The 61,314-nt window shown below is 48.0% G+C and overlaps 1 protein-coding gene across 1 annotated transcript; it reads left to right on the top strand.

Annotated features, from left to right (window-relative positions):
* The first annotated feature begins 43,346 nt into the window (after positions 1-43,346).
* LOC123346137 (C-type lectin domain family 4 member A-like) lies at positions 43,347-60,959 on the top strand. Its single transcript, XM_044983368.1, has 6 exons — positions 43,347-43,627; positions 55,577-55,711; positions 58,683-58,781; positions 59,374-59,525; positions 59,778-59,911; positions 60,257-60,959. Exons 1-6 carry the CDS (start codon positions 43,558-43,560, stop codon positions 60,402-60,404), a joined length of 738 nt encoding a protein of 245 aa, XP_044839303.1. The 5' UTR covers positions 43,347-43,557; the 3' UTR covers positions 60,405-60,959.
* The last annotated feature ends 355 nt before the right edge of the window (positions 60,960-61,314 follow it).

Genomic DNA, 61,314 nt, shown 5'->3' with positions numbered 1-61,314 from the left:
TTCTTCCGCTGGCCTAGCTACCGCCTCTCAGGGAGGTGAAGTAACTACAGCAACAGGAGAACCCCTCCCATCACTGTAGTGAGTGTCTACACTGAAGCATTACACTGGTGCAGCTGCAGCAAGGAAGGACACACCGGTTTGTGGGGATTTTGAAAAGAAGGTGCAAAATATTATGGGATGCAGAGTAAATTATGGGATGGAGAACACTGCATTATGGGAAGTTAACTCCATGCTCCCAGTCACCCCTGCACAACTTGTTTTGGCCCCATCAGGTATTGCCAAAACTTTCCAAAAAACCCTGTGCTGGATGGTGGGGAGTTGCACTTGCAAAAACAGCCCCTAATAGATTCAAAAGTAAGGGAGCAAAGAACAAGCTTTTGGGTTTATTATTTTCTTTTATTTATTTTGGTTAAAGGAAATAGAACAAGGAAAAGGGAAAATGCACCAGTTATTCCTTGGTCACAATGGATAAAAAGCAACTTGGGAACTTATGTCTGAAATATGGCTGACCCACAAGGGGAAATGAGCAGAGGATCTGAATGTCTCACTCACTAAGTATTTTGAGCAGGAGGAGGAAAATGAGGTGGGAGGTGACCCAGGGTTGGGAAACCAGCCAGACCGCACTTCCCTGCAGGAGATGGCCACTCAGGACCAGCCAGGGGTGAACGTAACTTAAAGGACTTACCAGTATGTGGGAGTCCTGAGCAGGGGGGCAGGGCCTCAACCAAAAGAGGTGGGGCCTTTAAATCTCCAGGCCCTTTAAATCAAGATTTAAAGAGCCTGGGGCTCCGGCTGCAGTAGCGGTGGCTGGGAGCCCTGGGCCCTTTAAATCACTGCTGGAGCCCCGGACTGCCGTCGCTACCCCAGAGCTCTGGCAGCAGGGCTCTGGCAGCAATTTAAAGGGCCCAGGGCTCTGTCCGCTGCTACCGCAGCGAAGCCCCATGCCCTTTAAATTGCCGCTGGAGCCCGGAGGCTCCCGACTGCTGCCACTACCCCGGGGCTCCAGCAGCGAGGCTCTGGCAACGATTTAAAGGGCCAGGGGCTCCGCTGTGGTAGTAGCGGTGGGAGCCCCAGGCCCTTTAAATCACCGCCAGAGCCCCCAGTCGCTGCTGCTACCCTGGGGCTCTGGCAGCGGGACTCTGGTGGCGATTTAAAGGGCCCGGGGCTCCAGACGCTGCAGGGAGCCCCAGGCCCTTTAAACCACTGCTGGAGCCCCGGGCCGCTGCCGCTTTCCCAGGGCTCCAGCAGCAGGGCTCTGGCAGTGATTTAAAGGGCCCGGAGCTCCTGCTGCCACTACCGCAGCAGAGCCCCTGGCCCTTTAAATCACCACCAGAGCCCCGGCTCCCGGCCACTGTTGCTACCCGGGGGCTCCAGCAGCGGGGCTCTGGCGATCATTTAAAGAGCCCGGGGCTCCAGCTGCTGCTGGGAACCCTGGGCCCTTTAAATCGCCAGCCTGAGGAAGCTGCCCCCTGCTGGTATGGTCGGCGATGTACTGGAACCAGCTGACCTAATTACACTTCTGCTGAGATAAGGAGAGGTCTGAGCCCCAGATGCAGATGGCAGAGCTCAGAATGCAAGAGAAGAAAGCCACTGAAGAGGCAGAGGAGTGGGCCCACCAGCGACAAATGGAGGTGATCGAAGCAGTGGAAAGAGCATACAAGCAGCAGATGGAGGAAAAGCAAGTACAGCTGAGTACTAGAGCTGCAGAAATGTATTCCCCAGCCAGGGGGTAATCGCCCCCACCATTCACCCATCTGGGACGGACTGTACCCACCATTTAAAGACTCAGACCATATCTGCAAACTTTTGTCAGCAAAATCCGCCTTTTGCCGACAAAACAGGGGGGGTGTACACACCACAAAGATATTTTTGGCAGCAAAACGCTGCTGTTTTGCTGACAGAATAAAACTACCTCGATGAGAGTCATAAAGCCTTTTGCGGCAAAGTTAAAGTGACAAAACGTCACTACTGTTTGTTTTGTTGACATAACTGGCTTCCACTAGTATCCCACAATGCCTGCCATGACCGCTCTGCTCACTGTTTGGATGTCTGCTGCACTGCAGGCATGCACCCCTCCCCTTTCAAAGTTCCGGGAAGTGTCTTACAGCTCTGTATGGGGAACAAAGAGGAAATCATTAGTGTGGAATGTTCCTGTTCTGCCCTGCACTAGGAACACAGCAGTAGGCAGGCTGCTGCAGGGAACATGGAGTGGAGTGGGGTGGGGGGGTGGAGAAGGCGGGGGACTGCTGTGCTGCTTTGATATTCCTCAGCACGGAGAGGTCACAGAGCTGCTCAGGATGCCGCTCCTGGCTGTGGGAGAACTATGAGGGAATCACAGAACCATAGGCAGGCAGAGCCGACTGCTTTAGGGGAGACTGCTGTGCTGTGCAAAGCCGGGGGCTGACATAGGAGAGGTGTCCCCCTTCCCCTCCTGCCTCAGTATAGGTCAGTCAGCCTGCTGTCTCCCCTGCTTCACACACACCACTCTCCTCTCCCTCCCACATATACACTTCATTTGAAAATTGGCTGGCAATCTACTAGGATGCCTCCAGAATGATGGGATTGAGAAAACTGCATCATGTGACACTGTACCTGCCCCATGAAGTATTGTAAACCCTTCCCAAAGCACCCTGCAGCCAGTTGCACAGTGGCATAGTTACCCATAGTGCACTGCTTTCTGTGTTGACGCAAGAGCTGCTAAAGTGGATGTGCTCCAGTCGCGCAAGAAGCTAGTGTGAACATGCAACAGCAATTTTAATTAAAGCAGCATAACTTTTGCCAACAAAACTTTGTAGTGTAGACAAGGCCTCAGACTGTATAGAAGAATATTTAGCTGCTTTTGAAAGACTGTACCAGGCCAATGGCATCCCTAAGGGCAAACAAATGTCTGCACTGGTCCCCAGAATTTTGGATAAAGTTTTCCAGCTCTGTACTGGCATGGATCACAGGGAAGCAATGAACTATGATAAACATAAGGAAGCTGTGTTGCTAAGGTTTCAAATTGCTCCTGAATCATACTGTGTAAAGTTAGAAACTGCAGAAGCATGACAATATTAGTCATGAGGAGTTTATGCATCAAATGGGTGATTATATGAAAAAAATGGGTGAAAGGTAAAGGGGCAGAAGGGGGTTGGGGGAAATTGTTTGGTTTATTCACCCAAGAACAGCTATTTAACCCTTGCTCCGATGAAATCGGAGCTGCCATATGAGAAATCGGAGCTGCCATATGAGTGTCCAGACACAGTGCAGGTGGCTGCTTGGGCTGCCAATTTGTATGTGCCGGTCAGAAAGCTCCAAAGGGAAGTATACAGGCCCATTGTAAAAGGAAGTCCCAGATTTGTTCAAGGGAAGGAGGAGGGAGTAGGTGAGGGCAAATATACCACAAGCCCTCCAAATAAGCCCACTTACAACTCCCCGCCCCAGTCCATGATATGGGTCCAAGAGAAAGCTTTAGAGCAGGGATCGGCAACCTTTCAGAAGTGCTGTGCCGAGTCTTCATTTATTCACTCTAATTTAAGGTTTCGCATGCCAGCAATACATTTTAATGTTTTTAGAAGGTCTCTTTCTATAAGTCTATATTATATAAATAAACTATTGTTGTATTTAAAGTAAATAAGGGTTTTTTAAATATTTAAGAAGCTTCATTTAAAATAAAATTAAAATGCCGATCTTATCAGTTTAGTGTGATCCTTTTCCTTGCTGAGTTTTCCAATGTGCGCCACAGCAGGGACGGGAGTGGCTGAGGCCAGGAGCAGTGCCCCAGGCTGGCTGCTGGTACCCCAGGCCAGCAGTGGGCTGAGCGGGGCTGGAAGTCTGGACACCGGCTGGCAGGGGGGCTGGTGGCCGGAACCCCAGACCGGCAGCGGGCTGAGCCTCTCAGCCAGCCACTGGCCCCGCTCAGTCCATTGCTGGTCTGGGGTTCCGGCAGGGGTAAAAGTAACTTAAATTTCTTACAGGTACTGTCGTATTACAACCCCCTTGGGAGGGGGGAAGGAGCTCAGGGGCTGGGATGTGTGTGGGGGAGCACTCAGAGCAAGGGGTTGAGGTACAGGGGGATCAGGGCAGGGGGTGGGGATGTGGATGGTGCAGGAGTCAGGGCTGGGAGCATGGGGGGGTGTAGGAGTCAGGGTTGGGTAGCGTGAGGGGTTCAGGGCAGGAGGTTGGAGGGTGTAGGGGGAAGTCCCGGGGGGACGGGGACTTGGGGCTGGCCTGGGACAGTCCCGGTTGCGGCCAGGTTACCTGGATGGTGGATGAGTCCCTGCCCCACGCTGTTCCTGTTTCTGCCAAGGGAGTTGTGGGCCAGCTGTGTGGGGGCACTGCATCTGCAGGCAAATGGGGGGCAGTGGCAGAAGACCAGGGCCGGCTCCATGCACCAGCCCAGCAAGCAGGTGCTTGGAGCGGCCAATGGAGGCGGGGGGGGGCACGTCCGGCTCTTTGGCGGTGGGTCCCTCACTGAGGGAAGGACCAGCCGCCGAAGACTGAAGCGGTGGTAGTAGAGCTGCCACAGATTGCGATCGTGGCTTTTTTTTTTTTTTTTCCTGCTCTGGGCGGCAAAAATGCTGGAGCCGGCCCTGCAGAAGACCCTCTGGCCTGCCACTCCTTTCCCCCAGGGGCCGAAGGGACGGCACGTGCCTGCAGTGCCCTGGTGTCCAGCCAAAGTGACGAGAGAGGGGCAGCAGGACAGGCTGGGATGCAGACACCTCCACCACGCCTCTTGCTGGCCCCTTTCACTTGCCTGGCTGCCTGCTGCTTCAGCCGCCAGCTCCAGCCTGCAGGAGAGTTCCGGCAGCCAGCAGCCCCCCAGCTGGGAGTGCGCCACGCGCTGCGCCCCAGCATCGGCCAGCTCTGGGTTTCGGCTGGGTTTCGGTTCCAGCTGCTGGCCCCTTGCCAGCCAGGGTCTCAGCTGCCGGCCTGCTCAGCCCAGTGCCAGCCTGCGGTTCCTTTCACCCAGGCTGGCGGCGGGCTGAGTGGGGCCGGCGGCCGGGACCTCGGTGTGCCATTAAAAATTGGCTCGCGTGCCACCGTTGGCACACGTGCCGTAGGTTGCCGACCCCTGCTTTAGAATGTGGTTCTACTGAGCACATGAGGAGATATTGCCCTAAAGTGTCACCCTGCCCAGTTTAACACAGCTGTAGTGAACTCAGGACACAGAGGTACCCGAGAGGGTGTTAGCAAACATTGTAAGGCTTCAACCCATGGAGGTGGCCAAGATGTTCATGAACAATGCCAAGGTTAATGGCCCAGCGTGACAGGCATGGTGAGCTACGATTTCATTGGTTAGAAGGGTCAAAGAGCCTGACAAAAGGGTAAATGTCAAGCTCATATCTGCATCTAAAGTTACTAATGCAGTAACTCTCAGTGGGAAAGTGTGCACCCCAAACCCCCTTTTCCTGACCCAAGGGAGGAAGAGAGAGAGGGAACAGCAATGGACACTTTGCCTGCATTGCAGGGCAAGGACATATCCCCACAGAGGGGATGTCAGCTCCTTTTACTGAGGGCAGTCCTCCCAGGGCCTGTGCAACTATTTAGGCAACCTAGGCGGTCGCCTAGGACACTAGGATTTGGGGGGCACCATTTTCTCCGGCAGCAACTGGCGGCTGCATCTTCAGCCGCCCCGGTCGCTGCCGGCATTTAGGCGGAGGGAGCTGGGGCAGGGGAGCGTGGGGAGGGCCGCCTGCAGCAAGTGAGAGGGGTGGTGGCACACAGGGGAACTCCCTGCCCCAGCTCACCCCTTCCCCGCCTCCTCCCGAGCACGCCATAGCCACTTCACTTCTCCCGCCTCTCAGGCTTGCGGTGCCTAAGCAGATTGACGCTGCAAGCCTGGGAGGTGGGAGAAGTGAAGTGGCCACGGCGTGCTTGGGGTGCTCGTGCACTGAGCAGGGGTGAGCTGGGGCAGGGGGGGTGCCTCAGGGCAGAGAGTGGGGAGTGGGGAGCTGTCACAAGGGGCACGCCTCAGGGCAGAGGGGCTGAGCTGCCGCGGGGGGGGGCTCAGTATGGGGGCGCGGGGGGGGGAGGGCGCAAGGTGGAAGTTTTGCATAGGGCGCGAAACATCCTAGCACCGGCCCTGAGCCCTCCAGCTCAATCAGAAGCAAGCAGCCTTTGTTAAGGATCAGGACACAGACCCTGCCTTAGAGAGCATCAGTAGAGCCCTGCACAGACACAAAATTTGTATCCACATCTGATCCGCATGCCGCAAACATGGTGCACAGATATCTGTGGATATAAAGCAGATATCTGCATATTTTCATGGCTCTAGGCATCAGGGAAGCAGTTTGTAGCAATACACCGGTAAAAGATAACAAGTGGCATAGGCACCGATTCCGTGGGTGCTCCGGGGCAGGAGCACTCACAGGAAAAAAATAGTGGGTGCTCAGTACCCACCAGTGGCTCCACTGATTAGCTCCTCTTGCTCCCTCCCAGCACCTCTCACCTACTGTGATCAACTGGGCAGGAGGTGCTGGAGGAGCAGGCATGGAGCGAGGGTGGGGTGCATTCAGGGGAGAGGGCAGAACAAGGTGAGAAGAGGCAGGGCGATGGGTAGGGGTAGTGAGCTGGCTGGGGCAGAGCAGGGGTCGAGCATCCCTGGGGAAATGAGAAAGTTGGCGCCTGTGACAAGAGGGAGATTTTTTGTGGAAGAGAGTAAGATATTTAGGGAAGTCCCAGAGGGAAAAAATGAGGGCCCCGGGGAGCCCTACAAACAACTCCTAACACTCAAAAAGCACAGGGCAGCTTTACTGTGTTTAGCCCATGACTGTCCATTCATTTTCCGTAAGTGGAGGTCATTGAAGCCAATATCTCACTCCTGAGGGTAAGCAAGGATGTGAGGTTCATCTCCTGCATGCATGCGGCTTCAGGCCAGGTCCCTGTGCCGCTCACTTGTGTACTGCTTTGGTCCCTGCACAAGTGATTGTTGATTGGCTCGGGAAAGTTTCCTACAATGTGGGAAGGAATAAAGCAGCTCTGCCAAGGAAGAGGATTGCCGAGTACCTCCACGAAAGTTTCCTGGAGATCTCTCTGGAGGATCCCCGTGAACTCTTGGTGTGCATTAGCAAACTATTCCACCTCACTGCTTAGCTGCACCGGGGAATGTGGAGCACACTCAAACACAGCTTGTCTTGTACATTTCTAGCCCTTCACCCACTGCTAGAATATACAGAGCAAAGGACAACTCTACCTCATATAAATGAGCAACATCAACTCAAAATGATCACTTACCAGGGCTCTCCTCTCCTGCATCATGTGAACCAGATATGGACTGCTGGGATGCTTGTGTACCTGTGTGCAGGGCAGTGGAGTTCAAACTACTGTCCAGAGCGATCAGGATTGGGCAGTGTGGGACACCTCCTGGAGGCCATTTACAATGACATAACCAAGTGCAGTGTCTACACTGACACTTCATCGATATAACTTTGCTGCAAAAAGCTCTCTGCCTCTTGTTGATTTGGTTTTATGTTGTCGACAAAGCAGGAGAATTTTGTTGGGGGAAGGAGCGTTGTAGTGTGCACACTTCCACTGTTTTGAAAGCTGACTTTTGTAGACAAAACTCTATAGTGTAGACAAGGCCTAAGCTGTGGGTCTACTTAGAGTAGTGACTGTAAAAATGGTATTGTGAGGTCCAATGCTCTTTAGGATTCATATATCTTCACTGTCACTTAATGCCTCCAAGTAAAATGAGATTTTTCTAATTTCCAGCCCTGCAGATTCCCCCATGGCTCTTTCTTCCTCACTCACCATCACCAATAATAAGATTCTGCCAAGCAAATTCAGCCCTCAGGGAGGTGTGAATAACTGCCATTGTGTCTCAGGGGGGTGTAGCTTAGTACAGAATTACATAGCAAGCAATAACTTTGCTGCTGATGATAGTGGGACTAGACTCCAGATCCCACTTTCTGAACTGTGCTGGCTCCACTGAGCCAACAGACGTGAGAAGAGTAAACATGTATCTTAGGCCTGGTCTACACTCAAAATTTAGGCCATGTCTATACTACCACTTATGTCAGTATAACTTATGTAGCTTAGGGTGGTGAATAAATCATCCCGCTGAGTGACATAAGTTACACCAACATAAATGGCGGTGTGAATAGCACTGTGTTGGCACTTATTGGGGCTGGTTTAATTATGTTGATGGAAGACCTCTCTCTCACTGGCATAGAGCAACTACACTGGACATCTTACAGCGGCGCAGCTGCATTGGTACATAGCCTAACATTGACATAACTACATCTCTCAGGGGTATGAAAAGTCCACACCCCTGAGAGACGGAGCAATACCAACCTAACCCCAGTGTAGACAGTGTTAAGTCAAGAGAAGAATTCACTTGTCAACCTATCTACCACCTCTAAGGGCATGGCTACACTTGCAGATGTAGCGTGCTAGGAGTTAAACCAGCCCTTGGAGACCACAGCAGGAAAAGCGTGCTGTGTGTTCACACTGTCAGCTGCAAGCACAGTGGTGTGGCTACATTTGCAGCACTTGCAGTGGTATTGGGAGCGGTGCATTATGGGCAGCTATCCCACAAAGCACCTCTTCCCATTCTGGTGCTGTGGCTTTTGGGAAGGGAGATGCGAGGCATTCTGGGTCCTGTCCAAATGCCCTGTGATGCATCGCTTCACACTCCAGCAATCCCTGTGCTTCCATCCACATTTGGTGCCATCTTTCAACATTTTTTGTACTGCGCACTCTGTCTTCCCTTTCGGTCTGAGGGAATGGATCACGAACTTGTGAGGAATATGCTGATGGGTCTCGCCAGCAGGTCACGAATTGCAGTTGAGATACGCCTTAAGCTACAAAGTGACAGAGAGGAATCTGATGATGATGTCCACTCGCATAACGCATATGACATGAGATTGCTTGTGGCATTCACGGAAGCACTCACGACAGTGGAACGCTGCTTTTGGGCTCAGGAAACAAGCACTGAGTGCTGGGATCACATCGTCATGCAAGTATGGGATGACAAGCAGTGGCTGCAGAACTTTCGGATGAGAAAAGCCAACAACTCCGTTCTCAAAATAAAAGTTTTTTACTGGGCACCTCCTCTGCTGTTTGTTCTTCCCCAAGCACCATCCGCTGCGACTGGTTCCCTTCCTCCTGACTTAAAAACAGCTCCTGGCTGCATGCATCTAGGGATGTCAGGCCATTCTCTGGCTCTGGGCCCCCCCACTCCTCCTCGGCACCCTCGCTCTCACTTTCCTCCTCCTGTCTCGTTGCACTCTGGGCTGCCACAGCCTCTGAAGTGTCCATGGTGCTTTTCAGAGTGGAGGTGGGGTTGCCCCCAAGTATCTCATCCAGCTATTTGTAGAACTGGCAGCTCGTGGGGGCAGTACTGGAGTACAGTACCGCACTTTGTGGTAGGCATTCTGCAGCTCCTTCATTTTAACCCTGCACTGCAGTGTGTCCTGGTCATGGCCCCTTTCTATCATGGCCCTTGAGATCTGCCCAAAGGTATCATAATTCCTAAAGCTGGAGCGCAGCTGGGACTGGACAGCTTCCTCCCTGCAAACACTGATGTCGTCCAGCACCTCCCACACTGCCCCTCTTAAGCAAGCGTTCCTGGCGAGGACATGCACTACCGACAGAAGGAGGGAAGTGTGGACATGAAAAACTGCAGTAATTACTGCGATGGTTGTAAGTCAACCTAATACAGGTCGACTTAATTGTGTAGTGTAGATATGGCCTTAGTAAAATCAGCAGGTTGACTGGGAGCTCACACAGAAAGCTGGTCTGTAGGGGTGCAGAGGTGCTGTTTTTACCATCACTTTTTAGACGAGAAACCCGTATGTAATCTCAGAGTAACTCCCCTCTTCCCACATCCTACCATTTTCACACCCACATCAGATGAAGAGATGGAGAGGGTAGGATACCTGTTATATCCTTGGGGGCAGCCGGTTTAGGAAGAAATCACTTGAGGCCAGAGAGCAGATAGCTAACAAAACTACCATTTTATTTACAGACACAGAGAGCTCACTCAGCTGGCCGAAGCTGGCTGAGCTATCCCCTAATAATCTAACTCAGTTGCCATAGGAACAAAAACCATGACAACCAAATACACAACATATTCCTCCCCCCCAATAAGAACATCCCCTAAATAAAACACACACTAGACTAGAGAAGGAGGGTAGACTGCCTCCATTCCCGGCTAAACCCTGGGGATTATTTTGCCCCATAACCGTGGGTTCGCCCTAGCTAAAGATCCAGCCGATGAGGAGGCCTTCTGTCTCTAGGTGGATTACGGCGAACTTCTGGTGTTGTTGCACCCGAAAGTACCATGGGCTCAGGGTCCGCAGCACGAACGGGTGAGGAGGTGGTATCAGCTCGTGCTGGGCAAAGGGGCATCTCAGCTGCCGGCAGTAATGGAGGAGAACAGTCAGGAACAGGTGATTCATGATTCGGTGTCTCACCAGAAGAGGTGAAGTCAGACCCGTCAACTGCAGATGTGTCCTGAGGACTGGCATGACCTGGCAACAGCTGATCTACATGTCGCCGCCAGGTAAGATTCTCTGCAGTCCGGACTGTGTAGGAAACAGGTCTGTTTGAGTGATGACTGTGGCCAGGACCCATTTAGCTCTGGAAGTATAATTCCGAGCCAAAACTGGCTGTCCCGGGCTAAAGGTTCGGTCTTTTGCTCTGGGTGCCCGTCTGATGACTTGATATTGCTGCTGATGTTGCACAGTTTGTCGGGGTTCAGAAGGTTTCAGCAGATCAAAGCAAGTGCGCAGCTGTCGTCCCATCATTAGAAAGGCCGGGGATGCCTGGGTCGTAGCATGAGGTGTGTTTCTGTAGGAAAGTAAGAAGGTATCCGGACGCTTTTGAATGGAGTGTTGTCCCCTTGCTGATTTCAAAGCGTTTTTCATTGTCTGCACAAATCTTTCAGCTAATCCGTTGGTGGACGGATGATATGGTGCTGACATGATGTGGTGTATCCCATTTGCCTTCATAAAATTTTGAAACTCCTGAGAGACGAACTGCGGTCCGTTGTCGCTCACAAGTTGTTCTGGCAGACCAAAATGACTAAAGAGTCCTCGTAGTTTTTGGATAGTACTCTCTGCAGTAGTGGACTGCATTATAGAGACTTCTGGCCATTTAGAATGGGCATCTATTGCCACCAAGAACATGCTTCCTTCAAGGGGGCCAGCAAAGTCAACGTGAATACGTTGCCACGGGTTTTCAGGCCAGTCCCATGGGTGTAGGGGTGCCCACTGAAGTGCATTCCTCACACCCTGACATGACATACAAGCTTTTGCCTTGTCTTCAATAGCACTGTCCAATCCAGGCCACGAAAAATAGCTTCGTGCAATTTCCTTCATGCGCACTATTCCACAGTGACCAGAATGTAGCTGTTCTAACATCTGTGATCTCAGTGGTGGTGGAATAATGACACGTCTCCCCCACAACAAACAACCAGATTGGACCGATAACTCCGTCCTCCTGGACATGTAGGGAACAAGGTCGGATGAGACCGGAGAGGTTTGTCGAGATTTTCCATGCATCACCAAGGTCCATAACTTGGGACAATACTGGGTCAACGTGGGTTGCCTTCTTTATCTGAGCAGCAGTGATGGGTGTATTCTCTACCTGTTCAAAGTAGAAGATTTCCTTTTGGGCACTATCTTGATGTTTGACCGGCAAAGGCAACCTTGAGAGGCCATCTGCATTGCCGTGCAGAGTGGATTTCCGATATTTGATTTCATATGTGTGTGCTGAAAGTAACAATGCCCAACATTGCATACGATTAGCAGCTAATGGGGGAATGCCTGTGTAGGGTCCAAAAATTGACATCAGAGGTCGATGGTCTGTGAGAAGAGTAAACTTTCGCCCAAACAGGTACTGATGAAACTTCCGAATTCCAAAAACAATTCCTAATGCCTCACGTTCAATTTGGGCGTAGTTAGTTTCTGCTTTGCTTAGAGTGCATGAAGCAAAAGCAATAGGTCTCTCTTCTCCCGAGGGCATAATGTGTGACACGACTGCTCCCACTACATAAGGGGAGGCATCGCAGGCCAATTGTAGGGGTAAGGATGGATCAAAGTGCGTAAGAACTTCAGAATTTAGCAATGCATCCTTAGCTTTGTTAAATGCAACATCACAGGCTTCAGTCCACTTCCAGGCCTTGTTCTGCCCAAGGAGCTCATGAAGTGGTTTTAGCAGTGTGGCTTACTGTGAGATGAACTTTCCATAATAGTTCAGTAGTCCTAGAAACGAGCGCAGCTGGCTTACATTTTGAGGTGGGGGAGCCTCCATAATAGCTTTAACTTTTGCAGGGGCCTTATGAAGACCTGCAGAATCAATGATGTGTCCCAAATATTCAACAGAGGGCTTGAAGAATTCACACTTGTCTTTGCGAACTCGTAGGCCATACTCTTCCAGTCTTTGTAGGGTAGCCTCTAAATTCTTTAAGTGATCCTCTTCATTTCTTCCAGTGACCAGGATATCATCCAGATAGCACTGAACTCCTGACAAGCCACACAAGATCTGGTCCATAGCCCTCTGGAACAGGGCGGGAGCCGATGTTATTCCGAAGGGTAGGCGACAGTATCGATAAAGCCCCTTATGAGTCACAATAGTCAACAGCTCTTGGGACTTTTCATCAACGTGCATCTGTAAATATGCTTGACTCAGATCAATCTTACTGAACTTTTGTCCCCCAGCCAGGCCTGCGAAGAGGTCATCGATGCGGGGAAGCGGGTATTGCTCTGCACACAACACTGGGTTGACAGTGACTTTAAAATCACCGCAAATCCAGAGAGAGCCATCTTTCTTCACTATTGGAACGATAGGAGTGGCCCATGAGCTATGGGTAACTGGTATTAAGACTCCATTGGTGACCAGGCGCTCCAGGTCTGCTTCAACTTTTGGCCTGATGGCATATGGCACAGTTCGGGCTTTTAGATATTTTGGTGAACTGTCAGGTTTAATGTTCAGTGTCACAGTGATTCCCTTCATACTTCCCAAATCATCTCCAAAAACAGCAGCATGTTTCCTTAGTATAGGGGTTAGACTGGTTTCTTCTTTAGTCATCCAGTGCACTTCTGCCCAGTTCAGTTGAATCTTCCCAAGCCAAGACCTACCCATTAAGGCTGGGTAGTTACCTCTCACCACAAACAGTGGCAATTTAGCCGCCTGTCCATTGAGCTCCACCTTAACATCAATAGTGCCCAACAGGGGCACAGCTTCTCCCGTATACGTCTTCAGAACAGTTTTTGTTGCCTTAAGCGGAAGATGCTGTAGCTTTTCTTTATACACAGTCTCGGAGACCAGCGAGACGGCTACACGGGTGTCCAGTTCCATGCGTATAGGTTTGCCATCCAATAACGGGGTTACCCAGTATTCATGTGAGCCCACTGCCAAAGACAAAACATGCAGTGGCACTTCCTCTTGCTCTGAGGTGTCACCTTGATCATCCTGGGTCTGCTCTAGGGTATGCAAGGTTCCTCTTTTTGTCGGCCAGACCACAGGCCTCTTTTTCTTTTGTTTACAGGCATACTCAATGTGTCCCTTTTTGCCACAGTGTCGACACACCAGGTCCTTACACCAGCATTCTGATGCCTGGTGACCTGGCTTAACACAGCGGTAACATTCTTGACTCTGCACCGTTTTGTGGGTTGGTCCTTGTGACACTTTTTGCACCCTAGGGGATGCACCGATGGATTGCGCCTCCCTTGTAGCCAGTTCCATGGAGGCAGCAATATTAACAGCCTTCTGTAAGGTAAGCTGAGCCTCTGTCAGTAGGCGCTTCCGTATAGCTTCACTGTAGAGGCCACACACTAACCTGTCACGCAGGGCATCATTTAACATCTCTTTAAATTCTGCTAGCTTTTTTAAAATTGCTACAAATTGTACAACTGTTTCATCTTCCTTTTGGTCTCTTTTGTGGAACCTATATCTTTTAGCAATTACCAGTGGTTTGGGGGAAAAATGGGACCCCAGGATTTCCACAATGTCACTGTAAGATTTAGTCGCTGGCTTAACAGGGTGTAGTACGCTGCATAGCAGGGAGTAGGTTTTAGCCCCTACAACACTTAAGAATATTGGCACCTTCTTTGTTTCTGTAATGTCATTTGCAATACCAAAAAGCTCAAAACGCTCAGTATACACATGCCACTGCTCTATATTCTCATCAAAAGGTTCCAGTGGCCTGGTCAGAGTAGCCATGATTTTTAGTTTCACTTTCACAGTCAGTGTAAACAAGCAGTATTTTTATTTGTTTGTTCTTTACCTTGACTTCTACTTCCTTCTGTTACTGGAGCGGCACCAGGATCCCATCCTCGTCGCCACTTGTTATATCCTTGGGGGCAGCCGGTTTAGGAAGAAATCACTTGAGGCCAGAGAGCAGATAGCTAACAAAACTACCATTTTATTTACAGACACAGAGAGCTCACTCAGCCGGCCGAAGCTGGCTGAGCTATCCCCTAATAATCTAACTCAGTTGCCATAGGAACAAAAACCATGACAACCAAATACACAACAATACCTCCAACCTGTCTGTGGCCAGAAGCTGAGAAGACACTAAAATCTAGACAGAAAACCAGTCACCTTCTGGTGAGACAGAGACTCTGCAGTCCAGTGTGGTTTGGATACAGGAAGAAGGTTAGGGCTTGGCTACACTGGAGAGTTGCAGTGCTGGTGGTGGCTTTACAGTGCTGCAACTCACTCACCGTCCACACTTGCAAGGCACATACAGCGCTGTATCTCCCTGGCTACAGCGCTGGCTGTACTCCACCTTGGCCTGGGGAATAACAACTGCAGCGCTGGTGTGCCAGTGTAAACCGTGATTAATCTTACTACGCTGTAACTGATCTCCGGAATTTTCCCATAATGCTTTTAACTAAAGAACTGTCTGTGTTTTGTTATGATGCCTCTCTTTGTTTTATTGTGAACTCAGGGATTCCGGAGCTGCTTATCTAAAAAACAAACAGCTCCTGTTTGCTGTGAATGAGGCAGGCAGGGGGATGAATGTCCACAGCTAGTGTTTGCTTGAGGAGAGAAACAGCACGGCGGGAGCGGGGGGAAGAGGGGGAAGGGAGTCCATCGGAGCAGCTGCTTATCTGGTCTGAAGGCTATTTGCATTTAAGTGAATGAGGGGTTGGGGAAGTGGTCGGAATTTGCAAGGCAGGGAGCTGACAGTGTCGGCTCCAAAAATCCATTCTCTCTCTCTCCCCCACGCTCCCTGTCACACTCCACCCCACGCCCTCTTTTGCAGCCACTTGAATGCTGGGATAGCTGCCCATAATGCACCACTCCCAACACCGCTGCAAATGCTGCAAATATGGCCACACTGCAGCGTTGGTAGCTGTCAGTGTGGCCACATGGCAGCGCTTTTCCTACACAGCTGTACGAAGACAGCTTTAACTCCCAGCACTGCACAGCTGCAAGTGTAGCCAAGCCCTTAGTCTGAGTGGACTTTCTGATGTTGTGCAGCCTGCAACTGTGTTTTGCTTGCAAGCTTTGAATGCACATTCCTTATCCAGCCTGGGAGTGTAGCGCCCTATTCGTATTCTTCTGACTGAAGACAGAGAGATTGCAGCAGGACATACCTCGCCTCAAGGAAAATGTGAGCTGAAGTGGTTCCCTGTCTCCTCAGCCCTTCCACCCCTGCTTTTGTCACACTCTGTGCAAACAAGAGGAACTGAAACAAGCATGTGTCATAAAAATCAGAGAACTTTGGATGCTGTGAGCTTTACATGATTGGGGGAGGCTCTCCAGAAAGGGTGTTCTGTCCCACCTCCTTCCTCTCTGTAACGTGTGCACTTTATTCCTCAACTCTACCCTGCCTCCCATGCTCTCTTTCATACCCAAATCATCCTCTTCCTCTAATGTCTAATCTTTGCACCTTCCCTGGCCCTCTCCTACCTCCCCTGCACTGATAACCCCCGCCTACCCTCAGCTCACCATGAACCTGAAAACCAACAGCATGTCCCCATCCACCTGAAACAAACCCTGTTCCTCTTCCCCCAGAGCCACTATCTGATATTCCCTCTTGAGCAAGCCCTCATGATCCTCTTTCCCTCACTCCATTAAACTCCTGAAACAGTTATTGTCTCCTTGCAAACTCCTTCTCTGTGACTCAATAAATCTCAATTCCCCTTTTACCACCCAATAGAAAGAAAGAAAGAAAGATGTGCCCCTACTCAGGAGCATCATTATTATTTGTATTAAGTGTTTTGTTGGATCTCTTACAGGCTCCACTCAGGACTGTGGCCTGATTGTGCTGGACATTGAACCAAAATAGAGTAACACAGGGGCCTTAAACAGAGGGAAGGACTGAGAGAAGGAAAAGGGAGAAAAACAATACCTTGCGGAAAAGGAATATAAACATAGGAGCATTGCTAGCAGATCAAGGGAAGTGATTATTCCCCTTCTATTTGGCACTGGTGAGGCCACATCTGGAGTACTGCATCCAGTTTTGGGCCCCCCTCTATAGACAAATTGGAGAGCATCCAGTGGAGGGTAACGAAAATGATTAGAGGGCTGGGGCATTTGACTTATGAGGAGAGGCTGAGGGAACTAGGATTGTTTAGTCTGCAGAAGAGGCGAGTGAGAGGGGATTTGATAGCAGCCTTCAACTACCTGAAGTGGGGTTCCAAAAAGGATGGAGCTAGGCTGTTCTCTATGGTGGCAGATGATAAAACAAGGAGTAATGGTCTCAAGTTGCAGTGGGCGTGGTCTCGGTTGGATATTAGGAAAAACTATTTCACTAGGAAGGTGGTGAAGCAGTGGAATGAGTGACCTAGGGAGGTGGTGGAATCTCCATCCTTAGAGGTTTTTAAGGTCCAGCTGGACAAAGCCCTGGCTCAGATAATTTAGTTGGGGTTGGTGCTGCTTTGAGCAGGGGGTTGGACTAGATGACCTCCTGAGGTTTCTTCCAACCCTAATTTTATATGATTCTATTATTCTAGCAAGCTTTGTGAAGAGTGGTTTGTAGGAGGTCAGGGCAAGGCTCATCCCCTGGTGAAGATGCTAATCTATCAGGTGACTGTGGTGTTTTAAAAAATAATATTCATGGTAAAAAATGCAGATTCACAGAGATAGTTTGATCCGAATATTGTTAAAAGGTAGATGGCCAGATTCTGGCTATTCTGAAACTGGTCAGCATATTGAGTCCAGAAATCACAAAGTCCCACTTCTCTGAATTTTTCCTTCAAGACATTTTCGGTGGTGTTTTAGAGACAGTCCACTATGTCAGTGTGGGCCGCCACAAACCACGACACACATTGTTGAGGACTGAAAAATGACTCAACTTCCTGGAGGTCTTTGTGCCTTGAACATTGCTGATAAGAACATCGTGGCTTGCCTTGACTGAAATGCATGTGCTAAATAAATAAATAAGATGTTTGAGCTGTGGAGCCTTACAATTTCTAATTGAAAGGGACCTTCATCTATTGAATCAAGAATGTTCTTTGCTTCAGAAGGGCAAGGAGAGAGAACAAACATATCATGAACAAATAAAAACAGATCCTTTGGAAGTTGAAAATTTTCAAATCGCATTTTAAACATTTTGATCAGATTGCTTAGGAATTCTTTCATTGTTTTCATTGAAGTTTCATCTGTAGCAACAACACACAATGTAGGAAAGTGCAACATCTTTCCTGTTAAGTCTGTCTGAAAGATTACAAGATTTCTCTGAAAGACACACTTTTTCAAACAGATCCCCGACACTGCTTGCACAGCCTTGGAGCTGCAAATTGAGGGAATTCAAATAATCATAATATCGCACATAAAAATTACCTGTGACCTAAAAAGGACATCATTAATTAATTCCAGAAACTTGCAAACTGTGTTGGTCTTATGATTCAAAAGAAATTCTATTATTTCTTTTTGAAGCACACAAAACCTCTCTAATGCATGCCCCCTACTTAACCAATGAACATCACTGTGCTGCAACAGGTATTCATCTGAAGTGTCTTGTAAAAGAGCTTAAAAAAGAGAATGTTGAAAGCTAGAAGTTGAGTGCATGTAGTTCACTAATCTCATCACAATATCCATTGTTTTTTTTTTTTCAAGTCCCCAGACAAGTTACCTCTCAGGACAGTCTGGTGAATGATGCAGTGAAAGGTATTTAATGAAGGATGTAGCCTGGGCCGTCCTTAGGATTTATGGGGCCTTATGCAAGTTACCTGAGGGGGGATATTGAGGGATGGGGGAGGGGAAGGCAAGGGCTCCACTGAAGGTGCTCCCCAGCCGGCGTCGCTGAGCTCAGTGTGTCAAGGGGCCACAGCCACCATCCCCGTCTGCAGACCCCCAGGAACGCCCTCTGCCCGGTGCCACCCTCCCCTTCACTGCCTGCCCGCCCGGTACAGCTTCTGCTGGGGCACCCCGCGAGCTTCTTCCACCCCGCGGCTTGGACTGTCTGCTTGGATGCCCATTTTTCTGGGGGTCCCATATTGGCTGGGGAGGGGGGCTCCAGGCACATGCCCTGTTGGCCTGTGTGTTAATCTGCATAGGGGGATGATGGAAGCTCTGGCCAGGGGCCCCCCTACACACATACCCAGCTTTGAGAGGAGATGCTGCTCTCCAGCACTCATGGCTCCCTCCCGGCACCCACAGCCAAGGGCGGCTCCAGGCCCCAGCACGCCAAGCGCGTGCTTGGGGCGGCAAGCCGCGGGTGGTGCTCTCCTGGTCGCCGCGAGGGCGGCAGGCAGGCTGCCTTCGGCGGCTTGCCTGCGGAGGGTCCGCTGTTCCCGCAACTTCGGTGGACCTCCCGCAGGCATACCTGCGGAGGGTCCGCTGGTCCTGCAGCTTCGGACCTCCCGCAGGCGTGCCTGCGGGAGGTCCACTGAAGCCGCGGGACCAGCGGACCCTCCACAGGCAAGCCGCTGAAGGCAGCCTGCCTGCCGTGCTTGAGGCGGCAAAATCCCTAGATGTTAGTCTATAAGGTGCCACAGGATTCTTTGCTGCTTCTACAGAACCAGACTAACACGGCTACCCCTCTGATACCCAAAATCCCTAGAGCCGCCCCTGCCCACAGCCCCATGCCAGCACCTACCTTGTTGGTCTCCTATGGGGCAGAGAGAAGCCCTAAAGCCAGCGGGTGGCAGGGCTACCCAGAGGATTCAGGGGGCCTGGGGCAAAGCAATTTTGGGGAGCCCTTCCATAAAAAAAAGTTGCAATACTATAGAATACTATATTCTTGTGGGGGCCCCTGCGGGGCCCAAGGCCTGGGGCATATTGCCCCACTTGCCCCCCCTCTGGGCAGCCTTGGTAGGTGGGCTGAAGGGAGTGAGCAGTGGGTGACGGGGATGGGCCAGGGGGCTTCTTCCACTTCCCCCCTTTTTTTTTAAATTTCCCACCCAGGCTACTGATTGGTTGTCCTGATTCACTCTGCACATGTGCATCGAGGAAGACACTGGGTGAAAAAACTGCACACAACCCTGGCCAGCCTCCATACGGGTAGGGACAGCAGAGTCAGAGCGCAGCACAAGTGGAACAGGCTGGGGCCCCGCAGCCCAGTGGTGCCCCAGATTTGTGGGTGCCCTACACAGCTGCGTATGCTGCATATGCCCAAGGACGGCCCTGGATGATCGCTGCCAAACATGAAGCAAAGCCTTTCTCTTTCCCTGTCATGGAGGGAACTCCGTCTATAACCAGCAAGTTTACTTTCTGCAGCTCTAAACCATTTTTTTCCCCCAGAAAAGCTTTTTACCTTTTCAAAAACGGTCTTGTCTATGGTGTAGGTTTCTAATGGTATTAAGCACCAAAATTCTTCCTTGAAAATTTCACCATCATAAAATCTAACAAACAGCAGTGGCTGGGCAGTGTCACTTAAATTGCTTGACACATCCACTGCAAGAGACATTTTTTAAATCGGAAAGCAGTGTTGACAGACAGTCCTTATAAATTGCCTCCAGTCTTCACACTGCAGTGGAATCAGACAGGGGAACTGGCTTCACATGGTTCACAATAAGAGCAGGAGTACTTGTGTCATCTTAGAGACTAACAAATATATTTGAGCATAAGCTTTCATGGGCTACAGCCCACTTCATTGGATGCATAGAATGGAACATATAGTGAGGAGATATATATACATACAGAGAACATGAAAAGGTGGGAGTTGTCCTACCAACTCTAAGAGGCTAATTAATTAAGAGAAAAAACTTTTGTAGTGATAATCAAAATAGCCCATTACAGACAGTTTGACAAAAGGTGTGAGAATACTTAACATGGGGAAATAGATTCAATGTGTGTAATGGCTCAGCCATTCCCAGTCTCTAGTCAAGCCTAAATTGATAGTGTCTAATTTGCATATTAATTCAAGTTCAGCAGCAAGTTCACAATGTCATCTTTGTTTTTATCTCCGGCAAAAAAACCTCCTCCAGCATTTCCACCATGCACTCCTTCACAAGCTCAGCATCTACGAAAAACTTTTTCTTTTAGCTAGTACCAACCGAAAAGAAGAAGCGGTTGCTTTTTCTTGTACAGTCGCTGATGCTGTGAGAATGACATTTGAAGTGTGATACAAAGACTTCAGATTTTCAATTTTGTCGTGTGTTGCAACAATGCTAGGAGGATAGGCCACATTGAAGTTCCTGTGCTTTAGAATCATAGAATCATAGAATCTCAGGGTTGGAAGGGACCTCAGGAGGTCACCCAGTCCAACCCCCTGCTCAGAGCAGGACCAAACCCACTTTGATTCAAAGTGGCGCCTCACGCTGATGACCTTACAGATAGATACAGTGGTTTGGCATATTAAACACAAAGGTTTTGCATTTAAATGAGGTGGCATAATAAAAAGAAAATCCACCGTCCAGTCTGGGTTAAAATCTCAGTTTTCACTTTTGGCTTTGCGACGTTTACTCCCACTCACATTCGTATTTGGCTCCATTTCCATCATTAATGAAAATATGGGTAGCATCCTAGCTCAATTGTAGCCGATGCAATTGTGAGAAATTAAGATGCACAAACCGGTGCTTAATTTGTGCTGGGCTTCCAGGGCTGAGCCCCAGCACCTCTAGGCTTGACAGTTCATATACCTGGCACCTCTGGGTGCCTGGCCAGTAGCTGCTGCTCTCCGGCCACCCAGCTCTGAAGGAAGCACCACTAGCATCAGCAGCACAGAAGTAAGGGTGGCAATACCATCCCATCCCATCCTTACTTCTTCACTGCTGCTGGCAGCGGAGCTGCCTTCAAAGCTGGGTGCCCGGCCAGTGCTTAATTTGTGCCGGGGCACAAATTTCAGTTACTTACTAAGGAAGTCACATGCAAATTATAGGCAGCTCATCACTCTTTATGAATGTAATTATAAACATTTTTTTAAGGTGAGCTGGCAAGCCACACAGGAGGCCTTGGTGGGCCTCTTGGTGGGCCTGCAGGCTGCCTATTGAGTAACACTGCTGTAAAGGGCTCCACTGACCGCAGGTGCATCCCTTTGTGGCTAGGTCTGGGAATTAGCTTTCACCCTGCATGTCCTGATTCAGTTGCTCAGCTGTGGTGTGCCTCTCTCTCTTCACAACTCAGCCCTCTGGCCAGGTGACTATATAGTCCCCCACCTTCTGGAGTAACAAAGTCCCAATGGACAAGCTGTCCATTTGCCATCCCAGGCAGTCTTCTGTGTCATCTCCAGGTCCTGTGCCACTTTGCCAGTGGCTGGTAAGGAAAACCAGGCCTGACCACTACTTGGGGTTTCAGCCCAGGGCTCCTATGACTAGCAACTTAGGTCTTCTCAGTCTCAGATCCTGTTGCTCTTTCCCTGGGCTCCTTCCTCCTACCTCAGCTCTCTATCTCCTTGCCTATCTCTGGGTTTACCACTGGATCCTCCTCTGCTCCTTGTGTCTACTTCACTCCCTAGGCCTCTTGTAAGTGTCCAAGGTGGGACTTCAAGGCTTACTTTCTCCCTGGATGTCCTCCTTTGTCCCTGGCCAATTCCCTTTCCCTCTAGGAAGTGACTGCAGACCTCATCCCTGTAGCCTCTTCCTTCCTTCCTTTCTTTTTTTTTCCTTTTTCTTTTATTTTTTTTTTAATGGCAAAGCAGACTTGGCTGAATAGATTATAGCTGCGACCAACTATCATCCTAAATGCTTTGTTGTTTTATATTCTCTCACTGTGCTCTGTGTCCTTCAGGTAACATACCACCTTTCTAATACTACCCCATGTAGTAAGTAAGAGGAGGCCCTAAGATATAAACCTTGGTATCAGAGGCCTGGTATGAGGCCTGAGGCCTAAACTAAAATAATGGTCAAGACTTTGCTAACAGAAAGCAAAGTTAAGCTGTGAGCCAGAGGCAGGCCCTGCTCACAGAAGCTGGCAAGGAAAGGGCTGATGCTGCAAGAAGATACGTACCTAAAAGGTACTGAACACTAGATATCAGAACATTTACATACTTGTACATTCCACACAAATAACAAGAACAGGCTGACCCATCCCAATGACAGGGCCAAAAGGGTAATATGATGGATAGAGTTGTTCTGATCGAACCAACATGTACAAGGTGAGAGGCGGCACCGTACTACGTAGAGGGGTTGTACCTTGCTACGTAGAGGGGTTGCACCTCATACGTCAGGTGTGATGTGTAACTTGTTTGTACCTGTGTATAAGAATGCATCCCTGGGGCGGTGTCTTTGTCCGGCCAAAGGGGCAGTGGAAAGTCCCGCCACTGACTGAGCCGAGTCCATTGACCGTGGGCGCATATTCGTAGTATGCCCGGTAGACTAAGTAATCTACGGGGAACTATTACTGTGTCCAATACGGCAATAAACCTGGTCGACGTGCCTTCGTACCTTACTAGACTCTGTGGTCATTGGGGGTTCTCTTCGGGTCTGCTGTGTCAGCTATCTGCGCAGAGCTGGGGCAGTACACAGAGGGAACACACGCACGCAGCCGAGTGATACCAACAAGGAGAGGACAGAGCACCACACCGGTAGCATCTGACAACACTTCTGGCAACACCCCATTTCCCCGGTATTTTTACTAAGGGCCTGTACACACTACCATTTATGTTGTTATAAATTATGTCACTCAGGGGTGTGACTAAGCCACCCCCCTGAGCGACATAAATTACGCCGACCTAAGCGATGGTGTGGACAGCTCTCCCGCCAACATAGTTACTGCCTCTCACCGAGGGGGTTTTATTATTCTGATGGGAGAGCTCTCTCCCATCAGCATAGAGCGTCTTCACCAGACACATTACAGAGGCACAGGTGCATCAGTGAAGCTGTGCCGCTTTAGCATTTCTAGTGTAAACTATCCCTAAGTAACATAATGTAACTTTTGTCATCTTAAGACATTTGAATTCCTCATAAAGCTTTTCCCTTTCTTTGTCAAAGCCCTTGCAGACCCACACAAGGTGATCAGTTGTTTCTTCCACCTTACAGAGTGCACATAGCCCATCTTTGTGTTTATTTACTTGAACAAGACATTTGGTTAAGCCACAACAGCCAGTTAATACTCTGCACAAAAGCACTTCATTAGTTCTGTCCAGGCCCTGCAGTTATCCTCCACTGTAGGGCACAATTCAAAAAAAAATCATCTTCTTCTTTTCATTAATCCAGATTTTTTGTCATTCCTCTTTTAAGTTTTTCTGTACTAGGCTTTTTAAATCCCTGTTTACTCAAGGGTATTTCTATGTCAGTCTTTCCATTTCTTGAAGGGTGTTTAGCGGCTTTATCTGCCATTTTGTTTCCTGTTATCCCAATATGTGCTTGGATCTAAGCTAATGCTACATGTACCCCCATCTGTACTAACTCTGTTATTAGAAATTGAATTTAATTGATTAAATCACTTCTACATACTGACACTTTTCCCTGCAGGGGAACCATGGCCTAATGGCAGATGAAACTCAGCTGGAGGAGGAGCTGGGCTAGGACTATAAAATTAGGAAGTGAGAGTAAAAAGAGGCTCTCTCTCTATATATGTGTGTGTGTGTGTGTGTGTATCTATATCTATATAAAACCACAATAACCTCTTCCTGCTCTCACTTACTAGCTTTATTCTCCTAGCCCAGCTCATCCTCCAGCTGAGCTTCATGGTTCCCCTCCAGGTGCAGCATGTAAGGCCTTGACTACACTACACAGTTTTGTTGGCAAAATCATTGTAATGATTGAATGCTATGCATGAACTAACAATCATGCTTCTGTGTATTGTTTCTTGTGCTTCTGCAGGTGTGGCCCTCAGGGGAACCCTTTACACACCAGTGGAGTGCCTCTGCCAGATAAGGAAGCAACCAAAGCATAGCAAGGAGGACATGTTCCAAGAGGTGCTCCAATCCTCAGAGGCCGAGAAAAGAGAATGCAGGGAGTGGAGAGAAAAGGAAAGACAGGACAGAAAGGAGAGTGAGGAGTGCATGCTAAAAGGCCATGAGTGGATGATAAAAATGATGGAGGAGCAAACAAAGATATTGAGGTCCCTAATCACGCTGCAGTCAGAAGACATGCATGCTCACCCACCCCCACAGCACCTGATGCAGAACTGCTTTTGGTGCCCTCCCCAAACTCCTCCCACACATTTCTTGCAACTTCCCAGCACATCTCAGTACCCTGTTCACTTCACCTCTCTGGACAGCTTCCAAAATGATAACTGGACTTACACACAGATATGAGAGTCTACACTTCCCTGCACTCTTATCTCCCTTCCCACCAAGCCTTTTGTGTGTGTTAATTTGTGTGTGTTAATTGGTGTTTAATAAAAACAAACTCTCTGAAAGAGAACCAATCTTTATTTGTGTCCTAAATGTAGTGAATGATGCTTGTAGTAATACACAGATGCAGTTCGATCATTAGTACAAATCCCATTCAGGAATCATCACAATTTTAGGCAAAACAAGATAACTGAAGTTAATGAAGCCTGGCAGGTTGCTGTATAGAAATACATATTACTGGTGCTCATCGTCCAAATGTTCTCAAAGCCTCTCTGATTCTAGTAGCTCCCCGTTGTGCCTCTCTAATAGCCCTGGTATCTGGCTGCTCAAAATCAGCCACCAGGCGATCTGCCTCAACACTCCACCCCTGGGGAAACTTTTCCCCCTTAGCTTTACAAAGTTTATGGAGCATGCAGCAGGGTGCTATGACCAAGGGAATATTTTTCTCATTTAGGTCTAACCTAACATAAAGGCAGCATCAGCACACTTTTAATCTGCCAAAGGCACATTCAGCTATCATTCTGAACCTATTGTTGAAGAACTCCTTGCTGCTGTCCAGGTTTCCTGTGTGAAGCTTCATGAGCCATGGGAGTAAGGGGTATGCTGGATCTCCCAGGATCACTATGGGCATTTCAACATCCCCCACTGGGATCTTCTGAGCTGGAAAGAAAGTTCCTGCTGCAGTTTTCTATACAGGGCAGTCTAGAAAGATTATCAATTTAAGCTCCCATGCTTGTCTTTTGAAAATGTTGTGCAGGTTTCCCTTGAGGACAAGAAATGATACAGGAGATGTAGAGTGATCACTTTGTGAAAAGTGTTCATCCACAGCTGCTAGGGTGTTTTTGTCTTTTATCATTTTGCTGTGTGAGTTCATTTGAGAGCACAGTGATTGTCTGGTTTTACCCACATAGTTGTTATTGGGACACTTAGTGCACTGGATGAGGTACACCACATGCTGTCATAGGCACATGTAGGAACCATGGATCTTGAAAGGTATGTGGTGGGGGGTGTTGGTCTTTGTAGCAGTGGAGATATGTCTGCAGGTTTTGCATCTCTTGTTCTGGCTTTGAGTTGGTGTTTCTGGGTCTGTGGGAAGCCTGCTTCTGATGATAAGCTTGTAGATGAGGAGGAGAATTTAAAGGCCAGAAGAGGAGGTTTAGAAAAAAAATGTCTTTCAGGATGGTGTCTTCATCGAGTATGGATTGCAACTGTTTGATGATACTGTGACGGGTTAGGTCAAAGAGACCCCTTTGGGACTGTCACCTGATGTGCTGAAACAACCTCTGAGCCCATCTTCCCTGCCATTTTGGGACTCCAAAACCCTGTCTTTTTGAGCCAGACATGCAAGCCTGCTGCAACACAGACCCAGGGTCTGAACTACGCTCCCAAAGCTGCAGACTTAACTGAAAACAGCTCAGCAAGTCCTTCTGTCTCCAGCAGTCAGACACCCAGCTCCCAATGGGATCCAAACCCATATAAATTTGTTTTACTCTGTATAAAGCTTATACAGGGTAAACTCTTAAATTGTCCACCCTCTATAACACTGAGATAGAGAGATATGCACAGCTGTTTTGTCCCCCGGGTATTAATCACTTACTCTGGGTTTGTTAATAAAAAAAGTGATTTTATTAAGTATTAAAAGTAGGATTTAGTTGATTCCAAGTAATAATAGAAGAACAAAGTAAGTTCCCAAGCAAAATAAAACAAAAAAAGCAAGTCTAATCCTAATACATTAAGAAACTGAATATAGGTAAATCTTACCCTTAGAAATGTTCCAATAAGCTTCTTTCACAGGCTAGATTCCTTTCTAGTCTGGGCCCAATCCTTTCCCCTGGTACAGACCTTGTTAGTTCCAGCTCAGGTGGTAACTCGGGGATTTCTCATAACTAGCAGCCTCCTTTGTTCTGTTCCACCCCCTTTTATATCTTTGGCGCCAGGCGGGAATCCTTAGTCTTTCTCTGGGTTCCCACTCTTCCTTCTAAATGGAAAAGCACCAGGTTTAAGATGGATTCCAGTATCATGTGACATGTTCACATTTCCTGTGAGACTTCATTACCCACTTGCTGGCACACATATGTACAGGAAGGCTTACAAGTAAACAGAGCCATTTACTACCAGTTGTCCTAGTCAATGGGAGCCATCAAGATTCTAAACCACCATTAATGGCCCACACTTTGTATAACTACAATAGGACCTCAGAGTTATATTTCATTTTCCTAATTTCAGATACAAGAATGATACTTTCATACAAATAGGATGAACACACTCAGTAGATTATATGCTTTGTAATGATACCTTACAAGAGATCGTTTGCATAAAACATATTCCAGTTACATCATATTCACACTTATAAAGTGAAGAAAATTGGCAGCATGCGACCTCCAGAAGAAGAAAGAGAAGCATCCAAGTACCAGCAATGCAGATACAGGTGAGTAACCGTTTTCATGTTCTCTCCGCAGGTACTAATGCGGAGAGTGGACTAGATGATACATCTGAGGGAAGGGAGCAGAAGGAGACTCCACAGATTGGAAGGCATGAGATGCACTGTCCTAGGGATGGGGGTTCCACGACCACCACTCCCAAGAAAAGGAGGCAGGTGGTGGTAGTCAGGGACTCCCTCCTAAGGGGGACTGAGTCATCTATCTGCCGTCCTGACTGGGAAAGCCAAGAAGTGTGCTGCTTGCCAGGAGCTAGGATTCACGATGTGATGGAGAGACTGCCGAGATTTATCAAGCCCTCAGATCGCTACCCCTTCCTGCTTCTCCACATGGGCCCAGTGATACTGCCAAGAATGACCCTGTGCAGATCACTGCCGACTACGTGGCTCTGGGAAGAAGGATAAAGGAGTTTGATGCCCAAGTGGTGTTCTCATACATCCTCACTGTGGAAGGAAAAGGCCCAGGTAGAGACTATCAAATCGAAGTCAACGAATGGCTACGCAGGTGGTGTCGGAGAGAAGGCTTTGGATTCTTTGACCATGGGATGGTGTTCTAAGAAGAAGGATTGCTAGGCAGAGACGGGCTCCACCTAATGAAGAGAGGGAAGAGCATCTTCACAAGCAGACTGGCTAACCTAGTGAGGAGGGCTTTAAACTAGGTTCACTGGGGGAAGGAGACCAAAGCCCTGACATAAGTGGGGAAGTGGGATACCAGGGGGAAGCACAAGCAGGAAAGCGCAAGAGGGGAGGACTCCTGCCTCATACTAAGAAAGCAGGATGATCAGTGAGTTATCTTAAGTGCCTATAGACAAATGCAAAAAGCCTAGGAAACAAGCAGGGAGAACTGGAAATCCTGGCACAGTCACGGAATTATGATGTGATTGGAATAACAGAGACTTGGTGGGATAACTCACATAACTGCCACCACTGAGAACAGCCTAGCTCCATCCTTTCTGGAATGCCACTTCAGGTGCTATCAAATCCCACCTCATTCTTCTCATCTGCAGACTAAATAAGCCCAGTTCCTCCAGCCTCTACTCATAAGTCAAGTGCCCCAGCCCTCTAATCATTTTTGTTGCCCTCCGCTGGACTCTATCCAATTTGTCCACATCCTTTCTGTAGTGGAGGGCCCAAAACTGGATGCAATACTCCAGATGTGGCCTCTCCAGTGCCAAATAGAGGGGAATAATCACTTCCCTTGATCTGCTGGCAATGCTCCTACTAATGCAGCCCAATATGCCATTAGTCTTCTTGGCAACAAGGGTACAATGTTGACTCATATCCAGCTTCTGGTCCACTGTAACCCCTGGTCCTTTTCTTCAGAACTGCCGCTTAGCCAGTAGGTCCCCATCCTGTAGCAATGCATGGGATTCTTCTGTCCTAAGTGCAGGACTCTCCACTTATCTTTGTTGAACCTCATCAGATTTCTTTTAGCCCAATCCTCCAATTTGTCTAGGTCACTCTGGACCCTATCCCTACCCTCCAGTGTATCTAACCTCCCCACATCTTAGTGCCATCCATGAACTTGCTGAGGGTGCAATCCATCCCATCATCCAGATCATTAATGAAGATGTTGAACAAAACCAGCCCCAGGACAGACCCCTGGGGTACTCTGCTTGATACTGGCTGCCAAGTAGACATTGAGCCGTTGATCACTACCCATTGAGCCCAACGATCTAGCCAGCTTTCTATCTACCATGCCCCTCAAAAACTTAACCTCAGTCCTGAATACCTGTGATTGGAATATTTGCTCTCTATAGGGGCTGGAGTTGGGAAGTTTGGCTTGGAATTTGAGCTTCATACAAGGGGTCTTCACCCAGAGTTCTAATTTGGTCCTGTCACTAAGAACATTTAAACTCTTGACTAAGGGTTGATATTTGGTCTCTGCCTGAAGCTTTTCATTCAGCTGCTCACACCTAGCAGGCAGGGCTACTGTCAGCAGAACTGACTGTTTTGGGGGCTAGGGGGGTCTTTGCCTTTAGTACCTCCAAAGAAGAGCACGCCACAGAGTGCACCCCAGAAACCCACCTGGCGATTCCTGCGGTTGGTCTCAGCACTGTTGCTGTTGCTGTGTGTCTCTCTTCTCATTGCCCTCATTGGTAAGTATATACTGGCTGATTATCCAAGAGGGAGAGGAATTGTTTGAGGAGGATGCCTGAGAGAGGAGATCTGGGAATAAAGGGGATAAAATTAAGCAAAGAGGGAAATATCCTGCTGGACAATCTGGAAACAATTCCCAGCAGAGGTGTTTGTTAGACTGTGGAAGAGTCTCCTTGAGGACAGGGTGGGAGCCCAAACATTTGGACCCGGATAAAGTCCTGAAGAATATGTTGTTGGGAACAATCCTTGTTTGGCTGGCAAAGGGGGAAGGGTGAGTGGATGGACAAGATTAGAAATGGGCAGCAAGCAATATGGTCACTTGTGAAAAGTATGTCTGGGATATGAGGGAAGGATTTGGCAGTGGGAGGAGGTGGGTGGTAAATGTCCAGAGGATGAGGGATGTTAACTAGCAATGGTAGGGTATGAGATGTTCAGAAAGATCAGGGGAAAATATCTAGAGCCGTATCAGGGCACCAGTTCTAATCCAACTCTATGTCATGTAGACTGGATGAGTTGAGGGATCAAGGAATGGGGTTCTGAGCCTTTCCCTTCTCCTCTAGGGCATCAGTTCTAATCCAGTTCCAGCTTGTGAGGTCCAGGTGGCCCAAATGGATTGGAGGAGGGATACACAGCCATTCATCTCCAGGATACTGGTTCCAATTTGGCTCCAGTTCAGGCAGACTGGATGGCTCAGGGGGAATGAGATACAGAGCCTTTTGCATCTGGGGCACCAGTTCCTATTCTAATCTCTTAGAATTTTTTTACTTATGATCCAAGTATCTTTAAACATGTCTAGGGCACTTGTCCTCAGTGAGGACATCATCCTCATTATCAGTCCTGCAAGGTGCTGTGCACCATCAGCTCACTGACTTCAGTAGGAATCTGGGGTGCGCAGCACATCAAAGGATACGGTCACATATCTATGGAGAGATCAACTTGTCTATTTTTAAGCCTCAACTTTTGTTTTAAATGGAATGTATCTTTCTGCTCACTGAGACAGCTCAATTAACTCCAACCTACCATAACATCTGGGCTATAACTAACCATGAGACATTTCTGCTGTAACCCCTAGACTGCTGCTTCTCCATTAGATCACTCAATGCATTTCTTAAGCTGCTTCACCTTCTACACGGTGCTTTCAACTAGCATCACTTCAAGAAGTGGAATTCAGGTGTCTAAATAAATTAGTAGCCCATATCAGGCATAGTCATAAAGTTAGCAAAAATAAAGTATCTTATTTATCAAGAACAAAAACAAATATAATCTAACATGGAATTGAAAGCATTAAAGAAAAAGTTTTATGCACAGAAACCACCCATCTTACCTTGTCTGTGTAAGTCTGTCTTGAGCTTCTTAATTATTTACAAATATACAGGCAGATTGTCCTGTGACCTGTCCGTGTCTGGTGTCACTGCTCAGCACCAACCCCTTTTGTTGGGTTACTGGGAGGGCTTAAGGAGTCCTTCACTCTCTCTGAGAAATCCCTCTCCTCCAGAGCCCACCACAATCTACCTACGAGGGGAGCTTCTGAGACACACCAAACAACTCCCTTCAGCCTCTTCAGGTTCCCTCCTCAGGTTCAATCCTTCCTGAGTTAGCCCAGCTCTCCAGGCAAGTCTAGCCAGACCTTCTGTCTGACCCTCCACACCCTCCAACTCATGGTTCCCTTGACAACCGTGTCACCATTCCCAGATGTCTCTCTCTTGATCCACACTCCAACATCACCTTGACCAACTCCCAAGAAGCTCCACACACCCCGGTGATTTCACCAACCTTGGCAGTTCTTTCACAGGGAGCTGTGGGGAAAAGCAAGAGATTTCGCTCTGCTTTAATCTCTCTAACTATAGTCAATTCTAGGGGCAAAGTTGCTTCCTAGAAAATGGGCATTGGTGTGTGGCCTCAGAGTTCTGAAAGAGGCATTTGCCTGAATGCCATTTCTGACTACACCAGTTCCAGGGGTCGTGTCAATAAATAAGTTACAGCAAGAAAATACCCAGACTTCATTGATTTCTCCTCCATTGTGAAACCAACCTACTAGGCCTTGCCATCTGCTACTGTTTGGATGAGGGGTACCAATATTAATAACCTGTTGCCTAGCCACATTCACCCTGATCTTTCCCCTGTGGGTCAGACGCTCTTCTTGCCATACTGACCAAGATCGGTTGGCTTATTCTGGTCAACCAGTATATCTGGTCCCCACTGCCAGCAGTGATATGAAGAGAGCTGAGCTGAGCTGCCCTATTGTCCCACTTGTTGTTGGCTCTTGTGACAATAATGGAAGCTTACAAAGGGGCAGCCACATTGGGACTGTCCATGGCCAGGAGATGAAGAAATCAGGTTGCACCCAGGCAGGGGAGAAGGAGGGTATAGTTGGAGCCATTCTCTTTTTTTCCTCTCTTGTTTTCCAGTCACTCTACTTAAGTTAACTGGAGGCTCTGAAGAGTCCCAGAGTTCTGCAGAGTGGCGTTGTGTCCTGGGGACAGCTGAGGAGAAAAGTTAGTGACACTGAAAGTGAGAGAGGGAGGGAGGGATTAACCCAGCATCATCCTTCTGGGTTAGGGTCCTGATTCACACCCAGCTCTGGATCAACAGGGGGCAGGAGGAACTGATGTATGGGGGAGAGGATGGGAACAAAATGAAGTCTGTACAGATTGACTGAGTGAGGGCTAAGAAGAGAAATAACGACGTTCTACAAGTCCAGGCAGGATTAGAACATCAAGGAGAGGGAGGGGCTAGCTGAGAGTGGTCACAGGAGGGAGGGATAAAGAGGAGCAAAAGAAGCTAATTTCAGGATGCGGATGAGGAAACATTCCCTACCTCTGAGGGACTTTTAGACTATTGACGAGTCTCCCCAGGGAAAGGGGTTGAACATTAACTGAGTCATTTTGCCTTTTTCTAGATGTCAGCTAACAGACATTAGTCTACACTGGGTTTATTGACTGTCTGAGCTAACATGTTTAACAACTCATCTTCTAGCCTACTCTAGTTTTCCATCTCTCATTATTACGAGTTCTTCTCCTTGACTTTCTCTTCCCTCACAGGGCAAGTCTGGATGTGCTGTCCCATGGGCTGGAAGCACTTTCAGTCCAGCTGCTACTACTTCTCCATAGACATCATGAACTGGGGTGACAGTGAGACAAACTGCACAGGGATGGGCTCCCACTTGGTGGTGATCAACGCAGGAACTGAGCAGGTAACTCTCTGGGGATTAGACTCTTTGGGGAGCTGAGCATTCAGATCTTTAGAAGATCCCCTCCCCGCTGCTATTTGGGTTCTATTGAAGGTGAGCTGGGAATTCGGTCTCCCTATTCATTCAATCCTGGGATTTCCCAGCCATCACCTCTCTCCCTTGTGTGCACACACATGTGCTACAGGGACTCCTGCCCACTACTGTCAGCTCGATGACTGAACGTGGGCAATTAATTTGTAATTTCTATTCAGGATTTCATTTTCAATTGGACAAAAAGAACTGTTGCATCCATCCCAAAAAAGAATTACTAAATTGGTCTGACAGATCAGGCAGAGGAAGGCCAGTGGTGCTGGGTGGATCAGACTCCATATAATGAGACTGCAGCGTGAGTACCTCCTGTGATGGAGACCAATTACTGTCTTCTCCTTAGTCCCACAGGTTAACATACAGCGTAACGGATGTGCAAGGGGGTGAGGGTTGTGGGAAGGACAAAGGAGCTCTGATCGTACTGTAGCTACAAGTGCTTCTTGTCCAGTAAAGAGCAGATTTGTTAAGGGAACACGAGCAGGTTCTATAAATCCCTTTTAAGGAAACAGTGTAGAAAGTGGTAGGAGAATCTTTCAGGTTAACTAAAGGGTTTAATTTGCCCCCATCTTTCATCCGCACCTATTAGAAGTTGTTGAACACTTAAAACTCATACCAATATGTATATCACACGTGTTTCTTACAGATTCTGGAGACAAAATGAGCCCAGTAATGGCAACATGGAGAACTGTGCTGTCATGAATATAGAGACAAAGGCAAATAGGAAGAATTGAAATGATATTCCATGTTCCACTAAAGTACATAGAATTTGTGAAACTGCAGCAACAAGTTTTTGAGGAAAGAAACCCCATCCAGGCTGTGAAGCCAGAAAGAGAGAGAGAACTCACCCATATGCACAAAAGAATTTTGAAAAAAAAAAAAAGTAAAATGTTCGGAAGTGGAAAAGAGGTAATTATCAGCAGAACTCTGTTTATGATGTCACAAAGGTGAATTATGCCAGCACCCAACATTTCTGGAGGACCTGGGTTGGTAAGGGCAGGGTCCAGTGGCTTTGGCCTTGAAAGAGTTGAAGAGAGAGTTACTATTCACAATTAACCCACTCAGTGCTGCTAAAGTTAATAACATCCCTTGTAAAGTCATCGCTTCCAGGGTGCTAAAGTGTCAGTCCCTGTGGAGATCAGTGCTGTTAATGGGGAAGTGTCTCATCCTGTCCCTGCAGTCCTTGCAACTGCAGTTTCCAATGGGTGTTTCAGCTTTCAGGATAACGATGCATAAACCAAACCCAAACTTCAGAGCTGCTGCTGTTTCATTCTCACTGGGAACAATGTGTCTGCACATCCATCAGGGACGGGCCAAAGGGACACATTTTATAGTTGTTATATGAAAAGTCCTTTGTGTGTCTGTGGGTCAGCAGAATTTAAGCCCAGAAGTAAGATGTCTCTATGCCACTAATCCAGTTGCATCCAGCCTCGTTGTCCTGTAACCCAGTTTCAACATAGTTCTGTTCTGAGGCTTTAACCATGTTCCTGGATCATACTAATGTTTTGGACTACCCAAAGCTTTAGGTCTGGCTAGGGACATAGTTAAGATCCCATTGACATGCAAGGGCAGAACTGTCCTTAAACTGTGTTGGGAGACAACCATGTTGTAAATAGGTCCCTCAACGTAGCTGTAGTTAATGCAGATGAGCCCTGAGAAGTGAACTGAATAGTTATTGTTCCCGTTAACTCTTTGTGAAAAAGGTGTGGCTGCATGAACAGGCCAGCAGCACAAATCGCTGTAGAGCTGCAGACCGGGGCATTTGTGATTCATATTAACAATTCTAAATAATTACCTTTGGGGATGTCTTCACTGCAAAGTTTACTTGGGTGTGGGAAGCCAGGTCTGGCTAAACCACACTCAAGTCATAGCCACATCCACACTAGTGCTGCACCAATGTGTGTTAGGTGCTAGGATTTCTGTGGGCATATCCCATGGTTCTTAGCACTACACTAAGCTGCAGTACTCTATCAATGGTTTTGCCGTGTATTGTAGAAGAAGTCGTCTGTCCTTCCAAGGCTCCCATGAGACAGAGTTCTTAGCTTAACAATTCAGTAAACTAAAACTGACTCTGCAAGCTCTTCACTGCTGTGCACAGCCTTTGTCCCCCCCCCCCCCCCCCCCGCAATAGCAAGCCATGGATTGAGCTCATAACAATGACCTGGTCCAGCTGTTGGTGTGACGGTGCTGTCTATATGATTTTATAAAAATCTGATAATGAGTGAATATAATGTAGCCTGAATATGCTTCATGAAAAAGGTCTCTTGTAAGGTATCATTACAAAGCTCTGAGGGCCTATTGTAATTATGCAAAGTGTGGGCCATTAATGATGGTTTGGAATCTTGATGACTCCCATTAACCAGGGCAATTGGCTGGATGGCTCTGTTTGCAGGCAAGCCTTCCTGTGAGTCAGGCTGGGAGGAATGAAGGCTTGAAGTCTTCCAGTGACACGTGATCATGTCACCTGAACTGGAATCCATCTTTAACCTGGTGTCTTTCCATTGAGAAGCAGGGGGTGGGAACCCAGAGAGGGACAAAAGGATTCCCGCCTTATGCAAAACATATATAAAGGGGTGGAAGAGAACAAAGGGAGGAGAGGAGCCATCATGAAGAATCCCCTAGCTACCACCTGAGCTGGAACAAGAGCTGTACCAGGGGAAAGAATTGTGCCCAGGCCTGGAAGGTGTCCAGTCTGAGGAAAAAACTTACTGAAGCATCTCTGAGGGTGAGATTATCTGTATTCTGTCTGTTTAGACATAGATTTGTGCATTTTATTTCATTTTGCTTGGTGACTTACTTTGTTATGTCTGTTACTACTTGGAACCACTTAAATCCTACTTTCTGTATTTAATAAAATCACTTTTTACTTATTAATCGACCCAGAGTATGTATTAATACCTGGGGGGAGGCAAACAGCTGTGCATATCTCTCTATCAGTGTTATAGAGGGCCAACAATTTATGAGTTTACCCTGTATAAGCTTTACACGGGATAAAACGGATTTATTTGGGTTTACACCCCATTGGGAGTTGGGCATCTGAGTGTTAAAGACGAGCACACCTCTGTGAGCTGCTTTCAGGTAAACCTGCAGTTTTGGGGCAAGTAATTCAGACCCTGGGTCTTTGTTGGAGCAGATGGGAGTGTCTGGCTCAGCAAGACAAGGTGCTGGATTCCTAAACTGGCAGGGAAAACAGGAGCAGAGGTAGTATTGGCACATCAGTTGGCAGCTTCCAGGGGGGGTTTCTGTGATCCAGCCTGTCACAGTTGGCATTAACAAAACTTTTATTTTGGGAACAGGAGGTGAATGCAGGGTATGAGACATGGTGGAGGGCATGTCAGCAGTGGCTCATCACCCTGAGAAAGTGGCTGTGTGCCTTGATGTGGAGATCATGCAGGCGGTGTGCCTGCATAGTGGAGTGAAGATAGCTGATGCAGGTCTTAATAGCTGTGGCATCAAGCACAGAGTGGTAGGACTACATGGTCATGCAAACCTGGGATGCACAGCAGGGGTTCCCGAACTTCCAGGCGAGGAAGGCCATCTTCCTGGAACTGTGTGAGGAGCTTGCCCTGACACTTCAGTACCTGGACATGCGGATGAGAGAGGATTTAATGGGTGCAAAAGCAGGCTGCTATTACTACTTGGATATCCCAGAGGGCTACAGCTGGTTGGCTAATCAATCTGTTTGGTATTAACAAGACAACTGTTGGTGCTGTGGTGCGGGAGGTTTGTGTGTTTTAGCCATGGGTGATGATGGCTGCTAATGTCCCCCCAAACAAGACCTAGCTTTAAGAGAATGGGTTTCGTGAATTGTGCTGGGGCTGTTGGTGGCTCATATATGATCACTGTTTGCCCCTACTAGGTGCATATGAATATGTCAACTGGCAAGGATACTACTTGCTCATTATGCAGGCCTTCTGCGGGTCCTTGGCCTTCTCCCTCCCCATCACCCCCCTGTTCAAGCTCCTCACTCTCAGGGGACTCTCAGGTGTGACTGGACCCCGGTGTGAGGATGAAGCACTGCTGCATTTTTACCTGTCTTACTTTGGGGTTTTGAAAGTTGTTTTACTTGGTGGGATCTGCTGAAGCTTGAAAACTACATTAATGAATTATGCCTAGAATCAGGACTTGAACTGGACTCTGAGAGACATAATTCCTTTCCTGTGAAAGGGAGATGGCTGTTCTGATCTGCAGTGGAGAAGACTACAACGGGTCGTACTGAAAGGTGAACTGTCAGGCTGGAAGGAGGTTACTAGTGGAGTTCCTCAGGGACTGGTTTTGGGACCAATCTTATTTAATCTTTTTATTACTGACCTTGGCACAAAAAGTGCAAATGTGCTAATAAAGTTTGCGGATGACACAAAGCTGGGAGGTATTGGCAGTACAGAGAAGGACTGGGATATCATACAGGAAGATCTGGATGACCTTGTAAACTGGAGTAATAGTAATAGAATGAAATTTAATAGTGAAAAGTGCAAGGTCATGCATTTAGGGATTAATAACAAGAATTTTAGTTATAAATTGGGGGCACATCAGTTGGAAGTAACAGAGGAGGAGAAGGACCTTGGAATATTGGTTGATCACAGGATGACTATGAGCCGCCAATGTGATATGGCCATTAAAAAAGCTAATGCGGTTTTAGGATGCATCAGGCGAGGTATTTCCAGTAAAGATAAGGAGGTGTTAGTACTGTTATACAAGGCACTGGTGAGACCTCATCTGGAATAGTGTGTGCAGTTCTGGTCTCCCATGTTTAAGAAGGATGAATTCAAACTGGAACAGGTACAGAGAAGGGCTACTAGGATGATCCGAGGAATGGAAAACCTGTCTTATGAAAGGAGACTCAAAGAGCTTGGCTTGTTTAGCCTAACCAAAAGAAGGTTGAGGGGGGATATGATTGTTCTTTATAAATATATCAGAGGGATAAATATTAGGGAGGGAGAGGGATTATTTAAGCTTAGTACCAATGTGGACACAAGAACAAATGGATATAAACTGGACACTAGGAAGTTTAGACTTGAAATTAGACGAAGGTTTCTAACCATTAGAGGAGTGAAGTTCTGGAACAGCCTTCCAAGGGGAGTAGTGGGGGCAAAAGACATATCTGGCTTTAAGACTAAGCTTGATAAGTTTATGGAGAGGATGGTATGATGGGATTGCCAAATTAATTGCCAAAATTAGGCTATTGATCTTTGATTATCAGCAGGTAAGTATGCCCAGTGGTCTGTGATGGGATGTTAGATGGGGTAGGATCTGAATTACTACAGAGAATTCTTTCCCAGGTGCTGGCTGGTGAGTCTTGCCCACATGCTCAGGGTTTAACTGATCACCGTATTTGGGGTCGAGAAGGAATTTTCCTCCAGGGCAGATTGGCAGAGGCCCTGGAGGTTTTTCACCTTCCTCTGCAGCATGGGGCACGGATCACTTGCTGGAGGATTCTCTGCAGCTTGAGGTCTTCAAACCACAATTTCAGGACTTCAATAACTCAGACATAGGTTAGGGGTTTGTTACAGGAGTGGGTGGGTGAGATTCTGTGGCCTGCATTGTGCAGGAGGTCAGACTAGATGATCATAATGGTCCCTTCTGACCTTAAAGTCTAAAAAAAAAAAAAGAAGAGAAACATGATTGCCCTGGAAAGAGAACTGAGGCAAGACTCACCTCTATTGTTCTTGGCTGGAAGAAGATGACATCTAGTCCTTGGCTTCACTTGAGGTTAAATTCAGAGTCAGCACAGGTCACTTGTGTGATGTTGCATTCTATATGATTTTATGAAAATATGCTAATAAGTTTAAATATAATGTAACTGGAATATGCTTCATGCAAAAGGTCTCTTGTAAGGTATCATTTCAAAGCTTATAATCTACTGAATGTGGTCATCCTATTTGTATCTGAAACTAGAAATAGAAAATATAACCCTGAGGGCCAATTATAATTATGCAAAGTGTGGGTCATTAATGGTGGTTTGGAATCTTGATGACTTCCATTAACCAGGACAATTGTCTGTGGATGGCTCTGTTTTACTTGTAAGTCTCCCTGTATACGTGTGTGCTGGCAAGTGGGTAATGAAGTTTTACAGTGACACCTGATCATGTCACCTGAACTGGAATCCATCTTTAACCTGGTGCTTTTCCATTGAGAAGCAGGGGGTGGGAACCCAGAAAGAGACAAAGGATTCCCGCATTAAGCAAAAAATATATAAATAGGTAGAACAGAACAAAGGGAGAGCCATCATGAGGAATCCCCTAGCTACCACCTGAGCTGGAATAAGGGCTGTACCAGGGGAAAGAATTGAGTCCAGACTAGGAAGGCATCCAGTCTGTGAAAGAGACTTATTGAAACATCTCTCAGGGTGAGATTTTATCTGTACTCAGTTGTATTACTGTATTAGGCTTAGAGTTGTGTGTTTTATTTTATTTTACTTGGTAATTAACTTTGTTCTGTCTGTTACTACTTGCAACCACTTAAATCCTACTTTCTGTATTTAATAAAATCACTTTTTACTTATTAATTAACCCAGAGTATGTATTAATACCGGGTGGGGGGCACAGCTGTGCATATCTCTCTATAAGTGTTATAGAGGGCAAACAATTTATGAGTTTACCCTGTATAAGCTTTATACAGGGTAAAACAGATTTATTTCGGGTTTGGACCCCATTGGGAGTTGGGCATCTGAGTGCTAAAGACAGGAACACTTCTATAAACTGCTTTCAGGTTAAGTCTGCAGCTTTGAGGCACGTGATTCAGACCCTGGGTCTGTGCTGGAGCAGACGGGCATGTCTGGCTCAGCAAGACAGGGAGCTGGAGTCCTAAGATGCCAGGAAAGCAGGGGCAGAAGTAGTCTTGCAATATCAGTTGGCAGTTCCCAAGGGGGTTTCTGTGAACCAACCCGTCACAACTTGTACATATTGTCAGCACTAAGCATAATGCTGTTAACATGGATGTGGAGTCGCAATAGGCAAAAACAATGAAAGAAGGTTTAAAAAGTTTTGTAGCAACTGGACATCTAACTTACTGAATGCCAGTGAAAATGAGGTAAGATCAGAGACTGAAATAAGAGGCAAAGACCAAGTTAAAATTACTTCCACAAGTTAGATGTCTTCAAGGCAGCAGGGCCTGATGAAATACATCCTAGAATACTCAAGGAGCTGACTGAGGAGATATCTGAGCCATTAGCGATTATCTCTGAAAAGTCATGGGAGATGCGAGAGATTCCAGAGGACAGAAAAAGGGGAAAATATGCTGCCAATCTATGAAAAGGGGAATAAAGACAACCTGAGGAATTACAAACCCGTCAGCTTAACTTCAGTACCAGGAAAGATAATGCAGCAAATAATTAAGCAATTAATTTGCAAACATCTAGAAGATAATAAGGTGATAAGTAACAGTCTCGGGGTCAGGCTCCTCCACCTCCCGGAGCCGCACCTCTCTGAGCCTTAGCACTCCTGTTTCTCACCGTGGGCCCCCTCAGGGAGTCCACACGCTCTGGACCCCCCGGACCTCGTCATCCCCCCAAAGGGGTTGATGCAACCCTGCTCTCTAGACCGGAGTGACTCTCAGCCAGCATAAAACAGGAGGGTTTATTGAGAGTTGAACACAGCAGAGGAAACTCTCAGGGCCTCAGGCCTGGCCTCCCTCAGCACAGCATATCCCAGTCCCCCTGCAGCCAGGTGGGCTCTGCCTGCTCCCCCTCTCCAGCCCAGAGCCCCCCTGCTTCCCAGCTGGGCCTCCGATATCCCCAGCCCCAAGCCTCTCCTCTGTCCATTGTCTTCTCTCCAGATAAACAGGGTCGTAAACAGGAAGGCCTGGGTCTCCTCTCCTCTCAGCCCTCCTCTGGCCCCTCTGGCTGGAACCGGCTGGTCAGATCACCGGGGTCCTCTCTTCGCAGTCCATTGTCCTCCCACTGGCCAGAACCGGCTGTGTCTCCTGAGCCGGGTCTCCGGGTGACCAGGTCACCAGTCGCTGGGGTCTCCATCCTCCAGGGGTCCCGAGCCGGTCCTCTGTAACAACAAACTCCCTCTCCCCTCACCTCGTTAAACCAGAAACACCCAGGGACACTGAGTCCCACCCTTTGTGCATGCAAACCACTGGAAAACACAGAAAACCTCAAGAAAACCCCACACTTTGTCACACATGCCTACTGTATTTTTCACTCCATGCATCTGATGGAGTGGGTTATAGCCCATGAAAGCTTATGCCCAAATACATTTGTTAGTCTTTAAGGTGCCACAAGGAGTCCTCATTGTTATTGCTATTAACAATCACATTTATTGCTGTAAATTTATGAGGCACTTTACAAATATACAAGCTTCCTACCCTGAAGATCGTACAGCCTAACATTCATGTTCACTGCCCGCAACAGCGTGCAATCTAAGTTAGACAAGACAAAACAAGCAAGGCAAAGAACCCTGTCATTCAGCAATGGAAGCCTGTGGAGCAATCACTCAGGAAGAGAAGCCAGGGAGGAATGAAGTGGATTTTAAGGAGAGGGGTCACTTAATAAATTAGGACAGGGAGAAAATTACACACATCAGGAGCAGCATGAGAGAAGACAAAAAAGCTGAGAATGGGGGGAAGGAAACAAAAGGAGCCGTAAGGAGACAGATTTGAGAGGATCAGCAGGAAGACCAGGGATACCATAGAGAGGAAATGCAGGCTGGCCCGTATTCCTTTGTACAGTATATAGAAATTGGTCTGCGGGTCTCCATGCCAAGCTTCAGGGCCTTGTGCACAACACTAAGATCCATCTGGGTTATGTAGATGTATTCAGTGCTGTCAAGGACATTTGCAAGCAGATTTTGCAGCTCTGCCCTCAGATTTGCCAACCTCAGCTGCCTTGACAGGGACCTGCATGGGGTCCTTTCTTGCCTGCTTCAGGAAATGAGTCACAGAAGCCAGACGTGCATGCACAGTTGGGGTGATTGACTCAGTGACACTGTGCTGTCACTGAGACTCGGATGTACTGTACTCATTTGAAGAGTTTGGTTTTGGTTTTGCTCACTCCGCTGGTGCCAGGTGAACACTGGGAGGTTCCAGGGCATGTTCAAACACGCCAGTACTGTGGGGGGTGCCTAAGGGACCCTGGACTGGCCATAGCTAGTAAATTGCTTTCACAGAGCAGTAGAAATATCCACCAATGCTGTATGCTGTTTCAGTGTTGTCTCTCAGAGTCAGGCCTCTCTAGATGACTTAGGTGAGTGATTAGAAGATAAGGGGCTGGCTGCTGCTCTAGTGCTCATCAATAATTACTTTGGTCATGATGACCCCATGGTCAGTGACAAAATGACCATCAGCTGCCCATCTTCTAGCCACATTCCCAGGATTCCCTGCAGAATGTCCTGGAGTGTGTAGAATGGTGTGGGGAGGGGCCCCCATGAGCAGGACTGGCAGTAGGTAGACAACTGGCAGAGCCACAGAAAGATGGGAAGAAGGACACAGCAACTATCTAACCAGCAGCATCACTCTGTGGGTAACTGCTCCAGTGGACTGTCTGTCAAAGACTGATAAGGATGACTTTTGTTTTATTTTGCTTGGTAACTTACTTTGTTCTATTATTACTTGGAACCACTTAAATCCTACTTTTTATACTCAATACAAATCACTTTTGCTTATTAATTAACCCAGAGTAATTAATTAATACATGGGGGACCAAACAGCTGTGCATATCTCTCTATCAGTGTTATAGAGGGTGGACAATTTATGAGTTTACCCTGTATAAGCCTTATACAGAGAAAAATGGATTTATCTGGGGCTTAGGCTCCCTGAAAGACTGAATACTGGGTGCTGGGAAAGTCTTGTGTGGCCCAACCTCTTGGTCTGTGTTGTAGTTGACTGGAATGTCTTACTCAGCAAGACAGCAGTGGAGGGAAGCCTTCTCTGGCAGAGGGGGTTGTTCTCAATGGCATCCCAGCACATCTAGTGCCAGTCTTATAGACTCATAGACTCATAGACTTTAAGGTCAGAAGGGACCATTATGATCATCTAGTCTGACCTCCTGCACAATGCAGGCCACAGAATCCCACCCATCCACTTCTATAACAAACCCCTAGCCTATGTCTGAGTTATCGAAGTCCCCAAATTGCGGTTTGAAGACCTCAAGCTGCAGAGAATCCTCCAGAAAGTGACCTGTGCCCCATGCTGCAGGGGAAGGCGAAAAACCTCCAGGGCCTCTGCCAATCTGCCCTGGAGAAAAATTCCTTCCCGACCCCAAATATGGCGATCAGTTAAACCCTGAGCATGTGGGCAAGACTCACCAGCCAGCACCCAGGAAAGAATTCTCTGTAGTAACTCAGATCCCAACCCATCTAACATCCCATCACAGACCACTGGGCATACTTACCTGCTGATAATCAAAGATCAATCAGTCTTGAGGGAATTTCTGTGACCGAACCTGTCACACCCAGCTCCTGGAGTCAAGTGGCTATGTGATAATTTCAGCCTTCATTCTTAAAGAAAAAGTAATTTTTCTAGCCCTCATGACTGTGGAAAAAGCTTCAAAATATCACACAAACACACACACACACACACACACACACACACACACACACACACACAGTGTACCCTAAAGGCTCAAAAAGCAGAAGGCAAATAAAAAGAACATCACATCTATTATTTTTACATAAACTCATAATTTAAAAGCCTAACTCATGATTTTTGAACATTTGAGGTTGGCAATACTGTCCATTTCTCTATGGAGTGTCCTTGTTTGGTGAAGGGGGTTCTGAGTGCGGTAAGTGTGTATCCTGCGTTTTCCCGTCAAAACATAGTCTGTGGTATCTGAGCACCTAGCTGTAGATCACCACCACTGCATAAAGACAGAAATGAAACCCTACTGGCTGGGAGATGACTGCCTGTGTATGTTTATTAGCAGTGGAGGATGCAACTTCTCTCTCAGTCACTAGGTTCCTGTTTTTCATTTAACATAAACCTATGAAGAGAAAAGCCCAGGCTGATTTTCTGAGTGACGAGGTCCAAGAGCTGTCTGGGATATATCTCCATCTCCAGCACCTCCCAGCTCATCTTAGGGGCTTTCCTCTCCCTGTCTCTCCTCTTCTGACAGGTGGGAGAAGGGGTGGCAGACACTCCAGATGGAAACGACTCCATGACTGGCCTGTGGCTCTAGGGAATTAAAAGATCAATTCTAAATGCAATATAAATATATAAAGAAGAGGGGTCGGCAACAATCTCCAAATGGCTTCAGAGATTACGTACGCTGAAGTAAAGTTCAAGAATGCGCCACCACCACCTGCAGAGACCAAAGGTAAACTACAGACTATTTAGGGGAATGGGCTATGGAGACTTTCACTTTTGCGGCACTGTTTCCCATCTAGCCCTAGGCTAGGGGCAGAGTCTGGCTCAGGGGAATCAGGAAGTTGCTTGTTAGAGCCTTTCCCCTGTAGGCCACTGGCTGCCTCTGACCCTTAGATAATGGTGGTATAGATGAGATTTTTGCCAATACCTGGGCAGTGATAAGGGAAATTTCTAGGGTACAGGGGATCAAGAAAAAAGTTATGGATCTGATCTTTTTTAGGTTGGATATTAGAAAAAACTTTTTCACTAGGAGGGTGGTGAAGCACTGGAATGGGTTACCTAGGGAGGTGGTGGAATCTCCTTCCTTAGAGGTTTTTAAGGTCAGGCTTGACAAAGCCCTGGCTGGGATGATTTAGTTGGGAATTGGTCCTGCTTTGAGCAGGGGTTGGACTAAATGACCTCCTGAGGTCCCTTCTAACCCTGATATTCTATAAAAGAGATACAGGGAGGGAAATCTCCAGAGGAGATGCACTGAGGGCATTAGAGGTTAGGGCATTTCAGAACCCCACTTGAATATCCACATAGAGACAAAGGGCTGAGATACAGAGAGGGGGATCTCTAGGGACACACCTGGGGTGTGTGTGGCTGGAACAGCTCAGAGCAAGGTTAAAATGTGAAGGATAATGGATGGGGTCGTACCAGCAATAGAATTAGGAGAGCTCACAAGGAGGACATATTGTATTGAAGTCTGTACCCACCAAGATGTTGGTATCTAAAAGATTCAGGGGCCCAGGGAACATTACGTTGCCTAGAAGAGGGGCAGCGAGAGCAACTAAACATACTGTCGTCAGGTCTTTTCCAGAGTACGGACAGGACCCGCAGTATCTCAGGGGCAGGCAGGGAGAAGAACTCAGAGCAGAGATTTCATGATGGCTGCCTGTCCTCTGTACCCATCATGAGAGCCAGCATTGACTGCAGGGGCATGGAATCTGCCCGGATTGGGTGCAGAATTGAATTGGGTGAATAACTCGGGTGTTTTTTTTGGTTCACTGGCAGATCTGCCTCTTTTTTGGTTCACTGGCAGATCTGCCTTTTTCAGGCAGATCTGCCTTAAAAAAAATCAGTTTGGGTCAAACTGAATCCAAACTTTTTTGAAATTTTCAGCAAATTGTAAAAGTCGACAGAAGTCCCTATCAGGTTGAGCTAAATGTTTTGTTTCTGGGCATTTTTTAAAGGGCTAGTGCATAAAAAAGGTGGAGTTGGTGGTGCCCCCTCCTTCAGCCTAGTTCTTAGATCACTCACCTGAGAGATGGGAAACTCAGATTCAGTTTCGCACTCTACGACAGGCATTTGAACCTTGGTTACATCCCCTCATGATTACCCTAACCACTAAGCTGTAGAGTCATTTTCTCAGTCTGGTCTAATGACTGTGTATTTTTCACAAAGAGGAAAAGTTTCTGTAGGAGAGATTGAAAGAACTCTACCCCTAGAATACATGATCGCCCCATTGTGAAGGCACTCCCCTGGCAAGGGGAAGCCCTAAGTTCAAGTCCCTGTCATAAGTACTAGTTACAGCTTAAATGCAGACTTTTCACCCTCTTCCTGGGAAAGTCCATCCCTACAAAAGGTGGGCGGACTCTCTGGCCCCCCCTCACCTTTCATCTGGGCTTCCCTCTCTGGGCTCCCCTCTGGGTCAGACACTCTTGTGTCCCCCAAAAGGGAAGGTGACCCTGCTCCAGCTGTGGGCTCACAGCTACTAGCTATGAGAGACCTCTCACTGGCCAGCAAAATTCCCCCCCTTTCGCTCAGGTTGGGCTGGCACCCAGCTATAGAGTCCTTGGGGCCTGTTCCCGCCGCAGCGGTCCCCAGGACCCCAACTTCCACCTTTGGGACACACGCTTGTGTGCACCCCAGGGCAGGCCCTGCCCCCTGCTGACCTGCAACTTCCTGGCAGTCAGCAGCTGGGGTGGCCCTCCTGTTACAAGGAGGTACATCCCTCTCCCCCGGGGAGATGATTACGGGACAGGAGTTGGTTTTGTCCAGCCCCTCCCTCTGGAACGTCCCTTGAGCCCCAGGGCTACAAGAACTGGCCTACAACCAGCCCTGCCCCCGAAGCTGTATCCTTTACTGCTGCAGAGGAATTCAAGAAACACCCTCCTATTCCACCAGCAGTCCATGTGGCCTCACACCCCCCTCCGGGGCTTTTAGCACAAGATTCCTTCTCACTGCTAACCAACTCTGGGATAGATTTTGCCACATTAAAGAAATCATTCCCCAGTAGAAATGGTGCAAAATTGTGTGCCACCGTTGCAATAGTCAGTTCAGCCTGCAAATCCTGAGTTTGCATGTGTACTTTAGCTAAAGGTGCAAGGACTTTGTAACCCCCTACCAGCTCTAATTCTGCCATTTTACCTGGCAACAAATCCTTTTCCTCGATCAGGTCCCTCCGGACCACAGAAATCTCAGCACCCGTGTCCCTTAAACCCCGAAGCACTGCACCATTAATTTTAACAGCATGCATATGCTCATTGCTTGGTTGTGTGGAAGCAAGCTTTACAAATCCTGTGTGGAAAGAGGCCACAGCCTGGCTCTGAGAAGCCACAGCTTCATGTGTTACTTGTTGCCTGTTTCCGCTCAGCAAGGGACACTTACTCCTCAGGTGCTCAGTGGACTCACAATGATAGCACCTCCTGGGCTCCTCTGCTTGCACAGGAAATTTAGGACGAGTACCAGTGGAATGGGGAGGTGACTGCTCACCCTCTTTTTTCCCCAGACCCAGGGGTAAAACGGTGATTCTGCTTTCCCCCAACCCTGTACCCCTCTGTCAGTGGTTTGTTTGATTGCAGCTTGTGCTTGCTCATAAGAGTCTGCATACCCAGCTAATTCACCCACTGCATTTACCTTTTTGTCCCACAAATACTGTTTTACCTCATCACTACACACATTCAGGAAGTGTTCCTGAGTAACCAGATCTCACATCACTTCAAAGCTTGTAATGCCTTTCCCCCGCACCCATTTATCTACCAAATCTCTCATTTCATTGGCATAAGCCACATTACTTAATCCAGATCCCCTCGTAAGACTCCTGAATTTAACCCTGTAGATTTCAGGTGTAACCTGAAACTGTTTCAAGACCAGTTCCTTAAATTTACCATAGTTTGAAGCATCATCAATAGGCATCTTATTGAATATGTCCAGAGCTCTACCAGTCAATTTTGCCATCAATGTGGTCATCTTCTGATCTTCAGGGATGGCATGGAGGGTGCACAGTCTCTCAAAGGTGATGAAATACTCGGCGATATCGCTGGACTCGTTATACTGTGGACATAGTCGCTCCCATTTATGGCTTTTTGGGGAATTGGAGCCAGCAGGTGGAGGGTTTTGTCTCCTCAGCTCCCTTACAGCCAGTTCATGTTTTTGGGCCTCCCTCTGGGCCTCCATAGCCCTCTTGTGGGCAGCTTCTTTCCTTGCATTTTCTGCCTCCAAAATACTAATTTCTAATTGTTTTAGTTCTAGCCGTCTCTTATGTTCATTTTCTTTCTCTTTTGCTTCCAGTTTGGCCAGCTTTAGTCTATTAGTGGCATCACTAGTACTCATTTTCCTGCTTTCTTGTGCTGGGCCACACCCCTCTGCAGTTCACTGAAACTGAGATGCACTCAGCTCAGGGGATGCTTAGTTAACAGAGGGTACGTCTACACTACGGGACTATTCCGAATTTGCATAAACCGGTTTTGTAAAACAGATTTTATAAAATCGAGTGCGCGCGGCCACACTAAACACATTAAATCGGTGGTGTGCGTCCACGGTTCGAGGCTAGTGTCGATTTCTGGAGCGTTGCACTGTGGGTAGCTATTCCGTAGCTATCCCATAGTTCCCGCAGCCTCCCCCGCCCCTTGAAACTTCCGGGTTGAGATCCCAGTGCCTGATGGGGCAAAAATTGCCGAGCTATGCCCTGACCCACCGCGGACACGGTGTTTGACCCTAGAAGCATTTGGAGCTCTGTCTGGAGATTTTAAAAAAATTATTTTGAATTTCGTCTTCTGTAACGGAGCGCTGATAGAACAGATTTGCCTGCCCTTATAGCGATCACGTCCGCATGGTCCATGCGGGAGCTCTTTCTTTATTTTGATTTTTAACTGCATCGCCACACGTGCTGATCGGAGCTCCATGCTGGGCAAACAGGAAATATTCAAAAGTTCGCGGGGCTTTTCCTGTCTACCTGGCCACTGCATCCGAGTTCAGATTGCTGTCCAGAGCGGTCAGTGGTGCACTGTGGGATACCGCCCGGAGGCCAATACCGTCGATCAGCGGCCACACTAACCCTAATCCGATATGGTAATACCGATACTAGCGCTACTCCTCTCGTTAGGGAGGAGTACAGAAACCGGTTTAAAGAGCCATTAAAATCGATATAAGGTGCCTCCTAGTGTGGACGGTTGTGGCGTTAAATCGGTTTTACGCTCCTAAAACCGATTTAAACGCCTAGTGTAGACCAGGCTAGAGACTTTCACAGTGCCCAGTGTTCAGCCTTTCTGGTAAATTTGCAACCAGTGCAGTTTTAGCGTCTTCTGACCTTCAATCTTATTTATTTTGCTTCCTTTTCTGTCCCTACTTCCCTTTCCTGAAATAAGCAAACAGAAAATAACAAACCGGTAACCACTTTGTCTATTCTCCAGCCACCACACCTAAAACTCACCTAAAATCACTACCAGTACCTTAAAGCAATCAGCTGTGCACAGACCCTGTGCGACTATGCCACTGTGACGGGTTGGATCACAGGAACCCCCTTGGAAGCTGCTAACCGATGTGCCAAGACTACTTCTATCCCTGTTTTCCCTGCCAGCTCAGGACTCCAGCACCCTGTCTTGCCGAGCCAGACACTATTGTCTACTTCAACAAAGACCCAGAGTGTGAATTACTGGCCCCAAAGCTGCAGGTTTACCTGAAAACAGCTCACAGAAGCGTGCTTGTCTTTAGCACCCAGATGCCCAACTCCCAATGGGGTCTAAACCCAAATAAATCCGTTTTACCCTGTATAAAGCTTATACAGGGTAAACTCATGAATTGTTCACCCTCTATAACACTGATAGAGAGATATGCACAGTTGTTTGCTCCCCCAGGTATTAATACATACTCTGAGTTAACTAATAAGTAAAAAGTGATTTTATTAAATACAGAAAGTAGGATATAAGTGGTTCCAAGTAGTAACAGACAGAACAAAGTAAGTTACAAAAACAGAACAAAATAAAATGCGCAAATCTATGTCTAATCAAACTAGATACAGATAGGATCCTCACCAGTTCCAGAATGCTCCCTTTTACAGGCTAATCTCCCTTTAGCCTGGGTCCAGCAATCACTCACACCCCCTGTAGTTACTGACCTTTGTCCCAGTTTCCTTTAAGTATCCTGGGTGGGGTGGGGTGGAGAGGCTCCTTCTTTAGCCAGCAGAAGACCACCTGGAAGGGTCTCCCAGGGATTTAAATAGACTCTCTCTTGTGGGTGGAGACCCCCCCTCTTCACCTTGTGTAGAATCCAGTCACAAAATGGAGATTTGGAATCACGTGGGCAAGTCACCTGCCCATGCATGACTCAGGACTTGCAGGGAGCAGCCATTACCCACATGCTACCTTCAGTGTTCTCAGGTAGACTTCTTATGTGGATTGGAGTCTTCCAAGCTCTTTTGTCTATTAAATGCTTCCTGATTGAGCACATTCCTTTCCCAAGGAGTGACCAAATGTTTTAACTAAGGCTACTTAGAAATCAAGCAATTATACAGCCAATGTTCATAACTTTGAGCACACAAATGGTGCCTACATACAACTAGGATGAACATAACCTTTACATAGATATGTTACATGGCATATGCAGCAAAGCCCTATTCCAGTTATATCATACATACATTTATGAGCACCCCCACCCCATAAAGCCTTATGGAGTACACTGTCACAACATCTTTATACAAACTGAAACAGTTTTAACAGGGGTAAGTGAGACACCCATCCCTGACTAGCCGGATGGTTAGGAGAGGGAGGGGCTGGGTTCAACTCCCTGTTCTCAAACAGCAAGTCAGATATGGGTCTTCCATGTCCCAGGGTGAGTGCCCTAACCACTGATCCAAAGGTTATAAGGGGGCACTTCCTCTGCTGGCTGTTTTGTGAATGGTACCTAAGTCCCCTTCTGAATCTAGCTCCCTGACTATATATATATTAAAATAATCAATAGTTTTTGTTAGACTGAAACTGCATTTTTTTGGGGAATAAACTGTCATCCAAAATTTTTTGCCCAGCTCTAGAGCAGAATAGAACTGAGAGAAGAAGGAAACAAAGGCTGAGTAGAAGAGATGGGCTTGACCAAATCCCTGGAGACTTTAAGTATCTGAGATCTGAAACTGGATCCAGTTTTGTGCCTCATGCCTAACTCTGCTGAAAAGTAATTAACATTTAATGATCAAAAAGACTGAAAATTGTTATCGCTATTAACAAATGTTGTATATAATGATGCAAATTTACTAGGTACTTTACAAGCATAAGAGATGTTCCCTGCCCCAATGGCCTTACAGCCTAACTGGCCTGGTCACTGCTCTGGAAGACAAAACAAACAGCAATGTAAGGAAGAATACTTCAGAAGCAGCAATATGTAGCACAATCATAAAGGAAGAGAAGTTAGGAGGGGTTTCTAGAGGAAGACAGAGGAACCTGATGTGGACTGAAAACAATCCAGAAGTCAGGGACTGCATGGGAGAAAGCACAAAGCTGAGTGTGGAAGAAGGACATATAGGGAGCTGTGAGATGACAAGGTTGTGAGGATCAGCAGGAATAGAAGGGGGGTAAAATATAGGGAGGAAATGCAGGCTGGTCCATATTTATTTGGATACAGAAATTGCTCTGCCCTGTGGGTCTCCATCCCAAGCTGCAAGACCATATGCACAACCCCATGATGTGGCAAGGTTATATAGATGTATTCAGTGCTGTCAAGGACATTTGCAAGCTGACTTTTCAGCTCTGTCCTCAGATTTGCCAACCTCAGCTGTCTTGACAGGGACCTGCTTGGGGTCCTTTCTTGCCTTCTTCAGGAAATGAGTCACAGAAGCCAGACGTGCATGCACAGTTGGGGTGACTGACTCAGTGACACTGTGCTGTCACTGAGGCTTGGATATACTGTACTCAGATATTCCTCCTGCCCTCACTCCTGCTCCTGTTAATATTCCCCCATGTCCTGTTCAAAAGGCATGCTCAAACACTGCTGCCAGTTATGTGAGGGTTGCCTAAGGGACCCTGGACTGGCCATAGCTAGTACATTACTTTCAGAGAGCAGTAGAAATATCCACCAATGCTGCATGCAGGGGCGGCTCTACGAATTTGGCCGCCACAAGCAGTCATGCGCAGGAGGTGCACCGGAACCCCGGGAGCAGCAGACCTCCCGCGGGCATGACTGCGGAGGGTCCGCTGGTCGCGCGGCTCGGCTGGACCTCCCGCAGCTGCGGAGGGTTCGCTGGTCCCGCGGCTCCAGTGGAGCTTCCGCAGGCATGCCTGCGGGAGGTCCAGCCGAGCCGCGCGACCATCGCCCCCTCCGCAGTCATGCCTGCAGGAGGTCCGCTGCTCCCGGGGCTCCAGTGGACCTCCCGCAGGCATGACTGCGGAAGGTCCACTGGACCCGCCTGCCGCCCCTGCCGGCAAATGCCGCCCCAAGCGCGTGCTTGCCACGCTGGGGTCTGGAGCCGGCCCTGGCTGCATGCTGCTGCAGTGTTGTCTCTCACGGAGTCAGGGCCTCTCTAGATGACTCGGGTGAGTGATTAGAATCATAGAATCATAGAATTCAAGATCAGAAGGGACCATTATGATCATCTAGTCTGACCTCCTGCAAGATGCAGGCCACATAAGCCGATCCACCCACTCCTGAAATAATTCTCTCCCTTGACTCCGCTGTTGAATGCTCCAAATCATGATTTAAAGACTTCTAGTAGCAGATAATCCACCAGCAAGCGACCCCTGCCCCATGCTTCGGAGGAAGGTGAAAAACCTCCAGGGCCACTGCCAATCTACCCTGGAGGAAAATTCCTTCCCGACCCCAAATATGGCGATCAGCTGAACCCCGAGCATGCGGGCAAGACTCTCCAGCCAGACCCTCTGGAAAAAGGCTAACAATATCCTATCATTGACCCTTTGTACTAATTACCATTATGGCATGTTATTGACCTATTGACTAAACCCGTTATCCTATCATACCATCCCCTCCATAAACTTATCTAGCTTAATCTTAAAGTCATGGAGGTCCTTCTCCCCCACTGTTTCCCTCGGTAGGCTGTTCCAGAATTGCACTCCTCTGATGGTTAGAAACCTTCGTCTAATTTCAAGCCTAAATTTCCTGACTGACAATTTATATCCATTTGTCCTCGTGTCCACATTAGCACTGAGCTGAAATAATTCCTCTCCTTCCCTGGTATTTATCCCTCTGATATATTTAAAGAGTGCAATCATATCTCCTCTCAACCTTCTTTTGGTTAAGGAAAACAAACCGAGCTCCTCAAGTCTCCTTTCATACAACAGGCTTTCCATTCCTCGGATCATTCTAGTGGCCCTTCTTTGTACCCGTTCCAGTTTGAAGATAAGGGGTGTGACTAAAGTGCTGGCTGCTGCTATAGTGCTCATGGATAATTACTTCCTTTTTGGCTACTGCCGAGTCAGCCACTCAGATACTGCCACAGTGATAGATATGAAGGTAGGTAGATCCTGCTAGAGGTGACTTAGCCAAAGGGCTCATAAAAATGCATCAGAACAATCCCTATTTTACCTGGTACAGGGCCGCCCGGGGGCGGGGGGGAGCGCAAGTGGGGCAATTTGCCCCGGGTCTTGCAAGGGCCCCCACAAGCAGGAGGGGAACAGGGGGTCCGCCGCTCCCCCACTGAGCACATTTCCCCAAAGTGAGGCTTTAGTAGGAATTTGTAAGAGGGTAGAAAGGTCCGGGGTTTTTCCCCCCTACAGACTGCGGTGCTGCTGATTGGCCGCCAGGGCCTGATTGAGCCGCTCCCATTGGGCCTCCAGCAGCCAGACCCCCCCCCCCTCCGCCTCAGCACGCTGCGGGGGCGGGGTTGTGTGCTGGCAGCGTGTTTAACTTGGTCTCCAGAGGCCGCCAGTGGCTGGAGCTGCGTGGTGGGGAGAGGAATCCCGGGGGGGCAGTCAGGGAGCAGGGGGAGGGTTGGATGGTTGGGGCGAGAGGGGAGGAAGTCTGGGCCTCTGTCCAACAGCAAAACAAGCATATAAAAGTAGCCTTCAGTGTGAAGTACTATCACCCAGCCCGCTTGCCTGAGCTGTATTATTAATGCATTTTATTTGGAAGATGCAGCCTGAGTGATTTAAAGGCCCCAAACGCTGCTGAAAGAGCTGGGAAAGTTGCAAGCGTTCTCTGCTTGGCTTTTCATCTGGGTCATACAATGCAAACCTGCTTGAGGCACCGCACAAGAGATATTTATTGAGGAAGTTCATGCATCTCACAACTTAAGCTCTTCTAAGCTTGCAGCCATGGCACAGAAGGATTTGGGAGTAGTTAACAATTCTGTGTGGTTAAGAGATTTTTCATTTCCTAGGCCCTGCTACCCAATGCCACAGGGGAGACTGAGTGAGTAGCCCCACTTGTCCTCTGCAATCCCTTCCCTGCTTCTTTCCCTTGTGTTTGCAAGGGTCTTATTAACATGCTGCATCCGAACGCCCCTCCCCCAGGCCTTCCCTCCAGAGAGACAGCCTCCCGGCTTCTCCTCCTTCCTCACTTTCTTCTCTCTGTGTCTGCAGTTTTTCCCCATGCCCCGTCCCTTGTCTGTACCCCCTTTCCACCCCATGCACTGTATTAAGCATGTCTCTGCCTCTCTTGTTTATGGGGTCTGGGCTGGGATGGCAGAGGCGGAGTATTGTTGTGTTCTCTGCTAGGTCTGTTTGGATCAGACTCTAAAATCCTTACTGGGACCTGGAGCACCCAGTCCCTCGGTGAGTGTTTTCCTCTCCTTCCCTCTGTGCATGACCCATTCCCCTCCCTCCTCTGTCACCGCCCTGATACCTGTGGTGTCCCTGCAGTAGGGAAGAGATGGGATTCAGCTGTATTGTATCTAGAAAGGATTCTTTTGTGAGGCAGCTGGACACATCTGTGGTTCTCCCTGATTCTCAAGCTCCCAGACTGCCTAATGACCCTGGGCTGCCTAGTGTCCCTAAATTCTGCTCTGGAGTGAGTAATGGTGCAAGGGGCAGCTGCCTACACTAGTTAGCATGACTAGCCTCTCATGTGTCTCCATTGCACTTCTTCTTCACACTCCTCCCCACTCTCCTTATTTCACCTGCTGCTGCAACACCTATGCTACCCCAACCACTGGGTCCAAACACATGTGGAGGAAATAGAAGTTAGAACAATAAAACATTATCTGGGGAGTGTGGAATGCTCTGGGAATGCCCTAGAAAAAGCTTCACTTAGATTATATGAGATCATAATAATACCTAGCTCTTAAATAGTGCTTTTTACTTAGATCTTAAAGTGCTACATGAAGTTTGGCAGCCATGGGCATACTCTGGTGAGACATGAAGAGCTCCCTCAAACACGTAACTCCATAGAATCATAGACTAGGGTTGAAAGAAACCTTAGGAGGTCATCTAGTTCAAAAATCCTGCTCCAAGCAGGACCAACCCCAACTAAATCATCCCAGCCAGGGCTTCATCAAGCCAGGTCTTAAAGACCTCTAAGGATGGAGATTCCACCACTTCCCTAGGTAACCCATTCAGTGCTTCACCACCCTCCTAGAGAAATAGTTTTTCCTAATATCCAACCAAGACCTCCCGCACTGCAACTTGAGACCATTGCTCCTTGTTCTATCATCTGCCACCACTGAAAACAGCTGAGCTCCATCCTCTTTGGAACCCCACTTCAGGTAACTGAAAGCTGCTATCAAATCCCTCCTCACTCTTTTCGTCTGCAGACTAAATAAGCCCAGTTCCCCCAGCCTCTCCTCATAAGTCAAGTGCCCCAGCCCCCTAATCATTTTTGGTGTCCTCCACTGGACTCTATCCAATTTGTCCACATCCTTTTTGTAGTGGAGGGCCCAAAACTGGATGCAATACTCCACCTGTGGCCTCTCCAGTGCCAAATAGAGGGGGATAATCACTTCCCTTCATCTGCTGGCAATGCTCCTACTAATGCAGCCTAATATGCCATTAGCCTTCTTGGCAACAAGGGCACACTGTTGACTCATATCCAGCTTCTGGTCCACTGTAATCCCCTGGTCCTTTTCTTCAGAACTGCTGCTTAGCCAGTAGGTCCCCATCCTGTAACAATGCATGGGATTCTTCTGTCCTAAGTGCAGAACTCTCCACTTACCTTTGTTGAACCTCATCAGATTTCTTTTAGCCCAATCCTCCAATTTCACTAGGTCACTCTGGACCCTATCCTTCCCTCCAGTGTATCTAACACTCCCCAGAACTTAGTGCCATCCATGAACTTGCTGAGGCTGCAATCCATGCCATCATCCAGATCATTAATGAAGATGTTGAATAAAACTGGACCCAGGACAGACCCCTGGGGTACTCCGCTTGATACTGGCTGCCAACTAGACATTGACTAACATCCAGACTAACACGGCTACCCCTCTGAAACTAGACATTGAGACATTGATCACTACCCATTGAGCCCAATGGTCTAGCCAGGTTTCTATCCACCATGCACCTCAAAACACTTAACCTCAGTCCCGAATACCTGTCATTGGAATATTTGCTCACTATCGGGGATGGAGTTGGGGTGTTTGGCTTGGAATTTGAGCTTCATCAGAGGGGTCTTCACCCAGAGTTCTAATTTGGTCCTGTCACTAAGAACATGTATACTCTTGAATAAGAGTTGATATTTGGTCGCCGCATAAAGTTTTTCATTCAGCTGCTCACACATAGCAGGCAGGGCTACTGTCCTCAGAACTGACTGTTTTGGGGGCTAGGGGTTTCTTTACCTTTAGTACCTCCAGAGAAGAGCACGTCACAGAGTGCACCCCAGAAACCCACCTGGCGATTCCTGCGGTTGGTCTCAGCGCTGTTGCTGTTGCTGTGTGTCTCTCTCCTCATTGCCCTCGTTGGTAAGTATATCCTGGCTGATTATCCAAGAGGGAGAAGAATTGTTTGAGGAGGATGCCAGAGAGAGGAGATCTGGGAATAAAGGGGATAAAATTAAGCAAAGGGGGAAATATCCTGCTGGACAATCAGGAAACAATTCCCAGCAGAGGTGTTTGTTAGACTGTGGAAGAGTCTCCTTGAGGACAGGGTGGGAGCCCAAACGTTTTGGCCCAGAGAAAGCCCTGAAGAATATGTTGTTGGGAACAGTCCTTGTTTGGCTGGCAAAGAGGGAAGGGTGAGTGAATGGACAAGATTAGAAATGGGCAGCAAGCAATATGGTCACTTGAGAAAAGTATGTCTGGGATATGAGGGAAGGATTTGGCAGTGGGAGGAGGTGAGATGCTCAGAAGGATCAGGGAAAAATATCTAGAGTCGTATCAGAGCACCAGTTCTAATCCAACTCTATGTCATGTAGACTGGATGAGTTGAGGGATCAAGAATGGGGTTCTGAGCCTTTCCCTTCCCCTCTAGGGCATCAGTTCTAATCTGAGTCCAGGTGGCCCAAACAGATTGGAGGGGGGATACACAGCCTTTCAGCTCCAGGATACTGATTCCAATTTGGCTCCAGTTCAGGCAGACTGGATGTCTCAGGGGGAATGAGATACAGAGTCTTTTGCATCTGGGGCACCAGTTCCTAGAAGTAATTTCTAATCTCTTATAAATTTTTTTTTACTTATGATCCAAATAGCTTTAAACCTGTCTAGGGCACTTGTCCTCAGTGAGGACATCATCCTCATTACGAGTTGTGGTGTGGCTTTGCCGCAGTTCGTCTCTCAGCGGGGCCGTGGGGTGTCCCACCGCCTCGCTCTAGTCCACCTGCTGTCGGCTCTGCGGCAGTGTGGGACGGCCAGCACACGGTCAGGGGCTCAGACCTTTAAGCAGGGGGCTGAGCCTATAGTTCAGATAGCCGCCCAGGCCCTAGACCAGGGCGGGGCAGCAAACAAGCCGTCAGGGACTCAGGCCTTTCAGCGGGGGCTGAGTCAATATCAGCCCAGGCCCTGGGGCAGGGCGGGGCAGCAAACAAAGAGGCAAAGATTCAGGCCTTTAGGCAAGGCTGAGTCAGTAGTGTATAACAGGAGGTCCTAGCTTCTCCAGGCCAGGGAAAAGGGGGATTCTGCCACCCAAGGAGTGGGTGGCAGGGGGAACGCAGGCCCTCTCACTCCATTGTGTCCCAGCCCGGTGCCCTAGCAGCGGCAAAGACTCGCTGCTGTCAGTGGGGATCCTGGCTGCAACACGCTGACATAGGTTCAGGCAATGCTGCAGCCAGACTGGGGTCGGCTGCCCCGGGGCCACTTCCACACTCCCCCTCGTAGGGTACCTGAGTCGTCGTAGCATCGCCGGCGGTCTCAAACACCATCGGTTCCTCTGGGTAAGTAACGGATGGTAGGCTCGGCGGCGCCTCCTTGGGGTAGCTGGCGAGCGGCAGGCTCGGTGGCGCCTCCTCGGGGTAGCTGGCGAGCGGCAGGCTCGGCTGGCCTGGGGCAACCTCAGGCCGGCCGCGGCCTTCTGCTGTCTCCCCCGAGGGAGCTCGGCCGCAGACGTCTGTTCTCCGTGGTGGTTGGGTCTTAACTGAGCTCTGCAGGTGAGCTTTTATACTTCCGGGTCTGCGCCGTGACCTCTGAGGGGCGGACGCAGGACCCCGTGGCTCCGCCCACGTTGGTGTTAGGGGAGGCTCGTCTCTCAGCGGGGCCAGAGGGTATCCCACAGCCTCACTACACCAGTCCTGCAAGGTGCTGTCCACCATCAACTCACTGACTTCAGAGGATACGGTCACATAAATAAAGTATCTTATTTATCAAGAACAAAAACAAATATAATCTAACATGGAATTGAAAGCATTAAAGAAAAAGTTTTATGCACAGAAACCACTCATCGTACCTTGTCTGTGTAAGTCTGTCTTGGGCTTCTTAATTATTTACAGGTATACAGGCAGATTGTGCTGTGACCTGTCCGTGTCTGATGTCACTGCTCAGCACCAACACCTGTTGTTGGGTTACTGGGAGGGCTTAAGGAGTCCTTCACTCTCTCTGAGGAATCTCTCTCCTCCAGAGCCCACCACAATCTACCTATGAGGGGAGCTTCTGAGACACACCAAACAACTCCCTTCAGGCTCTTCAGGTTCCCTCCTCAGGTTCAATCCTTCCTGAGTTAGCCCAGCTCTCCAGGCAAGTCTAGCCAGACCTTCTGTCTGACCTTCCACACCCTCCAACTCATGGTTCCCTTGACAACCCTGTCACTATTCCCAGACATCTCTCTCTTGATCCACTCTCCAACATCACCTTGACCAAATCCCAAGAAGCTCCACACACCCCGGTGATGTCACCAGCCTTGGCAGTTCTTTCACAGGGAGCTGTGGGGAAAAGCAAGAGATTTCGATCTGCTTTAATCTCTTTAACTATAGTCAATCCTAGGGGCAGAGTTGCTTCCTGGCAAATAGGCATTGGTGTGTGGCCTCAGAGTTCTGAAAGAGGCATTTGCCTGAATGCCATTTCTGACCACACCAGTTTCAGGAGTCGTGTCAATAAATAAGTTACAGCAAGAAAATACCCAGACTCCACTGATTTTCTGACATCTGCTACTGTTTGGATGAGGGGTACCAGTATTAATAACCTGTTGCCTAGCCACATTCACCCTCATCTTTCCCCTTTGGGGTCAGACACTTTTCTTGCCATACTGACCAAGATCGGTTGGCTTATTCTAGTCAATCAGTATAACTGGTGCCCACCACCAGAAGAGATATGAAGAGAGCTGAGCTGCCCTATTGTCCCAGGGGAGGTGGTTGTTGGCACTTGTGACAATAATGGAAGCTTACAAAGGGGCAGCCACATTGGGACAGTCCATGGCCAGGAGATGAAGAAATCAGGTTGCAACCAAGCAGGGGAGAAAGAGGGTATAGTTGGATCCATTCTCTTTTTTTCCTCTCTTGTTTTCCAGTCACTCTACTCAAGGGAACTGGAGGCTGTGAAGAGCACAAGGCCCTGCCCCAGAGTTCTGCAGAGTGGCATTGTGTCCTGGGGAGAGCTGAGGTGAAAGGTCAGTGACACTGAAAGAGAGAGAGGGAGGGAGGGATTAACCCAGCTCTGGATCAACAGGGGGCTGGAGGGACTGATGTATGGGGGAGAGGATGGGAACAAAATGAAGTCTGTACAGATTGACTGAGTGAGGGCTAAGAGGAGCAATAGTGACGTTCTACAAGTCCAGGCAGGGTGTGAACAACAAGGAGAGGGAGGGGCTAGCTGAGTGTGATCACAGGAGGGAGGGATAAAGGGGAGCGAAAGAAGCTAATTTCAGGATGGGGATGAGGAAACATTCCCTACCTCTGAGGGCCTTTTAGATTATTGACGAGTCTCCCCAGGGAAAGGCGTTGAACATTAACTGAGTCATTTTGCCTTTTTCTAGATGTCAGCTAACACACATTAGTCTACACTGGGTTTACTGACCATCTAAGCTAACATGATCTAACTACACATCTTCTAGCCTAGTCTGGACAAAGTCTCAGAACTGGAGAAGTCAAAGCCCGATGGAATAAACTGTAGGGAACAATCCCACATTGTCTCCAGAGATTGAGAAAGATGCAGATTAGTAGGGATTTTCCATCTCTCATTATTATTCTCTTCCCTCACAGGGCGAGTCTGGATGTGCTGTCCCATGGGCTGGAAGCGCTTCCAGTCCAGCTGCTACTACCGCTCTATAGACACCATGAACTGGGGTGACAGTGAGACAAACTGCACAGGGATGGGCTCCCACTTGGTGGTGATCAACACAGGAACTGAGCAGGTAACTCTCTGGGGATTAGACTCTTTGGGGAGCTGAGCATTCAGATCTTTAGAAGACCCCCTCCACCCCTGGAGTTCGGGGTCTATTGAAGGTGAGCTGGGAATTCAGTCTCCCTATTCATTCAGTCCTGGGATTTCCCAGCCATCACCTTCTCTCTCTCTTGAGTACACACACATGCGCTACAGGGACTCCTGCCCACTACTGTCAGCTCAATGACTGAATGTGGGCAATTAATTTGTAATTTTTATTCAGGATTTCATTTTCGATTGGACAAAGAGAATTTTTACGTCCATCTCAGACAGGAGTTACTATATTGGTCTGACAGATCAGGCACAGGAAGGCCAGTGGCACTGGGTGGATCAGACTCCATATAATGAGACTGCAGCGTGAGTATCTCCTGTGATGGAGACCAATTACTGTCTTCTCCTTAGTCCCACAGGTTAACATACAGTGTAATGGACGTGCAAAGGGGTGAGGGTTGTGGGAAGGACAAAGGAGCTCTGGTTGTACTGTAGCTACAAGTGCTTCTTGTCTAGTAAAGAGCAGATTTGTTGGGGGAACATGAGCAGGTTCTATAAATCCCTTTTAAGGAAACAGTGTAGAACCTGGTAGGAGAATCTTCTGAATTAACAAAAGGGTTTAATTTGCCCCCTTCTTTCATCCCCACCTGTTAGAAGATGTTCAACTCTTAAAACTCATACCAATATGTATCACACACATGTTTCTTACAGATTCTGGAGACAAAATGAACCTAGTAATGGAAACATGGAGAACTGTGCTGTCATGCATATAGAGACAAAGGCAAATAGGAATTGGAATGACATTCCATGTTCCACTAAAGTACATAGAATTTGTGAAACTGCTGCAACAAGTTTTTGAGGAAAGAAACCCCATCCAGGATGTGAAGCCAGAAAGAGAGAGAAGAGAGCCCATCCCTGGCTAGAAGCAGCTGAGAAAGAGATCTGATTGGAGGGTTTGGTTCAGATGTGAGACTTGTGCTGTAATTATGGAGTGGGAGGTTACTGTGTTCAATGGTTCAAACTCACCCATATGCACAAAAGAATTTTGAAAAAAAAAAAGGTAAAATGTTCGGAAGTGGAAAAGAGGTAATTTTCAGCAGAACTCTGTTTATGATGTCACAAAGGTGGACTATGCCAGCACCCAACATTTCTGGAGGACCTGAGTTGGTAAGGGCAGGGCCCAGCAGCTTTGGCCTTGAAAGAGTTGAAGAGAGAGTTACTATTCACGATTAACCCACTCAGTGCTGCTAAAGTTAATAACATCCCTTGTAAAGTCATCGCTTCCAGGGTGCTAACGTGTCAGTCCCTGTGGAGGTCAGTGCTGTAAATGGGGACGTGTCTCATTCTGTCCCTGCAGTCCTTGCAACTGCGGTTTCAAATGAGTGTTTCAGTTTTCAGGATAATGATGCATAAACCAAACCCAAACTTCAGAGCTGCTGCTGTTTCATTCTCACTGGGACAATGGGAAAGGGACACATTTTATAATTGTTACATGAAAAGATCTTTGTGCGTCTGCAGGTCAGCAGAATTTAAGCCCAGAAGTAAGGTTTCTCTGTGCCACAAATCCAGCTGCATCCAGCCTCGTTGTCCTATAACCCAGTTCCAACATAGCTCTGTTCTGAGGCTTTAACCGTGTTCCTGAATCATACTAATGTTTTGGACTACCCAAAGCTTTAGGTCTGGCTAAGGACATAGTTAAGATCCCATTGACATGCAAGGGTAGAACTGTCCTTAAACTGTGTTGGGAGACAACCATGTTGTAAATAGGT

Source organism: Mauremys mutica, chromosome 1 (genome assembly GCF_020497125.1).
Source record: "Mauremys mutica isolate MM-2020 ecotype Southern chromosome 1, ASM2049712v1, whole genome shotgun sequence".
NCBI classification, from domain to species: Eukaryota; Metazoa; Chordata; order Testudines; family Geoemydidae; genus Mauremys; species Mauremys mutica.
Note: the sequence above shows the minus strand (reverse complement) of the source record. Positions and strands in the feature narration are given on the sequence as shown.

Excerpts from the sequence above, each read along its gene's own strand:
- LOC123346137 (XM_044983368.1), top strand. The coding sequence starts at position 43,558 with ATGGCTTCAGAGATTACGTACGCTGAAGTAAAGTTCAAGAATGCGCCA. Across the intron at positions 43,628-55,576 it reads ACCACCTGCAGAGACCAAAG|GGGTTTCTTTACCTTTAGTA; the intron begins GTAAACTACAGA and ends TTTGGGGGCTAG. Across the intron at positions 59,526-59,777 it reads TCAACACAGGAACTGAGCAG|GATTTCATTTTCGATTGGAC; the intron begins GTAACTCTCTGG and ends ATTTTTATTCAG.